At 45.9% G+C, this 65,309-nt stretch overlaps 1 protein-coding gene across 1 annotated transcript; it reads left to right on the top strand.

The window, feature by feature from the left end:
- Nucleotides 1-17,699: 17,699 nt before the first annotated feature.
- LOC117354700 (gastrula zinc finger protein XlCGF26.1-like) lies at nucleotides 17,700-43,426 on the top strand. Its single transcript, XM_033932578.1, has 3 exons — nucleotides 17,700-18,431; nucleotides 26,724-26,850; nucleotides 40,808-43,426. Exons 1-3 carry the CDS (start codon nucleotides 18,408-18,410, stop codon nucleotides 42,322-42,324), a joined length of 1,668 nt encoding a protein of 555 aa, XP_033788469.1. The 5' UTR covers nucleotides 17,700-18,407; the 3' UTR covers nucleotides 42,325-43,426.
- Nucleotides 43,427-65,309: the final 21,883 nt, after the last annotated feature.

Below are 65,309 nucleotides of genomic sequence, written 5' to 3'. Positions count from 1 at the left end.
GTATTCAGGAGTCCCAGTTGTAGAATATATGTTACAACCAGAAAGGTCCATTTGAGTTTTTCCTTTTTTTTACAATGTCTCATGTTTGTTTCATTGTGTCGGTCTCTGAGTGTTCATATTCATTTACATCTGCATCCTGCTCTTAATACTGGTTTATAGCCTTTCCTAGAGATAACTATTGCTCTAGTTGTCTAGTACAATCCCACTTTATTCCAGGACCAGTGGGTTATTTCTGTCTACCCGCCAGGGCTTTGTTGAAAGCCTCAAACTTCAGAGACTTAAACCCCTCCCCTTCTTAGCTCCTACAACTCGTGTTTTATTTCATGTAATTTCAGTCTTTGCGTTTGCAGTTTTCTCCCTCGTGCTGCAGAGGTTCCCTGCGGGGACAGCTCTGACTGTGGAAGATTGCTTCTGGGGGGGGTTCCCTGCTTGTCAGTAAACCCTCTGGAAAGCCTGCACATTAGATCAGGGCTCAGGGACCGTTCCTTTGGGAGCATGCTCACCCCAGGTTCATCTGCTAGTGAGTTGAGTGCAGGTTGCTTGGTTCCGTGGAGGCATGCCCGCAATTGGAGCCAGACTGAGTTCCTCCACCAGGTGTCTGCGCGGTGCCTGAGGTACCCAAATATTAAGGTCTGGCTGGTGGGACGACTAGTCAGAAGATTAAAAATCCAGCTTGGTGTTTCAGCTCTGTCTGCGCTGTTTTCCAGTCAGCACATATTTCTGTGAGTACAGGCTGACATCCTGAATCGTTGATTTTGGGGGATCTTCAAAAAGGCGTTTGGGGTGGTTTCCCTGCATGCCCTACCCCCACCCCTAAAATTGCCATTTTTGAGGGTTCTTTGTGGTTTTCCTGAGCTATTTTTAGTCAGAATCGACACCCATGCCACCTATCTTGGATTTTTCCTGATTTGATTTTAAAGTTATTTTTCATACTTGACTGATTACTTTTTGAAAAAAACCCACATAGATGACCTCTCCAGGGCATAATGTGATGGATTCATGCCTCATTTGCAGTGGATGGCTATCGGATGCACAGCTGTGTTCAATATGCTCTGCCGCCCACAAGGGGTGCGAGGCTTGCCTGCATTTGATGCCTTCGACCTCCAAAGAAGGTCTTCTAGTGTCTTCTCCCCCGATTCCCATGAAAATGGCTCTAGAACAAGCTCTATGGCCATGGTGTCCAGCAACATGCAGACAGTGGCCTCCACCTGGGTTGCCATATCTAGCCTCCCAGCGGGGGAATCCAGAAAACAATTCACCAGGGGCAATGAAACTCGAGCCTGTAGCCATCCTGAAGGTCCGAGTTGATGACTGCCTTTCCACCAGGAAGGCCGAGAGCTGCCCCCAAACCAGAGGGGCAGCCAGAAGCCTGGCTCCAGAATTGTTTCTTAGAGGGCGCTACCAGATAGCGCACCGGGAGTTACTGAACATCTGCTTGGCAGACTGGACAGAGTGTAGTCCAGAGGAGCCCCTCAAAGTACTGACAGGAATTTCTAGAGGATCGAAGCCCATTATCTGGCAAGAACTTGGGCCTGTGATCCTTCACACTAGCCATGAAGTCATCCAGACCTTTGCCAAACAGGTCAAAGGGTAACCTGCTTAAGGTCGCCTTTGAGGACAAATCACCAGATCACAGCCAGATCTAAAACATCCTGCGCACCAAAATGGAATAAGCTGACAGCTTGCTAAAGACTTTGAACATGCTGTACAGGGCATCCGCCCCGTTATCCCAGGACAAGCAGGCAGGTATTCTCACTAGTGGGTGATGTCATCCGACAGAGCCCCGATACGGACATCTTGCAAGCATGTCTTGCTTGAAGAAACTCAGAAGTTTCGAGATGCCCGCACCGCGCATGCGCCAGTGCCTTCCCGCCCGATGTACCGGGCATGTCTCCTCAGTTCTTTTCTTTCTGCGGAGCTGAGAAGTTTCACTTCATTCTGCGCTGACTGAATTTCAGTAAATTTGCCTTCTTTGTACCGCGTTTTTTGTTTCTTTGATTTATTTCAATTTTACTTTATATTTTCTTAAAAAAAAAAAAAAAAAAGGTTAAAATTATTTCTTCCGGCGGTTCGGCCGGGCCGGCCTCGTGGCTTAGGCCTAGCGCCTTCGACCTTGCGGCGACGATTTTCCGGCCTATGTCCCGGCCATTCACCGGTTTTAAAAAGTGCAGCAAGTGCCAGCGTGCGATTTCGTTGACGGACCCGCATCGACGCTGTCTTCAGTGTCTTGGTCCAGAACACGTTCCGAAATCGTGCCGGCCTTGTTCCACGCTCACTGCGCGCTCGTTCAAAGGGCGCTGCTTGCTCTGGGAGTCGATGTTTAAAATGGAGTCTGCCAAAGAGCCGTCTGCTTCAACTTCTGCTGATGTTTCGCCGGTCCGTTCGAAACCTGCATCGACAACTCCTGCATCTGGCATTGTGAAGCCGGCATCGTTCACTCCGACTTCTGCCTCAAGTTCGACATCGGTGCCTGTCCCCGTCTCCTCGGCTCAGGTACCGCCTTCCACTGTCCCTCCGGTGGTCATCAAAGTGCCTAAAGCTAGCAAGCAGAAGCACTTGGCCACAAAGGAGCGCGAAGACTGTGCTGGAGGACCCCCTTTCGGTGCGGATCCCTCCATATCGGCTTCGCTGCGATCCCTGCTGGAAGCTCAATTTGTCGAGCTTATGCAGTCTATGGGACCCCGGCTTATCGCCTCCATTCAGGGTGACCTCCTGGTCCCGGTCCCGGGGGGCGGACCGCCCCCTCCCCCTCCTCCTCGTCGTTCGATCTCTCTGCTCGACGAGGAGGATCGACGGAGGGCGGCGGGAGCCTCCAGGCGGGCTTCGTTTAGTGATATGCCGCCTTTGGAGCCCATCACGCCTCCTCGACATCAGAGTACTTTGTCAGCCCCTGATAAGCGGAGTCCTGGGCATACCGCATCGCAGGAAGAGTTCTTCCGCACTCCATACCAGACCTGGGTGGCACTGCGTGAGTCCGCATCCTTGCCATCTCTGCGATCCACTGCATCTAGTCCCATCCATTCCTTGGAGGCTTCGGGGGATCGTGCGATGCATAGAAGATCTCGTTCCCCATCCCGTCACCGGGAGGGGCATCGATGTCGACACTCATCTCGACACTCCTCACGTCATTCGGAGGTGTCCCCGCAAAAGAAGATCCAGCGTATGGGATACTCCTCGTCGGATTTATCCCCGCCTGAGGGACCGGAGTATGAGGAACCATCTACCTCCTATTCTCCTTGCCGCTCCCAGCTCTCTCTGGACCCGGAGGCTTCCACTGCTTCTAGTCCGTCTCGCCGGCTGGCGCTGGCGGACCAACTGTCCTTTTCCTCCTTCCTCCGACAAATGGCGGATGACTTGGATGTAACTTTGGACACTGGTTCTCGATATTCTAAGGAGTATCTGGACACCATGCATTTGCCTCACCCTCCGGCGGAGACGCTCCGGCTTCCTCTGCATAAACTGCTTGACCAGACTTTCATGCGTTGTTTTGAGACACCATATTCCATCCCTGCAGTTCCCAGTAAGTTGGATGCTCGATACCGCATCGTCCACCACAAAGGGTTTGAGGGGGCATAACTATCTCATCAGTCCCTTCTGGTAGAGTCCTCCCTCCAACGATCTCATCCCTCCCAGGTTTACGCCTCAGTACCACCGGGCCGTGAAGGGAGGACGATGGATAAATTTGGTAGACGTATCTACCAGAACTCGATGATGGCGACTCGAGTGCTCAATTACAATTTCTTCTTCTCTTCATATTTGGACTTCTTCTTGCCGGTGCTCCGCAAGTTCATCCCTTTTATCGATGCTCAGGCTCGATTCGAGTTTGAAGAGGTGGTGGCGACCCTTTCCCAGTTACGCCTGCAGCTGATGCAATCCTCCTACGATGCCTTCGAGCTCTCGGCACGTGCTGCGGCCTGTTCGGTAGCCATGCGTCGCCTGGCATGGCTTCGTACGATTGATATGGATCCGAATCTCCAAGACAGACTTGCAAATGTGCCTTGTGCGGGGGCGGATCTGTTCGATGAGTCTATCGAGACTGTTACTAAGAAGCTTTCGGATCATGAGAAGTCCTTCCAGTCTATCCTACGGCCTAAGCCCAAGCCTCAACAGTCTCGTCCCTCTAGGCCGCCTCTGATTTACCAGCGGCGTTATCAGCCGAGGCAGACTCCTCCTGCGAGGCAACCTGCGAAGAGACAGCCTCCCCAGAAGCCTCAGCAGAAGCCTCAGATGCCGGCTGCACCCAAGGCTACTCAGCCTTTTTGACTCTCTTCCAGGGAGCATAACCGACCTCGTTCTGTCTCCCCCCGTTTTTCCCATTTGGGGTCGTCTCCATCATTTTTGTCATCGATGGGAGACAATCACCACGGACCTTTGGGTCCTTACCATCGTAAGAGAGGGATACTCTCTTCATTTCCAACGGGTCCCCCCGGACCACCCGCCAAGAGAGTATCCTTCCAACTTGACGCAGACCGCTCTTCTCCTCCAGGAGGCTCAGGCTCTGCTTCGGCTTTCGGGCCATCGAGCCAGTCCCGTTAGATCAGCAAAACCGGGGGTTTTACTCCCGGTACTTCCTGGTCCCGAAGAAGACGGGCGATCTGCGTCCCATTTTGGACCTTCGAGTCCTCAACAAGTTTTTGGTCAAGGAGCGGTTCCGTATGCTGACCCTTGCTTCTCTCTATCCCCTCCTCGAGCAGAACGATTGGTTATGCTCTCTGGACCTCAAGGAGGCCTACACTCACATTCCTATTCATCCGGCCTCCCGCAAGTTCCTCAGATTTCGGGTGGGACATCTGCATCTGCAGTATCGAGTGCTTCCATTCGGCCTTTCCTCGTCTCCCAGAGTCTTCACGAAGTGTCTGGTGGTGGTGGCCGCTGCACTCCGGAATATGGGTCTCCAGGTGTTTCTATACCTCGACGACTGGCTCATCAAGGCACCGTCGGCTCCAGAGGTCATTTCGACGACCTTGACTACAATTTGTTTCCTGCAGAACTTGGGCTTCGAGATCAACTTTTCCAAGTCACATCTTCAGCCCACCCAGTCTCTCCCCTTTATTGGGGCTGTCCTGGATACCATCCAACTTCGAGCATTCCTTCCTCCTCAACGCATGGATGCTCTCCTTCTACTCTGCCAGTCGGTGTCTTCTCGCCAATCCATCTCAGCGAGACACATGATGGTCCTCTTGGGCCACATGGCATCTACAGTTCATGTGACGCCTTTTGCCAGACTACATCTCAGAATTCCTCAATGGACCCTGGCATCTCAGTGGACTCAGGTGTCCGACCCGTTGTCCCGTCACATTGTAGTCACTCCTGCTCTACGGCAGTCTCTTCTCTGGTGGATGACCTCTTCGAATCTATCCAGAGGTTTGCTGTTTCACTCTCCTCCCAACCAGAAAGTTCTCACGACCGATTCATCGAACTATGCATGGGGGGGCTCATCTGGATGGTCTTCGCACTCAGGGGTTCTGGACAAGTGCGGAACGACTCCATCAAATCAATCTTCTGGAGCTCAGAGCCATCTTCAATGCTCTACAAGCTTTTCAGCACCTGCTTCATGACATGGTGGTCCTTATTCGCACAGACAATCAGGTCGCCATGTATTATGTCAACAAACAAGGGGGCACGGGCTCGGCCCCTCTTTGCCAGAAAGCTCTTCGAGTCTGGGATTGGGCGGTTCGCCACAACACCTTCCTCAAAGCTGTCTACATTCAGGGGACAGACAACGTCTTGGCAGACAAATTGAGTCGTCTTCTTCAGCCTCACGAATGGACGCTCCACTCCGACCCCCTTCATCAGATCTTTGCTCAGTGGGGAATGCCTCAGATAGACCTCTTTGCAGCCCCTCACAACTTCAAACTGCCTCAGTTTTGCTCCAGGATCTACACTTCTTATCGCCTCGAGGCAGACGCCTTTCTACTGGATTGGGGGAATCGCTTCCTATATGCGTTTCCTCCATTTCCTCTCATTCAAAAGACTCTGGTCAAGTTGAGATCAGTCCATGCCACCATGATTCTGATTGCTCCTCGGTGGCCCAGACAACCTTGGTACTCCCTTCTACTTCAACTGAGCAGCAGAGAGCCAGTACTTCTTCCAGTGTTTCCTTCACTACTTACTCAACATCAAGGTTCACTACTTCATCCCAACCTGCAGTCCCTCCACCTGACAGCTTGGTTCCTTTCAACATAACTCCTCACCAGTTCTCTCAAGCAGTGAGGGAGGTCTTGGAGGCTTCCAGGAAGCCTGCTACTCGACAATGCTATTCCCAAAAATGGACTAGATTTTCTTCCTGGTGTCTTTCCAATGCCACGGAACCTCATCGAGCTTCCCTATCTTCTGTATTGGACTATCTTCTACACCTATCTCAGTCTGGTCTCAAGTCTACCTCTATACGAGTCCACCTGAGTGCTACTGCGGCTTTCCATCAGCCTCTACAGGGGAAACCTTTGTCTGCTCATCCTGTGGTTTCCAGATTTATGAAAGGTCTTTTTCATGTCAACCCTCCTATCAAACCTCCTCCTGTGGTTTGGGATCTCAATGTTGTCCTGTCTCATCTCATGAAGCCTCCGTTTGAACCTCTCAACAAGGCTCCACTTAAGTATCTCACCTGGAAGGTGGTTTTTCTGGTGGCCCTCACGTCTGCTCGCCGGGTCAGTGAGCTTCAGGCCCTAGTGGCGGATCCACCGTTCACTGTATTCCATCATGACAAGGTGGTTCTTCGTACTCATCCAAAATTCTTGCCTAAAGTGGTCTCTGAATTTCACATCAACCAATCCATCGTGCTTCCAGTGTTCTTTCCAAAGCCTCATTCTCACCCTGGAGAATCTGCTTTACACACTCTGGACTGTAAACGTGCTTTAGCTTTCTACTTGGATCGCACAAAGCCACACAGAACTGCTCCTCAACTTTTCGTCTCCTTTGATCCAAACAAGTTGGGACGACCTGTATCGAAGCGCACCATCTCCAACTGGATGGCGGCTTGTATCTCTTCCTGCTATGCCCAGGCTGGATTATCCCTTCCCTGTAAGGTCACAGCCCATAAGGTCAGAGCAATGGCAGCCTCTGTTGCCTTCCTCAGATCGACACCAATTGAGGAGATTTGTAAGGCTGCCACTTGGTCCTCGGTTCATACATTCACCTCTCATTATTGTCTGGATACTTTCTCCAGACGGGATGGACAGTTTGGCCAAACAGTGTTACAAAACTTGTTCTCTTAAGTTGCCAACTCTCCCACCATCCCATTGGGGTTAGCTTGGAGGTCACCCACTAGTGAGAATACCTGCCTGCTTGTCCTGGGATAAAGCAATGTTACTTACCGTAACAGTTGTTATCCAGGGACAGCAGGCAGCTATTCTCACGTCCCACCCACCTCCCCTAGGTTGGCTTCTCAGGCTAGCTACCTGAACTGAGGAGACACGCCCGGTACATCGGGCAGGAAGGCACTGGCGCATGCGCGGTGCAGGCATCTCGAAACTTCTGAGTTTCTTCAAGCAAGACATGCTTGCAAGATGTCCGTATCGGGGCTCTGTCGGATGACATCACCCACTAGTGAGAATAGCTGCCTGCTGTCCCTGGATAACAACTGTTACGGTAAGTAACATTGCTTTATCCACCCCCCCCCCTGAGGACAGGGAGGCAAGATCCCAGATCACAAAAGTGTCCGGATTATGGCATTTGGGGTGCTCTCTGCTGGCACAGCAGACTGCTGCAGACAACTAGGAGGCACTGCACGTCAGGCCCGGGACAGCGGTAGAAAGGGGAGAAAGCTTATCAACACTAGCAATCCCAACAACGCGGATTCCACTCGAAGAGGAGGTAGCGCGCAACTGTTGTCATCAGCGGCCGAGCTTAGTGGCCGCCAGCATGGAAGAGAGCAGGGGAGAGGCCAGGACTTCGTTGATGCTGAAGGGGGACTGATTGCAGATACAGCTGGAGTCGGCATCCCCCAGCAGGAAAACCGAAGCATTTTCAGCCTGGGTCACACCATGGAGAAATCCAATTTGGTTTGCAGTCAACAGCGTTTCCTTGACCTTGCACTGAGCAGATCTACCGGTAATTTCAAGCTGGACTTAAATGGGCCTTATTTGACTGTTAATTTTTATTTATTTTAGTTTCATTCCCATCCATTATGGTTTAATTTTGATCTAATGACATTTCTTAGAGTTTTTTTGTAAATCTTTATTTTGATCTTATTTTTTTCCCTTTTCACAACATACAACCGTTGGTTCTAACTGTCCACCACTGTGAACCGTTGGTTCTCCTGCACTAGACATTCTACTTATCTTTCTGCAGCAGGATTTATTGCTTTAATACTAGGGGGAGTGGGGGGACGGTTCTCATCTTCATTCTTTCCATTTTATTTATTTAGTTGTTTTATTGTTCTACTACTGTTATCGTATATATTTCCTATCACTGACCCCAACATAATCAGCGACCACCACAATTTAAAGGTACCGTTGGTGGGGAGGGGGGGGGGGCTGGGATGGAATTTAAAGGTACCAGGAGGGCTGGGATGGAATTTAAAAGTGCTGAGTATATGTTATTATACAATTTGGTTCAAAATGGTTTTTTTTCTTATTTGCTTCCTCTAAATCTAAGGTACGTCTTATGGTCAGGTAACAGGTGTTATCCAGGAACAGCAGGCAGCTATTCTCACAACCCACCCACCTCCCCTGGTTGGCTTCTCTGCTAGCTATCTGAACTGAGGAGACACGCCCTGTGCTGGGCGGGAAGGCACTTGCTCATGCGTGGTGCGGCAGACTTGAAACTTCTGAGTTTCTTCAAGCAAGTCTGCTGCGAGGCTGTCCGCACCCAGGCTCCGTGGATGACGTCACCCACATGTGAGAATAGGCTGCCTGTAAACTGCTTAATATATTTGTCTTAGCAGTATATCAAGTGTAATAATAAAAATCAGAACCCAAACCCATCAAATATGAAGTCCCTCAGGATGCCCTGCTGTCTCCACTCCTCTTCAACCTATACATCAGACCAATTATCGATATCGCCCAAAAATGTAACATCAAAATCCAGTTTCTCACGCTGTAGCAAAAAACATGCTCTTTCAAATAATATTTTTTGGGTTTTAATTTTTTTAAACCCAAAAAATCCCTACACATTAAAGATATTTGAATCTGAAAAAGTGAAAATTTGCATAAATGAATAAAGCCATATTTTTTGGATGGTCATATCTTCAGCTTCACTTGACTGTAAAAGCTCATATTGCAAATCTTGGAAGTACCTCATTGTACATGTCTGATGGTAAAGTTGTACCCTCAGCTGACTTACCAACCAGCAGCAGTATGGAGCCAAATTGTACCAAAAATTTTCATTCGTGAATTTTTTTTGCCTACTTTGCTGACCTGTAGAAATGGAAGCACATTTGCAAAAGATTTCAAACTTGGCAAAGAAACTTACCCCAAGATGTTGTACCAAACTGCAAAATTTCAGACCCCTAGGTAGTTTCCTTCTGCTGCAGTGCTTAAGCAAAGTTGGTGTTTTAGGTCACAGGAGGTATGGGAGTGGATTTATTTATTTATTTAGATTTTTATCCCGTCCTCCCAGTAGCTCAGAACGGTCTACAGATAAACATACACAATGGAGAGTAATTAGACAAATAAGATGTACAGTAGGTTAAATGTTTGGACATACAGGACTGTGCAGTAGTTAAATACAGGGAGTATACAGCAAATTAAGAGTAGAGTTTAAGTATAAGTCGTTTAGTTTAGTATGAGTAGTTTAGTTTAGTACAAGTTATTTGAGTTTAGATACAATTTATCCGAGTACAGATTAAGAGAGGACTATACTGAAATTTAGGGAGAAGTTAGACAGGGGAGGGAAAGCACAGTTACTTACCGTAACAGGTGTTATCCAGGGACAGCAGGCAGATATTCTTAAAGCATGGGTGACGTCACCGACGGAGCCCCGGTACGGACCTTTTTAACTAGAAAGTTCTAGTTGGCCGCACCGTGCATGCGCGAGTGCCTTTCCGCCCGACGGAGGAGAGCGTGGGCCCCAGTTAAGATAAGTCAGCTAAGAAGCCAACCCGGGGAGGAGGGTGGGACGTAAGAATATCTGCCTGCTGTCCCTGGATAACACCTGTTACGGTAAGTAACTGTGCTTTATCCCAGGACAAGCAGGCAGCATATTCTTAACGCATGGGTGACCTCCAAGCTAACAGAGAGGGAGGAGGGATGGTTGGCCATTAGGAAAATAAATTTTGTAACACAGATTGGCCGAAGTGTCCATCCCGTCTGGAGAAGGCATCCAGACAGTAGTGAGTAGTGAACGTGTGAACTGAGGACCAAGTGGCAGCCTTGCAGATTTCTTCGATGGGCGTGGAATGGAGGAAAGCCACAGAAGCAGCCATAGCTCTGACCCTGTGGGCCGTGACAGCACCTTCCAGTGAGAGACCGGCTCGAGCATAACAGAACGCAATACAGGCAGCAAGCCAGTTGGAAAGCGTCCGTTTAGAGACAGGACGACCTAGACGGTTAGGATCGAAGGTCAGAAAGAGCTGAGGGGACGAGCAGTGAGCCCTGGTACGGTCAAGGTAGTATGCAAGGGCACGCTTACAATCCAGTGTGTGCAACGCCTGTTCCCCAGGGTGAGAATGGGGTTTAGGGAAAAAGACAGGCAACACAATGGACTGGTTGAGGTGAAAAGCCGAGACCACCTTGGGAAGGAATTTAGGATGGGTACGCAGAACCACCTTGTCATGGTGAAAAACAGTGAACGGTGGATCAGCGACCAGTGCATGCATCTCACTAACCCTCCTGGCAGAGGTGATGGCAATGAGGAAAAGCACCTTCCATGTTAGAAGTTTGAGCGAAGTTGTGGCAAGAGGCTCAAAAGGGGGTTTCATGAGGGCTGATAAAACCACATTCAGGTCCCAGACGACAGGAGGAGGCTTCAGAGGCGGTTTGACATTGAAGAGGCCTCTCATGAACCAGGAAACCAGTGGATGAGCCGTGAGAGGTTTTCCGAGGATAGGCTCATGAAACGCAGTGATGGCACTGAGGTGGACTCTGATTGAGGTAGACTTGAGGCCAGCATCGGACAGAGAGAGCAAATAGTCCAGTACAGTTTCCACCGCTAATGAGGTGGGATCGTGATGATGCAGTAGACACCAAGAGGAGAACCTGGTCCACTTCTGATGGTAACATTGGAGGGTGGCCGGTTTCCTGGAGGCATCCAAAATGCGACGGACAGGCTGAGACAGATTCTCTGGAGAGGTCAGTCCGAGAGAAACCAAGCTGTCAGGTGGAGTGAAGACAGATTGGGATGCAGTAGAGACTGACGTTGCTGCGTAAGTAGAGTAGGAAACACAGGAAGAGGAATGGGCTCCCTGGAGCTGAGCTGAAGCAGGAGGGAGAACCAGTGTTGGCGAGGCCACCGAGGAGCGATGAGAATCATGGTGGCCCTGTCCCTGCGGAGTTTGGATAACGTCCGCAACATCAGAGGTAGTGGAGGAAAGGCATAGAGGAACCGATCCGTCCAGTCGAGCAGGAATGCATCTGGGGTCAGACGATGAGGAGAGAAGAGTCTGGAACAGAACTGGGGCAGCTGATGGTTGTGAGGTGCTGCAAAGAGGTCCACCTGCGGAGTGCCCCAGCGAGCAAAGATGGAGTGGAGTGTGGAAGGGTCCAGAGTCTACTCGTGAGGTTGAAGGATGCGGCTGAGATTGTCGGCCAGGGAGTTCTGTTCGCCCTGGATATAGACAGCCTTGAGGAAGAGATTGCGGGCCGTGGCCCAAGTCCAGATGCTGAGAGCCTCCTGACAAAGGAGGCGAGATCCGGTGCCGCCTTGCTTGTTTATGTAGTACATGGCGACTTGATTGTCTGTGCACAGGAGAAGAACCTGAGGGCAGAGAAGGTGCTGGAAGGCCTTGAGAGCATAGAACATGGCTCTGAGTTCCAGGAAATTGATGTGATGTTGACGCTCCTGCGGGGTCCAGAGTCCCTGGGTGCGTAGATCTCCCAGGTGAGCTCCCCACGCATAGGGGGAGGCATCCGTGGTTATGATCATGGAGTGAGGGGGTAGATGAAAGAGTAGACCCCTGGAAAGATTTGAGGAATTCAACCACCATTGAAGAGATTGCTGAAGATTTGATGTCACAGAGATGGGATGAGAAAGAAGATCCGTGGTCTGTGACCATTGGTTGGCAAGAGTCCATTGAGGTGTCCTGAGGTGGAGTCGCGCCAGAGGAAGCACATGGACCGTCGAGGCCATGTGGCCCAGGAGGACCATCATCTGTCGGGCAGGAATGGAGTGATGAAGGAGCACCTGACGACAGAGGTGGAGCAGGGTCCGTTGACGGTCGGAGGGGAGAAACGCCCTCATTAGTGTGGTGTCGAGAACTGCTCCAATGAACTGAAGTCGCTGTGTGGGAAGCAGATGCGACTTGGGGTAGTTGATCTCAAACCCCAGGAGATGGAGGAAAGAGATGGTGTGATGAGTGGCTTGTAGCACAAGTGGAGACGTAGGTGCTTTCACCAACCAATCGTCCAAGTAGGGGAACACCTGGAGGTTGTGAGACCTGAGGAAGGCCGCCACCACAATAAGGCACTTGGTGAACACCCTGGGCGATGAAGCGAGGCCAAAAGGTAGCACTTTGTACTGATAGTGACGGTGCTGTATCTGAAACCGTAGGTAGTGACGTGAAGTCGGACTGATTGGAATGTGAGTGTGGGCCTCTTTGAGGTCCAGGGAACATAGCCAGTCGTGTTGAGAGAGAAGAGGGTAAAGCGTGGCAAGGGAGAGCATTCTGAACTTCTCCTTGACCAGACACTTGTTGAGGTCCCTGAGATCGAGGATGGGACGAAGGTCTCCTGTCTTCTTGGGAACCAGGAAGTAGTGGGAGTAGAATCCCTGATCCCTTTGGTCCGGAGGCACCTCTTCGATGGCATTGAGAAGAAGGAGGGATTGGATCTCCCTCAGGAGGAGGGGGGTTTGGGAGGAGTGAGAAGCAGACTCTACGGGAGGATTGTCTGGTGGAAGAGTCTGGAAGTTGAGAGAGTAGCCGTGGCGAATGATGTTGAGGACCCATTGGTCTGATGTGATGACCTCCCAACGGCTGAGGAAGATTTGGAGGCGACCTCCGATAGGCTGAGGAAGAGGCAATGATGATGGGAGACTGGCTATGCCCTGGAGGAAAAAGTCAAAAGGGCTGAGATGGTTTTGACGGAGGGAGAGGCTTGGCAGGTTGGTGAGACTGTGAGCGAGCCTGAGATTGATGCTGTTGACGAGGTCGGCGAGGCTGCTGTTGAGGCGGGTTGAGAGGTCTGGCCGAGAACCTGCGCTGGTAGGAAGACTGCTGTCTGTAGGTGCGAGCAGGTGGAGTCTTCTTATTAGGTTTAATCAGAGTGTCCCACCTGGTCTCATGTGCTGAGAGTTTCTGGGTTGTTGAGTCCAGGGACTCTCCGAAGAGTTCATCACCCAGACAAGGTGCGTTAGCCAGGCGGTCCTGGTGGTTAATGTCCAGGTCAGAGACTCTCAGCCATGCCAAATGTCGCATGGCCACCGCCATGGCAGATGCGCGAGAGGTCAGCTCAAATGAGTCGTAGATGGAGCGAACCATGAATTTCCTGAGTTGGAGGAGGCTGGAAATATGTTGCTGGAAAAGAGGGACCTTACGTTCAGGAAGGTATTTCTGTAAGGAGGAGAGCTGTTGCACCAGATGCTTCATGTAGAAGAAGTGGAAGGTGTAGTTGTTGGCTCTATTGGCTAACATGGCATTTTGGAAAAGGCGCTTACCAAATTTATCCATGGTTTTTCCCTCTCTGCCAGGAGGGGTGGAGGCATATACACTGGAACCCTGAGATTTTTTCAAAGTAGATTCCACCAGGAGGGACTCGTGGGGCAATTGAGGCTTATCAAATCCTGGGATTGGAATAACCCGGTACAAGCTATCCAATTTACGAGGGGCTCCAGGAACCGTGAGGGGAGCTTCCCAGTTTTTATAGAAATTTTCCCGTAAGATGTCGTGGACGGGCAACTTCAGAAATTCTTTGGGAGGTTGCTCAAAGTCTAGGGCATCGAGGAAAGCCTGAGACTTTTTAGAGTCGGACTCTAAGGGAATGGAAAGAGCTGCTGACATCTCCCTAAGGAATTTGGAGAAAGAGGATTGCTCTGGTTTGGAGACGGTGTCGGTCATGGAGGGTTCTTCGTCAGTTGACGAAGCGTCCTCCTCGGTACCGTGAGGGGAGTCTTCCCACAAATCTGGGTCCCTAACGTCGGGGTGCGTACGTTTGGACATCGGTGTGGAGGGCTCGGCATGGCGGGTCTTTGAAAGAGATTTGCCTGAGCGCAGTGAGGCGGTACCAGGTGAGGAAGACCGATGTCGTTCCTGGGACCGGACAGGGTCGGCAGCATCACGGGTATGTACTGTAGGTGTTTCTGCCAAGAGCACCGGCATGGAAGTATTAATCGGTACCGAGGGGGTCGACACCGATGGGACAGTGTGAGGCTCGGACCGGTCCCGTACCGGAAGGTGCGGTGCCAGCAACAGTTGTTGGAGCTGTTGTTGCAGCTGCTCCTGTAACTGTGTTTGGAGTATGGCCGCGATGCGGTCGTCCAGGGGAGGCACCGGTACCGCTTTTTTCTTCTTCGGTACCATAGGTGCCGCTCTACGCTCCACGCTCCGGCGATGAAGTGGCCGATGAGGCACTCACTGAGATCGGAGCGGAGCGTTTGCGGGGCCGGTGCGGTGCCGGGAGGGCCGGTGTCGCAACCGTGGCAGGAGGGCGCTCAAGGGAAGTGGGAGGCTTCTTAGCCGGCTTACCTGGGCCCAACGACCCCGAGGAAGGGTCCGGTGGTGTTGATGTCGTCGGTGCCGACTTTTGTGGTGCCGTCGACGTCGCAGCCGGTTCCATGGCAGATCCGGTACCAAACCAAATATTTTGCTGGATCTGCCGATTTTTCAAAGTACGCTTTTTAAGCGTAGCACAGCGGGTGCAGGTGTCAGCCCGATGCTCTGGACCCAAGCACTGGAGGCACCAATTGTGTGGGTCGGTGAGGGAGATCGGGCGTGCACACCGCTGGCACTTCTTAAAACCCAGTTGAGAGGGCATGAATGGAAACACGGCCTCCGCAAAATCGAACCCGGAGGCCTGTACGGTAGCAACAGGCCCCGCCGGGGCTGGCCTGAAAAAATAAGGAAAACTCGACGAGTTTTTTTTTTTTTTTTTTTAAACAAAAATAAAGGGAATCCGATAAGAAAAAAGGAAAGAAAGTGAAAAAATACGCGAGCGGGAAGGCAAAAATTAGTTTTTCAACGGCCGTTGAAAACACATGCGTCTTCTTCGCTCTGCGGAAACGAAGAAACTGGGGACCACGCTCTCCTCCGTCGGGCGGGAAGGCACTCGCGCATGCGCGGTGCGGCCTAGAACTTTCTAGTTAAAAAGGTCCATACCGGGGCTCCGTCGGTGACGTCACCCATGCGTTAAGAATATGCTGCCTGCTTGTCCTGGGATAAGAGAGAGGTGGGGTTTAAGGGGGGTGTGGACTGAGGGTGACCTTTAGTTGAAGAGGGTCTTTACCATTTTATGGAATGTCAATAATGAGTTCTGTTGTCTGAGTTGAGGGGGGAGTTGGTTCCAGAGATGTGGAATGAAGTGGCTGTAGGATCGTTTGCGGGCAGTTTCTGAGAGGAGGGACCTTCCAGGGGGAATGCGTAGGCGTATTTCCGATTTTGAACGGAGGGTGCGAGTGGGGGTGTAGATGGGAAGCTTGGATTTTATGTAGGAGGGGGTGGTGGTGATTGCTTTTGTTCAACCACCCCTAGCTCCTGACCAAATTAAGATAGATCCCAAAAATTTTGCAGTTTCATTTGAGACCCCAGACAAAACCCCTGTAAAATTTGGTTGGATTTCAAGGGGGTTGAGTGTGGGCTCCTGGTCCACTTGACATGGAATGACTGATTTACCTAATTACTGTAGAGGAGCCTGCAGAGAGGATTGCCTGTACTAGCGATCCTTGCATGCTGCCATTGGCCTCCGGAGCTGTTTCCTCTGCCGCGATCCTGCCCTTGACATCAGGGGAGGGGTGGGACCGCAGCAGAGGGAACGACAGCTGTGGATGCCGATGGCAGCCAGCAAGGATTGCTAGCACCGTCAATCCTCTCTGCAGGCTGCTGCACTGCTCTAATTAAGTAAAAGTAAGACCGGGAGGCCAGGGGAAAACAGGTAGGCCTTTGAGGGAGGGGTTCTAAGCCTTTGGGGGGTGCAGGCTTTTGGGAGGGGACAGTCCTTCAAGGTGGGGGTGCAAGCCTTCATTGGGGGTCCTGGTGTAGGAGTACATGGAGGGAGGGAAGGGGGGGGTTCAAAAAGATGTGCATATGCTGGACTGGGGGAAAGAAATAATGGATCTAAAAACAGAGGAGAGGGAGAGAGATGGTGGACAATGGGATTTAGGGAGGGAAGGAACAGAAAGGGAGAGAAGTTGGACAAGGGATGGTGTGGAGGGGTAGGGGATCAGGGGAAGTGATCAGGCAGAGTACTGTACAGGGATTGGACGGATTCCTGAGGGATAAAGGGATCGTGGGATAGTGAGGGAGGAGCTGGGATGTAACACAAGTATAGAAAGCTAACCAGGTAATAAGTATAGAAACCCAACCAGGTCGTGCATGTGCAAGACCGGAGGGTTAGGACTTCGATGGGAAGATAGGACTTCAATGAGAAACCAAGGTGGCAAGGGAGCCCCTTCTGGTGATTCAGACAGGTCGTGACCTGTATGGGCCGCCGCGGGAGCGGACTGCCAGGCAGGATGGACCTATGGTCTGACCCGGCGGAGGCACTGCTTATGTTCTTATGGGATAGATACTGGATAGGAGGGTGTAGACCCTGGGGTGGTGGAGGAGGGAGAGATGGTGGATGAAAGGGTAGTTGAGAAAAGGAGAGATAGTGGATATGGGGATGGTGGGGTCCATCACTGCAGCTGCGGGGGGATGGAGATGAGAAAAAGAAAGTTGCCACACCTCCGGGAGAGGAAAGGGAAACAGAAGGGGATGGTTAGCATGGAGAAAGGAGACCCTGGCAAGCGAGTTATGAGATGACAACCAGAGTCTGGGATCAACATGATTTTCATTTTATTTTCTGTTTTGTGATTACAATATGTCAGATTTGAAATGTGTATCCTGCCAAAGCTGGTGTTAGACCGCGAACTAGGATCTAAGAGAGAGGAAAAGTCTTTTTTGCTTACACCATAGCGTCAGTGTGGGTAGGAGAGGGCAAAGGGGGTGAAGAGGGGGTAAACCCCAAAACACCCAATTGGGCAGGAAAATTGAATCGAATTTTTTTTCCTGAATCAGGTAGTTCTAGTGGGGAGGCATCAGCAGCTCCGAAATCCTGTTGCAGGCTGCAGAACTTGGAAAGTTCTGGTCTCTAGACCTGAAGAGCTGCTCATCAACTGGTGAGGCTTGAAGGGGGGGCCCAGCCCCCTCTCATGGTTTATGCCACTGATTGTGTTTAATACAACCTGAAGTACTGGCTGAGTTTGCTTTGGGGTTTCCAGGTCAGTTTTGGTAGCCATATTTCTCATTTGGGCTCCATTCCTCTGTATTTGGTTAAAGGGCTGACTGCGTGTTGGGTGTGAAGAAGTCCAGTATCCAAACCCCCCTCCCCCCATATTTCCTGTCAATAGAGGACACCTGGTCCCCGAGCTCGGCACCGTGTCTGGAGGACGTCGAGGCCGCGTCACGCGCATGCGCAGGACCAGTCGTGTGTTTTCCCGCCCGTTCCACGGTTTAGAAAAGTGCTCGTTTGGCAGCTGGAGTCGGTGGGACTTGAACTGTAAGCTCACGGTGGAGGGGCGGCGGCGGCTCTAACCATCTCTGCCCCGTCCTGGGCTCTTCTGGGAGGACTCGCGAGAGACTTTGGTCTCCCCTCAGGGAAGGGACAGCGGCGGTTTGGAGGTCGAGCGCGTGCAGCGGACCAACCAAAGCCTAGAGCTGCCCCTCGCGCGCGGAGGGAGGGGCAGGCGGGAGAACGGCCTTGAACGGGGCCCCGCCCCTTTCACGAGGCAAAGGGGATGCGCCATCGCTAGTCCCGCCCCTTTTGGGGTGGCTCCATCCGTAGGGCGTCTTTAAATTCATCCTCAAAAGGAGCTGAACGCCTCATTTCCCTCCCGCCAATCAGTGCTCCCCATTTTCTTACTCTTCACGCCCCAGAGACCGTTTTGAGCAATCAGCAGTAGTAGGGGGGGTCGAGCAGAGAGGAAAAGACCGGCTCAGCGTAGAGCTCCGCCCCCCCCCCCTTTGTGGTGTCATCCGTCCGTGACCAATAGGAGCAGCCTCTTTCCTATTGGCCTGCAGCTGCAATTGTCCCTCCTCTGGCATAACAAAAGACCAGGTCTCAGCCCAGACAGAGGAAGGGGCCTCATTTCTCACTCTGCAAACTGCAAAAGCAGAGAGGAAAATGCCTGCAGGAGCCTCTGCCCAGGTAGGAGATTATCCCTCAGCTTTCTGTTGTCTTGTTGCAAGCCCTGCTGTAGCCTTCTAATCTATGACACTGCAGAGTCAAGACCCCAGGCAGACCAGGGCCTAGGGAATGGGATCCTGGGGAGGGGGAGGAGAGAAATCACTGGGTTCTTTGTTCTAGGTTCTGTGTAATATTTGGTTTCCAGTTGCTATAGGTGTCTGTAAATTATATGCACATAGTTTAGGGGGTGAAGAGCTTATGTGCACGACGGAAGAGCGGGACTTGGGTGGGATTGTATGTGATGATCTTAAGGTGGCCAAACAGGTTGAAAAGGTGACGGCGAAAGCTAGAAGGATGCTAAGTTGCATAGGGAGAGGTATGGCCAGTAGGAAAAAGCAGGTAAGACTCTGGTGAGACCTCATTAAGAATATTGAGTACAATTCTGGAGGCCGCACCTTCAAAAAGATATAAAAAGGATGGAGTTGGTCCAGAGGAAGGCTACTAAAATGGTGCGTGGCCTTTGTGATAAGGCATATGGGAACAGAGTTAAAGATCTCATTCTGTATACTTTGGAGGAAAAGCGGGAGAGGGGAGATATGATAGAGACGTTTAAATACCAACGTAATGTAAATGCGCTTGAGTTGAGTCTCTTTCATTTGGAAGGAAGCTCTGGAATGAGAGGGCATAGGATGAAGTTAAGAGGCGATAGGCTCAGGAGTAATCAAAGGAAATATTTCTTTTACAGAAAGGGTGGTAGATGTGTGGAACAGTCTCCCGGAAGAGGTGGTGGAATAGGCACCTGGGATCTCTCAGACAGAGAAAGAAGTACACTTTCCCCCTCCATATTCGAAGTCTGTGGTTTCGGTTTTTCGCAGTTTTTCGATCGAAGGCCCCACTCCCAAATTTACATCACAGGAAATCGCTGTTCCTGGCGTTGCACAGAGAAAATCAATCCTCCAAGCTGCACTTTCTTCACTGGAACAGGTTAGGTTATTTGTGGTTTTGTGTCTTTTTTTTATTTTTTTTTTTAACAGAAAAACCGCAAATAACATATGAAAAGTTTAAGAACATAAGAACTGCCATCTACACATCAGACCTTCGGTTCATCAAGTCTGGCGATCCGCACATGCAGAGGCCCAGCCAGATGTACACCTGTCGTAATTTTAGTCACCCATATCCCTCTATGCCTCTCGTAATGGGATGTGCATCTAGTTTGCTTTTGAATCCTAGAACGGTGGATTGCGCAACAACCTCCTCTGGGAGAGCATTCCAGGCGTCCACCACCCGCTGCGCAAAGCAGAACTTCCTGATATCTCTCCTGGATTTGTCCCCCCTCAGCTTCAGTCCATGTCCTCTTGACCGTGTCACATTGGACATTGTAAATTTTTTTTTCCTGCTCTATTTTGTCAATTCCTTTCAGTATTTTGAACGTCTCGATCATATCCCCTCGCAGTCTCCTTTTCTCAAGGGAGAACAATCCCAGTCTCTTAAGTCGTTCCTCGTATTCCAAGTTCTCCATACCTTTTATTAGCTTCGTTGCTCGTCTCTGCACCCTCTCCAGCAGTTTTATATCCTTTAGGTTGGGAGACCAATGTTAGACACAGTATTTCAAGTATGGTCTGACCATTGCCCTATAAAGCGGCATTATAACTTTATCCGATCTACTCGTGATTCTTTCTTTCTCTATTTGCTGCTTTGCCATTCCCCTATCACCGCGAATGCGGAGGGGGAAGTGTAATGGTTACTGTGGATGGGCATTTTGGCCTTTATCTGTCATCATGTTTCTATGTTTTATCTATGTTACAAAAATCTGGCCCTTTACTCTGGGCGGTCTGAAATATAATCCTGTCAGAGAAAGGGGCCTAAAAGAATTTCTAACCCTACAAAACTGCAAAAGCAGAGAGGAAAATGCCTGCAGGAGCTTCTGCCCAGGTAGGAGATTCTCCCCAACTCCCTCTTGTCTTGTTGCAAGCACTGCTGCAGCCTTCTAACCCTGTATACTGCAGAGGCAGCGCCCAGAGCAGATTTGGGTCCCTCCTGAGGGGAAGGAGAGAAAAGATCAGAAGCCCCACAAAACACACCTATCAATTGTCTGCAAAATGTTTACATCTTGTGAACTGTTGAACGAAGCTGTCTTTGTCAAGTAACTTGTAACTGCCTAGTTAGGCGGAATAGAAATGTTACATCCAAAAAAATTAAATGAGCTCACTCAAAAGTGAAACAAATGATGATATTTGCTTATGATCATGAAGGCATCATCATCACAGACAAAGTCCCATGTGGAAGAAGTGTCACAGCAGTGTATTGTGATTTTTTGCAAAAAAACTGCGCAGAAAAATGCACAAAACCCAACCTCAGTTGCTCTTGGCTGGGCCACTCTTCACGACAGTGCTCACTCGTACATAGGAAATGTCATCATTGAAAAACTACACCAATACGGCTGGGAGGTGTTACCTCATGTTCCCTACATAGGTACTAATTACGTACTTAATACTTGAAAGGGTCCAGAGAAAAACGACTAAAATGGTTAAGGGGCTGAAGGAGTTGCTGTATGGTGAGAGATTAGAGAAAACTGGAAATGCTATTCTGGAGGCAGGCCGCCTCGGGACGGACTGCTGGGCACGATGGATCACTGGTCTGACCCAGCAGCAGCAATTGTTATGTTCTATTGCAGGGGTGTCCAATAGGTCGATTGCGATCAACCGGTAGTTCGCCAAGGCAAAGTGAGTCGATCGAGGAGCCCATCCCATGCTCCGTGATAAACTCACGTTGCCTTCACTATCTACCGGGCTGATCAGCCTTCCTCTCCCCGACGTCAATTCTGCCATCAGAGAGGAAGTTCCAGGCCAGCCATTCGCTGCCTGGCTGGTCTGGAACTTCATCTCCGACGGCAGAATTGACATCGGGGAGAGGAATGCTGGTCGGCCTGACACAGGGAAGCAGGGAGCTCTTGGGGCGGCGGTGGCTTTGGGGCCTGTTCTCCGATGGTGGTGGCGGCTTGGGGGAGGGCAGGGAGAAAGAAAGAAAGGGGGCATGAAGAGAGAAAAAAAGAGGGAGGCAGGGAGAAAGAAAGGGCAGAGAGAGAGGAAGAAAAAGTTGGGGGAAGGAATGAGGTCTGGAGGAGAGGAAGCATACAGGCTGAAAGAAGGGAAGAAAGATTGGATGCACAGTCAGAAGAAAGTGCAACCAGAGACTCATGAAATCACCAGACAACAAAGGTAAGAAAAATGATTTTATTTTCAATATAGTGATCAAAATGTCAGTTTTGAGAATTTTTATCTGCTATCTTTATTTTGCACTATGGCCCCCTTTTACTAAACCGCAATAGTGGTTTTTAGCGCAGGGAGCCTATGAGCGTTGAGAGCAGCGCGGGGCATTCAGCTCCCTGCGCTAAAAACTGCTATCGTGGTTTAGTATAAAGGGAGGGGGTATATTTGTCTATTTTTGTATGGTTGTTACTGAGGTGACAGTGCATAAAGTCATCTGCCTTGACCTCTTTGAAAAAAACCCGGAATATAAATGATAATTAACATTTTCTCTGTGTACAGTGTGCTTTGTGGTTGTTTTTTTTTTAATTTTATTGTTGGTAGATCATTTTGACTTGGTCATTTTAAAACTAGCTCACAAACCCAAAAAGTATGGGCACCCCTGGTCTATTGGATTGTCACACTTGTCATTTTTGTTGATTGGATGGTATACATACTGGCACTTTGAGTCATAATGAAGCATGGTGACTTCTCTATTTTCCCGGACTCTTAATACTAAGGTACTCTTAATACTAAGCCCCCTCCCTCTGAAGCTTGATTGTAGATTGTCAGCAGTTTCTACCTGTAGTTCATGTTGACCATGTCGTCCTGACCTGAAGTTATGTGGTTTCTCTGGTGACCCAAGCATTTCTTGGAAAGTCCCAGAATAGAATATCCATCACTTGTCACAGTCGGCAGATAATTGCCAGCTTCTAGGGCAAGGATGAAGTCCTTTCAAAACCATTTTATTTGTGCTGACAGGGAAAGATATATTTTGCACTGTTCATAGATCTTGTGTAAGTTTTAATTCAGCAGCACAATGTCATAAGAACATAAGAATTGCCACTGCTGGGTCGGACAAGTGGTCCAACGTGTCTCTCTTGAATGCCTCTCCTGAGGGTCTTCTCCCCTCATTCTATAACTGCATAAAGCACTACTACTATTATTTCTATAGTAGAAACATAGAAACATAGAAACATAGAAAGATGACGGCAGATAAGGGCCATAGCCCATCAAGTCTGCCCACACTATTTACCCACCCTCTTAAATCTACTGACCCCCTAAAGAATAATTGTAATTATACTGTCACTCTACTGACCCGCTCATTCAGTCCTAGTGACCCTATCCCTTGTAATTATACTGTCACTCTACTGACCCGCTCATTCAGTCCTAGTGACCCTATCCCTTGGCATGACCTCGTAGGGATCCCACATAGGTATCCCATTTGTTCTTGAAGTCTGAGATGCTGCGTGCCTCGACCACCTGCACTGGAAGCTCGTTCCAATGCTCAATCACTCTCTCCGTGAAGAAGTATTTCCTGGTGTCTCCACGAAACTTCCCTCCCCTGAGCTTGAGCGGATGTCCTCTTGTGGTCGAGGGTCCCCTGAGAAGAAAGATATCATCTTCCACCTCTACCCGTCCCGTGATGTACTTAAATGTCTCAATCATGTCTCCCCTCTCCCTACGCTCCTCGAGAGTGTAGAGCTGCAATTTGCTCAGTCTTTCTTCGTACGGGAGACCCTTTAGCCCCGAGACCATCCTGGTGGCCATCCGCTGAACCGATTCAACTCTGAGCACATCCTTACGGTAATGTGGCCTCCAGAATTGAACACAGTATTCCAGATGCGGTCTCACCATGGCTCTGTACAGTGGCATCATGACTTCAGGTTTCCTGTTGACGAAGCTTCTCTTGATACAGCCTATCATTTGCCGTGCTTTAGATGAAGCCTTCTCCACTTGAGTGGCTGCTTTCATGTCAGCACTGATGATTACTCCTAAGTCTCGTTCTGCCGTAGTCCTTGCTAAAGTTTCTCCATTCAGGGTGTAAGTTCTGCAAGGATTTCCATTTCCGAGATGCATGACCTTACATTTCTTGGCGTTGAAGCCCAGCTGCCAGATCAAGGACCAACTTTCTAAAGTACGCAGGTCTTGCTCCATAGCATCCTGAAGATTATAGCCGTTTACTACATTGCATAGTTTGGCGTCATCAGCGAATAAGGTTACCTTGCCTTGGAGCCCTTGAGTCAGATCCCTAATGAATATGTTGAAGAGGAGTGGGCCCAGGACCGAACCCTGTGGTACTCCGCTGGTCACCTCTGACATTTTAGAAAGGGTACCGTTGACCACCACCCTCTGAAGTCTGCCACTAAGCCAATCCTTAACCCATGCAGTTAGAGTCTGTCCTAATCCCATAGAATTCATCTTGTTCAGCAGCCTGCGGTGTGGGACGCTGTCAAACGCTTTGCTGAAGTCCAGGTACACGACGTCCAAGGACTCTCCCGAGTCTAGTCTTCTTGTTACCCAGTCAAAGAAGCTTATTAGATTGGACTGGCATGACCTACCCTTGGTGAATCCATGTTGGCTGGGATCCCGGAGATTTCCCTCGTTCAGGATCGTATCTAATTTATACTTAATTAGTGTTTCTATGAGTTTGCACACTATTGAGGTGAGGCTTACCGGTCTATAGTTCGCAGCCTCAGCCTTGCAACCCTTTTTATGTAGAGGAACGACATTGGCTGTTTTCCAGTCCAACGGAACTTTCCCCGTACTTAATGAGAGATTGAAGAGCACCGCCAACGGTTCTGCCAGGACATCTCTCAATTCTCTGAGCACTCTTGGGTGTAAATTGTCCGGTCCCATGGCCTTGTTTACCTTTAGCCTTGCCAGTTCGTTGTAGACGTCCCCAGGAGTGAACTCAACGTTCTGAAACGGGTCATCTACGTCTTGTATTATCATCAACTGTGGTCCGTGTCCCGGTGCTTCGCAGGTGAAGACTGAGCAGAAATATTCATTTAGTAGTTCTGCTTTTTCTGAATCCGCCACCGCGTAGTTTCCGTCCGGTTGTCTAAGGCGTACTATACCGTCTGTGTTCCTTTTCCTATCGCTGATATACCTAAAGAAGGCTTTGTCCTCTTTTTTAATGTTTTTTGCCAGAGTTTCCTCCACTCGACGTTTGGCCTCCCTAACTGCTGTTTTGACCGCTGCCGATCTGGTTTTATATTCTACTTTAGTTTCTCTTCTCTGGGTGCGTTTGTAGGAAAGAAATGCTTTTTTCTTCTCCTTAATGAGGAGTGAGATCTCTTCAGTGAACCATTGGGGTTTGTTGTTTCTTTGCCGTTTATCTTCTGATTTTATGTAGCGATTAGTTGCTTCGTGTATGGATGATTTCAGGTACGACCACATAGTTTCCACATTGCCGGTCTCTTCTTGGTCCTGTAGCGTCTGATGAACATGATCTCCCATACGTGCGAAGTCGGCGCCCCGAAAGTTGAGCACCTTTGTTTTTGTGATTGATTTAGGGGATCCTTTCCCAATGTTGAACCATACCATGTTATGGTCGCTGGAGGCTAGCGTATCTCCCACCGAGACCTCTGAGATGCTTTCCCCGTTTGTGAGCACCAGGTCCAGGATCGTCTGGGCCCTAGTGGGCTCCGTTACCATCTGTCTGAGATGTACTCCTTTTATGGAGTTCAGAAGCCTCCTGCTGCTGCTGGTTGCTGCTGATAATGTGTTCCAGTCTGCGTCAGGCATATTGAAGTCCCCTAGCAGCACAGTGTCACCCCGTAGAGTTATATTCTCTATGTCTTCAATTAATTCTGCGTCCATGTTTTCCGGTTGTCTTGGAGGTCTGTATACCACACCAAGATACAGGCATTTTTTACTACCTCGTGCCAGGTTAACCCAGAGGGACTCCCCGGTATACTTAACATCAGTGATCCTGGTAGTTTTGATGTCTTCCTTAATGTATAGTGCTACCCCTCCACCTAACCTGCCCTCTCTGTCCTGACGAAGTAGATTGTACCCCGGTATAGCCATATCCCACCCATGTGCGTCAGTGAACCAAGTCTCGGATATTGCCACCACGTCCAGGTTGGCATCCCTTATTTCAGTTTCTAGTTCTAGAATTTTATTGCCTAAACTGTGTGCATTAACATACATGGCCCTCCACACTTTGTGTTTGCTGAGTCCCTGTAAGGCTATTCCTGACCGAGTCTGTGTGGCTCCAAGAGAACTGTTTGCATATTGGGTCCTTACCTCGGAATCTGAGTGTTGACTCGTCCCATCAGGATAGTTCCTTTCCACCCCAGTATATGAGTAGGTCCCCTCCCCCAACTTACCTAGTTTAAAGCCCTGCGAAGTAGGCGGGCTAGTCGGTGTCCGAAGACGTTCTTACCTCTGCTGGTTAAATGGAGTCCGTCTGGTCCCTGTAGTCCTTGCAGCGCCTCTCTATGATCCAGGAATCCGAAGTTCATATCTCGACACCATCCTCGTAGCCATTCGTTCGTTCTCAGGATGCATTCATCTCTGGCTCTTCCCTTGCCTCTAACTGGTAGGATTGATGAGAAGACTACCAGACGCATCCAGCGCAGTACGTTAAACACACAAGAGAGTCCCATACTCAAAAGAGCTTGCAATGTAATTATGAAAGACACACTGGACAAAAATGCAGAATCAATCTATGCTGCTCATGTAGGAAAATACAAAGGGAGAAGCAATAGAAAGGGTAGAGGCTACAGAAGGAATGACAAACAGATTACAAAATGGTAGGGTTAAGACTTAAACCACAGTTTCGAAAAAGTGGGCCTTCAGCCTGAACTTCAATACCACCAGAGACGGAGCAAGGCACACCGAGTCGGGCAGGTTGTTCAAGGCATACTGAGCAACAAGGCAGAAGGAGCGGAGTCAGGAGTTGGCCGTAGAGGAGACTTAACCCAATGAAAAGAGTTCTCAGGGTGGAGAATAGGGAAAGATAAGAGAGGGAAAATATTGAGGTGCTGCCGAGTGAATACACTTGTGAGTCAATAGAGACATTTGAACTGTATAAACGAGGGGACAAGGAGCCAAAGAAGAGACTTGAGAAGGGGGGTAACATGAGCATAACGACCTTTAGTGGAATCCGAAGCGTGCATCAGCTAAAATCCCCATTCCCCGAGAGTGTTTCATGATTACAGTATAAACCCTCAGGGGACGGGAAAGTACTTAGACTGTACCTGAGCTATTATTGAAAAAAGCATCAACAAAATCCAAAAATCCCCCGTCCCTGAGTGTTTCTTATTTTGTGTTTCAGATGCAGGTGACGTTTGAGGACGTTGCTGTCTCTTTCTCCGAGGAGGAATGGGCGTATTTAGATGAAGAGCAGAAAAAACTTTACAGGGAGGTGATGGAGGAGAATTATCACACCCTGATCTCTCTAGGTAAGAATTGTATAAGGTAAAGGTTGGGTTGTTTGGGGGGGGGGGGTTGGGGGGAGGAGTTAGCAGATAGAGGAGTATTTTCGATTATGATGTTTAAATCTAAGTTTAGACGTTTTGCAGATCATGCACAAAAATCTAATAGAGAACGTGACCATTTTCAAAACAACATCCATCTTTTTGTTTTGAAAATGGCCATTTGTCAGATGTTTGTTTTCAGTTTGTCTATTTTTGTAACCTTTTTTTTTTTTTTTAAAAACCCCGCATCCTAAAGAAAATCGTGCAAAACATGACATTGGGATGTAGGAGGAGAGCATTTATAGTACACTGGCCAACACAGGCAGAGCAGTGGAACACCCTACGGGGGCACATAGAAGACTCAGGTACATGAGAAGGTGTGGCTGACTGGTAGAGCTGCTGCTTCTGCACCCAGAGGTTGTGAGGTCAAATCCCGGTGCGGCTCCTTGTGACCCGGGGCAAGTCACTTAATCCTCCAGTGCCAACCGCTTTGAATGCCCGCTCTGAAATGCCAAAGCCACAAAAAAGCAGTATATAAGTCCTCATTCCCCCCCCCAAAAAAAAAAAAAAAAACAAACCAACCCAAAATTATTTCTCACCATAATCCCTTCGTATGGCGAGCCCTCCAAAATGCACTGAACCCAACTGTACACCAACCAATAGCCGTTCTGCCTTCGGGTGTCACCTATATGTAGGCTTCCATATTCCACCATAAGTGAAGAAGTTAGAGTGGGGTATGGGCCCGAGTCCCTCTCTGTGGTTGACTCTACCGCCCGCTAGGCTTCTCCAGGAACCTACCTGCCTGTAACATCTGAATCTGTCATACAGGCAGGTATGTACGGTTTCATTCACATCTTTTAGGGGATGGGATGGGGTCAGTGACCACTGAGGGAGTATTGGGAGGGGGGTCATGCTTAACAGCTGGTCATTTTGGGCATCTTTTTGGCACTTATTTGTTGTTCAAACAGGTCTAGCCTCGAACATCCACATTGTTCGATTATTGCAGAACAATGTCCAAATCGTAAGACCACCCTAAATCTACCCAGACCATGTCTCTAATGTGCCCCCTTGAGATAAGGGTCAAACCTGAAGTAGTTACCGACAAGTTTTGTGGCATGAGGTTGTCACCCATGTAAGAAAAATAGATATAAAAGAATACAGATCGCTGGAGGAGCCTCGACCCAGAGGAAGTACAATTGAAACGTGATTGCGTCAGGACGGGCGCTCCTTGCAATAGCCCAGAACAGATAAGTGGCTCTGAAAAAATATTAAGATGTAAAAAAAAAATTAAAACATAAAGTGAAATAAATAAATAAGAATAATGAGTTTCAGCGTCAGTGCGCCATTTTTAAGTGCTCCATTCAAAGCTTGAAGGAGAGAAGCCCTACGCAAAGACACCTGACCAAAAGACCCTGATGAAGCTGCTGCATGCAGTGAAACGGGACCCGTCAATATTACAAGCGTTAGCCAGCGTTTGGAGAGAATGCAGTTTAAGCAAATGGCGCAAGAGTAAAGACAAACGGCAAAGATAAGTTACATGGCTCTGTGTGCGTGCTGAGAATAATCGGTAATGTTGATTTCAGCCTTGTATATGAAGCAGTAAAACAGCTGATTCTCGATATGATATAAGAGGTGGACAAAAAGAAGACCAGAATTTCTGAAGATTGAAAACTTTATAAAAAGAGTACAAAAAAAGATTTAAATAACAACAAAAAAAGTTAAAAGTTTTATAAAATGAAATTAATTTATTAGTCTGAAAAGTTTGATAATAATAAGATGTATTAAGAGTTTTATATAAAACTAGTGTTTAAGCCCGTTACATTAACGGGTGCTAGAATATATGGCTGGCTGTCTTTCTTTCTTTATGTATCTCTCCCTGCTCCTGTTTCTTTCTTCCTTTCTTTCTGTCTTTCTCCCTCCTGCAATTTTTTTCTCTCTCTCCCTGGCACCCTTTGCCTGTCTGTCTTTATTTCTGTGTCTCTCTGGTCCCCTGTCTGTCTTTATTTCTGTCTGTCTCTCTCCCTAGCCTCCTTTGTCTGTCTGTCTATTTCTTTCTGTGTCTCCCCCCCCCCCACTTTCCTTTGCAGAAGTAGCAGTGCTATTTCCCTTCCCCTCCAGATCCCTGTGAAGTAGTAGCAGCATTTCCCCCCACCCACACCCCATTCCCTTCTCTCCCCCCCCCCACTTTCCTTTGCAGAAGCAGCAGCGGTATTTCTCTTTCCCTCCAGGTCCTTGCTGAAGCAGTAGCAGCATTTTCCCCCACCCCCCATTCCCTTCTCTCCCCCCCCACTTTATTTTGCAGAAGCAGCTGTGATATTTCCCTTCCCCTCCAGATCTCTGAGAAGTAGTAGCAGCATTTCCCCCCACCCACCCCCCATTCCCTTCTCTCCCCCCCCACTTTCCTTTGCAGAAGCAGCAGTGCTATTTCCCTTCCCCTCCAGATCCCTGTGAAGTAGTAGCAGCATTTCCCCCCACCCACCCCCCCATTCCCTTCTCTCCCCCCCCCACTTTCCTTTGCAGAAGCAGCAGCGGTATTTCTCTTTCCCTCCAGGTCCTTGCTGAAGCAGTAGCAGCATTTTCCCCCACCCCCCATTCCCTTCTCTCCCCCCCCACTTTATTTTGCAGAAGCAGCTGTGATATTTCCCTTCCCCTCCAGATCCCTGTGAAGTAGTAGCAGCATTTTCCCCCACCCACCCCCCATTCCCTTCTCTCCCCTACCACCACTTTCCTTTGCAGAAGCAGCAGCGGTTTTCCCTTCCCCTCCAGGTCCCTGCTGAGTAGTAGAAACATTTTCCCCCACCCCCCATTCCCTTCTTACCTTGAGCTGCCCTGCTCCGTTCAGCCCCTCCCCCTTCCCTTCCCATGTGCTGGCCTGCTGCGGCTGAAGGTTTTTTTCGGCGACTCCTCCTGTTAAAACTCCCCCCCCTCCCACAACCGCTCCTGTTCAAAGCGGCCTGCTGAGGTTCGCGGCCGCTGTAACGAACCTCGCAGGCCGCTCTCCAACTCGGTAGCATGTTCCCTCTGACGCGATTGCGTCAGAGGGAACGTGCTACCATGTGGAGAGCGGCCTGCGAGGTTCGTTACAGCGGCCGCGAACCTCAGCAGGCCGCTTTGAACAGGAGCGGTAGCGGCTGTTGCAGGAGGATTGGGGGGGGGAATTCGTGAGCGGCGGCAGGACCATGAGGCGGGATTGAGTTTTTCGGCTTCCCCTATCTGGGGAAACCGCCGTGCCGAACTGAGCTGCGCGTGGGGCCGTAGTAAGCGCGGGGCATGCTGCAGTCTTGGCGGCCACGGACATACGGATCATGGAAGTACGCTGATAAGACTGCGCATGCGCCGCCTACGGTTTTATTATATAGATTAGCTACAATAGAGTAGTAAAGTGTGTGTGGTGGGGTGTCGATGAAAGAGAGCCATTACCACATAAATCAAGGGTGAAAGCCATCCTGATCCCTTTAGTGGTATTCTGAGACGCTATCCCCCACATTTAAAATTAACCTTCATTAATTTGCTTTTCTGTGGACCTTATTCAATTGGCAGATTGATTTTTCACTTTATATATTGATTGTTGAACAAATGAACAAGCCTTGAAGAGCCAGCTGAGGTAATAGATTGCTTGGGGGAAATGTTATATATGCCCCTTGAGATAAGAATAGCCTTACTGGGTCAGACCAATGGTCCATCAAGCCTAGTAGCCCATTCTCATGGTGGCCAATCCAGGTCACTAGAACCTGGCCAAAACCCAAAGAGTAGCAACAATCCATGCTACCGATTCAGATCAAGCAGCGGCTTCCCCCATGTCTGTCTCAATCACAGACTAGATGATCTGCAAAGAATGACATGGGGTCGGGCACCCGCTGTTATCTGTGGGACAGGGACAAACTTTGTCATATTGTGGATTTAGATCTGGTTAAAAAATATTTTGAATACAAAATTCCTTGTAAAATTAAGAGCATAAGAATTGTCGCTGCTGGGTCAGACTAGTAGTCCATCATGCCCAGCAGTCCACTCATGTGGTGGCCCCTAGGTCAAAGACCAGAGCCCTAACTGAGTCTAGCCTTACTTGTGTTAGTTCCGGTTCAGCAGGAACTTGTCTAACTTTGTCTTGAATCCCTGAAGGGTGTTTTCCCCTATGACAGACTCCGGAAGAGCGTTCTAGTTTTCTACCACTCTCTGGGTGAAGAAGAACTTCCTTACGTTTGTACGGAATCGATCCCCTTTTAACTTTAGAGAGTGCCCTCTTGTTCTCCCTACCTTGGAGAGGATGAACAGTCTATCTTTATCTACTAAGCCTATTCCCTTCAGTATCAGACGGAATTTTTCCTGGATTTATTTAGGTCGATTTAACTGAGACTAGCCCTACCTGCGTATGTTCTGGTTCAGCAGGAACTTGTCTAACTTTGTCTTGAATCCCTGGAGGGTGTTTTCCCCTATGACAGATTCTGGAAGAGCGTTCCAGTGTTCCACCACTCTCTGGGTGAAGAAGAACTTCCTTGCGTTTGTACGGAATTGATCCCCTATTAACTTTTTAAAAATGTATGGCATTTGGTCACTCTCACAACTTTATGACAACGGTTCCTTGATTCCATTCCAGATTATTTGCGATAGGTATAACCTGGACCCTGAGCAGGAATCGGTTTGGTCCTTGTTAACTCAATCTGTAGACATTTTTTCCAACTTGTCAAGTGTGGGTGCAGATGCCTCAAAATATCCACATATTACTTCCATTTGTACTGCTCTTTTACATTCTCAAAAAATCAGCGTCTTTAATATATAAAATCCTTCAGACTAATAAAACCCAGTCTGAAGTGAGTTGTAAGTGGAATGCGTAATTGGATTTACAGCTGTTCCCTTCAGAATGGGAAACCTTCTGGTCTAAATCAATTCGTCCCACTCTGTCTGCATCTTTACTGCAATCTTCTTACTTAATTTTACATAACGCCTATTGGACTCCTGCAAAGCTAGCTAAACTTCCACATGCAACCACTGATGTTTGCTGGTCATGCAATACCTCTGTAGGCACCTTGTCACATACAATATTTCACTCTGAGAATTTGTTACAATATTGGTCTCAGGTATGGAGTACTATTTCAGATGTATTCTCTATATCTGTTTCTCTGTTATATGACATTATTATACTGCGATCATCCAATCCTAAAGTTGATTATTTCCGCTAATACCAGATTATTTGATTTTATGATAGCTCTAGCCTTACACACTATTGGTCTTCATTGGAAAAATAATCTATATGTATCATATCATGAATGGTGGAATACTTTATCTAATCTAAGGCTTGGCTTTATATACCGAGACATCTGTTCAAGAAAGCTCGACTCGGTTTACAATAATTAACTTAACAAATAAACCATAAAGAATAAGACTAAGTTTTGGAAGATTAATTTTCAGTGTTTAGCAAATAAAATAGTTTTTAAAGATTTACGAAAATGTTGGAGTGAACTGAAATTCCTTAAAGGGAGTGGAAGATCATTCCAAAGTTGAGAGAGCTTAAAAATCAGATTGAGCAAAAATCTTGACTCCTTTTATCCCTTTCTTGGAAGGAAGAGATAATTTAAATTGTTGATTACCTCTTGCAAAGGAAAATCTGTAAACGTTCCAAGACAAGATAAATTTAAAAGCCAACTCAAGAGCTTTCTTTTTAAAGACGCTTTCAATATTTAATTGAAATGCCAATTGCTCTTTATAGTTGTTGTCCATTTTGTTCAACTGTGTATAATACTCCCAATAAACTATTTTGTTTTCCCTTTCCCTTTGTATATTACCCTTAAATGTTCTTCCTTTCCTATCATAAAATGTATTTCATTCCCTTCTATCCTAGTGTTTCCTGTTGTAATTTGTCTATTTTTAAAAGATTTTATATTTTTTATATATCTTTGTTTTTGTTTACCTTATATTTATATTTTATGTACATCGCTTAGTAACTATGATAGGCGATTAATCAAATAACGAATAAACTTGAAACTTGAAACAAAGGGGGAAAGGGAAGGAGCGTGTTGGGACACGGGAGGTGCACGAATTTGGGACAAAAGCTGAAAGGTGGGGAGGGCACAAACTTGGGACACATAAGGAAGGGAAGGAGCATGAACATGGGACACAGAAGGGAGGGAGGAAGGGGCACTAACTTGGGACATAGGGAGGGAATGGAAAGGGAAAATGTTCGGCATGAGAGTGTGAGTGAGAGAGAAAAAGATGGTGCACATGGGGAAAGGAAGAAAGAGGACAATTGGGCATAGAGAGAGAGGAGTGAAGTAGAGATGTATGGAGAAATGTTGGATATGGTGGTGGAAAGGGAACAGAGGGACAGATTGAAGGGGATGCAAGGGGGAGGAATGTTGGATATGGTGGTGGAGGGAGAGATGTGGCATGGTGCTGGAGAGGGGTGATAGAAGCAGAAATGGGCATGAGGCTGGTGGGCAATGGTGAAAAATACTGCACCTGATCCAGGGGATGAGAGAGGGAGAAATGTTGGATGTGGCAGTAGAGGGGGTGGGAGAGCTATACCTGGATCTCTCAAGACAGATGGTCAGTGAGAGAGAGAAGGATATATTTTGCCAATAGGGGTGGAAGAGAGAGGAAGAAAAGTTGGACTTAGGGAGGAGCAGAGAGAGATGTTGGTTGGGGTAGGGAATGAGGTCCGGAGGATAAGAAGCATGCAGGAGGCAGAAAGAAAGAAATATTGGATGCACAGTCAGAAGGAAGTGCAACCAGAGACTCATGAAATCACCAGACAACAAAGGTAGGAAAAATGATTTTATTTTCAATTTAGTGATCAAAATGTCTCAAGTTTGAGAATTTATATCTGCTGTCTATATTTTGCTCTATATTTGTCTATTTGTCTATAGTTGTTACTGAGGTGACATTGCATATTTTAAAGTCACCTGCCTTGACCTCTTTGAAAAATAACAAACGAATACAGTGTTCTCCCCAGGGCTTTTTAGCCGGGCGGTCCGCCCAGCTAATTTAGATGACCGCCCAGCTGTCATCTAATCCTGCTTCTGCCGCCGCTCAACATAAAAAAAATTCCCCCCCAAAAAAAACCATCTCTCACCAGCTTGGAGATGCGAACTCATGCTTTGGGGCTCTAAGGTGTGCGTGCCGGCTTCCCTTCTCTTCCCTCCGAAACCGGAAGTTACGTCCGGGGGGGAGGGGGGAGAAGAGAAGGGAAGCCGGCACATACACCTTAGAGCTCCGAAGCATGAGTTCGCTACGGGCTAAGGCAGGAGACAGGCAGGAGACTGGTTAACGACGGATGGAAGCTTACAACTTGCTTCGGGCCTTTCTCGCTGCCGGGTCCTGCCTACTTTCTGTTTCCGCGAAGGCAGGACCCGGCAACGAGGAAGGCCCGAAGCAAGTTGTAAGCTTCCCTCCGTCGCTGACCTATGTGTAATGACGCAAAAAAAAGTCACGGCGCAAGGGAGGCCTCTCCTTCTCTCGCTCGGAAACTTCACTGCAGCCAGGATGCCTATGGTACAGGACAGGACACTGAACAAATCGGACCTCGCAGTCTCTACCACGCTGTCCTTGCAACCTTGCTGCTTAAAACGTGGTCACCACCTGTTTCATCGCCGATTCCCCCTCTCCCGTTCTCCGAATCATCATCATGCACAGGTTATCGCAGGATATACAATGGCTACCCAATGCAGGTCTTCTACCGTAACGGGGACCCTTTCTTCGTTGGCAGGAAATTGGTGATCAATGGCAAGCATGTGCCCACTTTTGACGCCTTCCTGTCAGAGTTGACTAGGCACATGCCCGTGCCGCAGGGGTCGGTGCTGCGCGAGGGCCACCCTGTGAGCACCATGGACGACATCCTGCCAGGCCACACCTATATCGTAGTGAACATGGAATCTCCGGGAGCTCGAGTACGTGACGTCATTGTGCGAGGGGGGTTGCCCGTAGTAAAAGTCAGGTGGACTGGTCTGGCCTTGTACGTTATAGGGGTGTGAGTGACATATAACTCCATGATTGATATGACTGAATACTAGTTGACAAAGGGCCAAAATTCATTTGTGGATATGTTTTGATATTATTTTATATTTAGCAATTTGTCACTGGAAAAAATGTGTAGGTACAGTAGTACTGTGGTATTTTTCCCCCCCCAGGATTTGAAGTTACTGTAAAGTTATTTAAAGTTTGTTTAGCTCTTGTTAGGATAGTAATTGTGAATCATTTCTAACCAAAATTTGTATGTCTACTCAGTAAACAGGGATGTTCAAGATGCTGAGTGCACAAAAAAAAAAAAAAAGAGAGAGAGAAAACTTAAAAAATGGTGAACTAGTGCCATATGAATATAAAGGAGTGAAAAAGCTAATATAAGGGGCCTGTATGTAAAAACTTAAATAGCTATTTGTAGAAAATAGCTCGGTTTGCATCTTGGAGATAAGGATTTTTTAAATTGAAAATGCAAAATTATGCCAAAATTTCTAGGATGTGGTCATTCGTCCTCCTTCCTCCCAGCAGGTCTACCATCTCTCCTCCCACACTAGGTCCAACATCCATAGTCAGTGGAATGCTTTTTTGTTTGGGGGGCCCAAAAGCACTGCCCAGGCTCCACTCCAGACCTAGCCACCATACTAATATTAGTACTAATTGTAAATGCCATTTCTTCCATTCATTTTTCACATACACACAATATAATCTTATTAATAATACATAATGGTAACCACAAAATTAAACTACACAAAGCACACTCTTTTACCCCTCCCCACCTTGCACAGCATTTCTTCCTCTCTCCTCCACCCCCATATGCTATGTCCACCATCTCTCTCTCATTCCTTCCCTTGCTGTAAAGGGAGTGAGGAAAGAAAGATAGAGGAATCCAGGGTATATTGCTCCAACTCCTTCTACTGCCACATCCAACATTTCTCCCTCTCTCATCCCCCCTGGACTGTGTGCAGCATCTTTTACCCCTGCCCAACATTTCTCCTTCTATTACCCCTCTCCAGAACCATGCAACATCTCTTCCTCCATTCCCTCCACCACCAGGTCCAACTTTCTTCCCTCTTGCATCTGGCCCACTGTTCCCTCTCCAACACCACATCCAATATTTCTCCCTCTCATCTCTCTCTACCTTACTCCTCTCTCACCAAAATGTCCAACAATTTTCTTCCTATGCCCAACATTCTCCTCTTTCTTCCTTTCCCCATGTACACCATCTTTTTCCCTCACACCCATGCTCAACAATTTTCCCCTTCTATTCCCTCCTCCACCTCAGCATCTCTTTCCTTCTATCCTTCCATCCTATGTCCCAAGTTCATGCCCCTTCCCTCCCTTCCTTCTGTATCCCTTCCTTCCTTCTGTATCCCAAGTTTGTTCCCCCTCCCTCCTTCCTTACAGACTTTGGTCTTAAGTTTGTGTCCCCTCTCTTCCTTCTGTGTCCCAATATGTCCCTCTCTCCATTCTGTGTCCCAAGTTCATGCTCCAACCCTCCTTCCTTTCTTTGTCCCAAGTTCATGCCCCTTCCTTCTGTATCCCGAGTTTGTGCCCCCTCCCTCCTTCCTTACTGACATTTTCTCTGCGTACAGTGTGCTTTGTGTTTTTTAAAATTTAATTGTTGGTAGATCATTTTGATTTGGTCATTTTAAAAGTAGCTCGCAAGCCAAAAAAGCGTTGGCACCCCTGCTGTAGAGCCATTTCTTGTATGACTGGATGAGCTATATTTTTCTTTTTTTTTTTTTTTTAGTTGTTTAAATTCATCTAATATAATAAAATGGTAGGACGCGCATGCGCACTAAAAAAAACGTGTTCCCTGATCCGTCGCGTTTTTTTTTAGTGCGCATGTGCGGGTTTACGTCACCAAACTCGGCAACTTGGACAACAATTGCGCTTATGCTCAAGCCGCCACCACGAATCCTCTCTCGAACCGCACCAGGATCGAGAGAGGAGCTGCGGCGGGGGCTTGAGCATAAGCGCCATTGTTGTCCCCCTACCTAGCTGCGAGGCTGCGGCGGCCTTCCTCACTGTTTCACAGTGTTTGGTCCGCCAAACAATTCCTGCCGTTGACCAAATTTGCCCCACCGTTCCTTCCCTTCCTCCATCAGGTACAATTCAGCTCCGCCTATGTTAAAAGCAGCTGCTTTGAAATTGGAGCCCTGCCGCCACCGTAACACGTTCCCTCTGCCGCGGTCCCATATGTCAGAGAAGGGGCGGGACCAAGGCAGAGGGGAAAGTGCTACGGCAGTGGCAGGGCTCCGATTTCGACGCGGCTGCTTTTAACATTGGTGGAGCTGCACTGCACCTGATGGAGGGAGGGAAGGAAAGGTGGTTGTGCGCTGTTGAGCCCCTCTGCACGGGCCCAAAGCAAAAAAGGAGCCAGGACTCTTCCCAACCCGGCGCCGCCAGACCCGACAAAACGGCCCTACACTCACAGACCCGCGAGCAGGGTTGCCATGGAAACCTAACCGGAATTACATGCAGTCGCGCAAGGGTCAGTGAGAGGGGATCAGGAGCTAAAGAGAGATTGAAAAAAACAAACAAACAGTGCACAAGTAGAGAGAGACACACAGACAGTCACAGAAGGACAGGGGGCTAAAGAGACAGATTGAAAAAAATAACAAAACACAGAGGACAAGGAGAGAGAGTGACACAGACACTCACAGAAGGACAGGGGGCTAAAGACACAGATTGAAAAAATAACAAAACACAGAGGACAAGTAGAGAGAGACACACAGACAGTCACAGAAGGACAGGGGGCTAAAGACACAGATTGAAAAAATAACAAAACACAGAGGACAAGGAGAGAGAGTGACACAGACACTCACAGAAGGACAGGGGGCTAAAGAGACAGATTGAAAAAAATAACAAAACACAGAGGACAAGGAGAGAGAGTGACACAGACACTCACAGAAGGACAGGGGGCTAAAGACACAGATTGAAAAAAATAACAAAACACAGAGGACAAGGAGAGAGAGTGACACAGACACTCACAGAAGGACAGGGGGCTAAAGACACAGATTGAAAAAAATAACAAAACACAGAGGACAAGGAGAGAGAGTGACACAGACACTCACAGAAGGACAGGGGGCTAAAGACACAGATTGAAAAAATAACAAAACACAGAGGACAAGTAGAGAGAGACACACAGACAGTCACAGAAGGACAGGGGGCTAAAGACACAGATTGAAAAAATAACAAAACACAGAGGACAAGGAGAGAGAGTGACACAGACACTCACAGAAGGACAGGGGGCTAAAGAGACAGATTGAAAAAAATAACAAAACACAGAGGACAAGGAGAGAGAGTGACACAGACACTCACAGAAGGACAGGGGGCTAAAGACACAGATTGAAAAAAATAACAAAACACAGAGGACAAGGAGAGAGAGTGACACAGACACTCACAGAAGGACAGGGGGCTAAAGAGACAGATTGAAAAAAATAACAAAACACAGAGGACAAGGAGAGAGAGTGACACAGACACTCACAGAAGGACAGGGGGCTAAAGACACAGATTGAAAAAAATAACAAAACACAGAGGACAAGGAGAGAGAGTGACACAGACACTCACAGAAGGACAGGGGGCTAAAGAGACAGATTGAAAAAAATAACAAAACACAGAGGACAAGGAGAGAGAGACACAGGAAAAAAAATGACAAACAGACATACAGCAGCCAAGGAGACAGACATACTTACATACAGCGTCCAAGTAGACAGACAGAGAGACAGCAAAAAAATACAAACAGCCAAGGAGATAAACAGAAAAAAATAAAAATTACAATGCCCAAGGATAAATTCAGGAAAAAAATCTTCCAGATATACAGTGGCCAAGGAGTTAGACTGAAAAAAAGGCATACAGACATACAGCAGCCAATGAGACAGACAGACTGACAGCGACCAAGTAGACAATCAGCAAAAAAACACAAACAAACACACAAAGCAAAAAATTAGAAACATACAGCGGCCAAGGAGACAGGCATGCAACAAATAGGAAAAATAAAAAAACTTTTAATAAATCAACCATACATGAAGAAGGAATAAAAAAAAAAAAAAGGGAAAAGACACCTACAGGGAAACACAGGATCAAGAGCATACAGAGAAAACAGAAGTTTGCAGGAATCTGGAACATATAGAGAAAGGAGAGCAGAGACCCCTGCAAGAAGAGAAAAATAGCAAAGAGACTGGGGATGAGAAAGAGAGCAGAGATGCTTGCAGGGAGAAAAAGCTAAGCAGTAATGTTACAACTTGAGAGTGCAGACTGAGGAAGAAAGCAGAGACAGCGCTACACAGGGAAATGGAGGGAGGAAAGAGACAGAAAGAAAAATACAGACAGACATAAATTCTAGCACCCGTTAATGTAACGGGCTTAACGACTAGTGCAGAAATAAATGGCTAGATTGAACCTAATGACTTCATTAACGTCTTTCCCTTTTTTAAACCTCTATACCATTTGAAAGAGGGCAAATATCTAATTATTCCATTCTAGAATTGGATACTTCTTAAATTTAGTAAAAATATTCTGGCACAAGTGTCAAACCTTAAAAAAAGAAGTCATTGAGCATTAGAAAATAATAATAAACTAACTAATAAAAAATAGTACACATTTAGGGCTCCTTTTACTAAGTTGCGATAGTGGTTTTAGCGTGCGCTTAGCGCTCGCAAAATTACCATATGCACTAGACGCTAATGGCCTCATTGAGCTGGCTTTAGTTTTCCCGCTTAGCGCAGGGGTTTGCGTGCACTAAAAATACTAGCGCACCTTAGTAAAAGAGGGGGTTAATTTTCCCCATCCCACCCCACCCGGCTACTTTTTCATGCCACCCGGCTGGAAAAAATTTCTGGGGAGAACACTGGAATATAAATGATAATTAACATTTTCTTTGCGCACAGTGTACTTTGTGGTTTTTTTTTTTATTTTTTGGTTACCATAATGTATTAAGATTATATTGTGAATATTTGAAAAATGGATGGAAGAAATTACCTTACAATTAGTACTATTATAATGGGTGTGGGGTCAGGGCAGAACCTAGGCGGGGGTACTCTGTTGATATTTGTTAGACTAGGGGGTACTTGGCTTGAAGAAGTTGAGAAACACTGCTGTACATCCAATATACAACGCTGGATAATAAGACTTATATTTCCAGAATGGGATTGGGGTTGTTGGTGGTTTTTTTTTTTTTACAGATATTTGGGTGCTGATCACAATAATATCAACATTTTTCTATAAAAAAATATTTTTTAGAAATTCACCTGAATATAGTGATCACATGTGTACATCAACATGATATCATCAATAAATTAATGCTGTTCAATTTAAATGTATTATGACATCATTTAGCCCTTTTTTAAAATGTTTTTCTTATAAAAGTACTAGTCAATACATGACCCGATGATTGATCTGAAATTGTCCCAGGATTGTATTAATCCTATTGACACTTTTTCTACATTTCTGTTGAGTTCTTTCTGAAGGAGCAAAGACGAACCATGCAATAACCAGCCATTCATCAATTTCTCCAAGAAGAAAGAAATAAACATAGGGATAAATGACGTCATATTGTTCTAGAAGAATCTTGATGTCATTTCTGGGAATGGGAGTTTTTAATGACTATTTTGATAAAACAAAAATACCGATTGTAATCCACTGTTTTGGAAGGTTCTGCTGGGACCTTGATCCAATTTTATTTATTCAATTTTCTATACCATTCTCTCAGAAGAGCTCAGAACGGTTTACATGGGTTTATTCAGGTTCTCGAGCATTTTTTTGATTTACATTGTATAATTATGTATAGTGATAATACTGTTTGTAACCTGCCTTGAACTCTGCTTTGTAAGGATTTGGTGGTATGTAAGATCATATAACATAACATGTTTGCATGCCAATCTCATAATGGAAACAAAAATTCTGTTGGCTAGTGTTGTACACAGGTAATATCTTAGAAACCTTGCTGCCTTCTAACACATCATTAATACCTTCTGTTTCTAACTATCAGAGCAGGAACTCAAACAAGAAAGGGAGAACGAAAAGAATCAAGGAGAAGATGGTCTAGAAATGGGACAGATCCAAAGACAATCGGGAAATGACTGTGCTAATACTTCCCAGAGAGCTAAAAGGGACACAAGGAATTGTCGGCAGCATTCAGAAGAGCAGACGGACTCTGCAGAAGACTCACTGGAAGGAGTCCCTAACTCTGAGAGAAATGACAGGGATCTCTCTAAACTCCCTGAGCACCAGAGACACCTAACAAATCATAGTGATCAAATAACTTCTGAAATATACCAGAAAGAATTTGCAGGTACTATATTTAATAGGGGCTTCAGATTTCGTTGTAATAAGTGTGATAAGAGCTTCCCCTTGTTTTCAGAGCTTGAAATACACAAACAAAGTCACACTGAAGAGGCTCAAGCTATGTATACTGAGTGTAATATAAGCTTCTATAGGCTTCCCTTTCTAATACATCATCAAATGACCCACACCGGAGACAAACCATTTACCTGTATTGAGTGTAATAAAAGCTTCACTCAGCTTTCAAGTCTAAAGAGCCACCAAATGATCCACTCAGGGTACAAACCATTTGCATGTATTGAGTGTAATAAAAATTTCACTCAGCTTTCAAGTCTTAAAAGTCACCAGAGGACTCATACAGGGTACAAACCATTTATCTGTGCTGAGTGTAATAAAAGCTTCACTCATAGTTCAGGTTTAAAAAGTCACCAGAGGATGCACACGGGAGACAAACCATTTACATGTACTGCGTGTAATAAAAGCTTCACTCAGCTTTCAGGTCTTAAAAGACATCAGATGATCCACACAGGGTACAAACCATTTATATGTACTGAGTGTAATAAAGGCTTTATTACCCTTTCGGAGCTAAAAATTCACCAGAGGATCCACACAGGAGATAAACCATTTACATGTACTGATTGTAGTAAAAGCTTCACTCATCTTTCAAGTTTAAAATGTCACCAAAAGATTCACACAGGAGACAAATCATTTGCATGTACTGTATGTAATAAAAGCTTTATTTCCCTTTCAGAGCTAAAAATTCACCAGAGGATTCACACAGGATACAAGCCATATACATGTAATGAGTGTAATAAAAGCTTCACTCAGCTTTCAGATCTAAAAATTCACCAGAGAATCCACACAGGAGACAAACCATATACATGTACTGTATGTAATAAAAGCTTCACTCAGCATTCAGCTCTTAAAAGACACCAAATGGTCCACACAGGGTACAAACCATTTACATGTACTCAGTGTAATAAAAATTTCACTCAGCTTTCAAGTCTAAAAAGTCACCAAATGGTCCACACCGGGTACAAACCATATACATGTACTGAGTGTAATAAAAGCTTTATCTATCATTCAAGTCTAAAAAGTCACCAAAAGAATCACACAGGGTACAAACCATTTACATGTACCGAGTGTAATAAAAGCTTCTCTAAGTTTTCAACTCTAAAAACTCACCAGAGGATCCACAAGAGAGAAGTCGTTTACATGTACTGAGTGTTAATAAAAGCATTATTTCCCTTTCAGACATAAAAATTCACCAGAGGATCCACACAGGAGCCAAACCATTTACATTTTCTCGGTGTAAAACGATTCGCTCATATTTCAAGTTTAAAATTTCACCAAGAGATTCATACAGGAGACAAAGCATTTGCATGTACTGAGTGTAATAAAAGTGATCAGATAACTTCTAAACTCCACTAGGAAGAATGGAAAGGAAAAAGAGAACAGAAAGATAATTCCATGTACCCGATTACTGTTTATTGCATTGTACAGCGCTTTGGGTGAATCTCTTCATAAAAAAGGCAGTTATTAAATCCAGATAATTTATTCAATAGGGATATATCGGTTTTAGTTGTAATAAATGTGATAAGTTTTCCCTTGTTTTCAGAGCTCAAAATACAGAAAAGAAATCATGCTAAAAAGGCTTGAGTTATGTACTGAGTGTAATCAAAGCTTCTTTTGTCTTTCATGTTTAAAACGTCACCAAAAGATCCACAGAGGAGACAAACCATTTACATATCCTGAGTGTATTAAAAGCTTCAGTCTGCAATCGAGTCTAAAAACTTACCAAAGGATGACAGACGAGCCATTTACGTGCAACACATGTAATAAAAGCTTCACTCGGCTTGCAGATCAAAAATTTCAGCTAATGATCCACATGGGAGATAAACTATTTTCAGCGTAATAAAAGCTTCACTCAGTGTACAGATCTAAAAATGTCACCAAACGATTCACACAAGACAAACCCTTTACAAGTTCTGAATGTAATAAAGGTTTAACTCGGTTTTCACATCTCAAAAGCCGCCAAATGATCCACATGAGAGACAAACCCTTTTACGTGTACTGAGTGTAATAAAAGCTTCATTCAGCATTAACACTAGAATGCTCAGAAGCTTTACCTCTTTAAGGAGTAATTTACTATTTTGAGTGGAACTTTAAAATATCACTGAAAGACCCATATGGATGACAACCCATTTACATATACACTTCTCCCTCCATATTTGCGAATTCCATGTCTATGGATTCACTTATTCGCTGTTTTAAATTTAAAAATTTATTTTCTTTTTTTCAGGCTATTTTAAGCTCCCCCTTAAGCCTTACCTAGTGGTCTAGTGGGTTTTCAGGCAGAAGCAATCTTCCCACGCTCCTGCCCCGTGCAGATCGCTCACAGGAAATGGCTCGAGAGACTACGGGAGCGCAAAGCAGCCATTTCCTGTGAGCAATCTGCACGGGACAGGAACTTGGGAAGATTGCTCCTGCCTGAAAACCCGCTAGACCACCAGGTAAGGCTTAAGGGGGGGCTTACAGGGCTAAAAATAACCAGGGGATAAGGGCAGAACCGGCCCGAATATTATTCGCAGATTTTCCATATTCGCAGACTGGTTCTACCCCTAACCCCCGCAAATACGGAGGGGGAAGTGTAAGAGTGTAATAAAATCTTCACTTGTCTTTTAAATCTAGAAATTCACCAAATAATCCACATGGGAGATAAACCATTTTCAGCGTAATAAAAGCTTCGTTCAGCTGTCAAATCTAAAAATGTCACCAAACGATTCTCACAAGACAAACCCTTTACAAGTTCTGAATGTAATAAAGGTTTAACTCGGTTTTCACATCTCAAAATCCGCCAAATGATTCACCTTTTACATGCACTGAGTAATAAAAGCTTCACTTGGCCTTCAACTTTAAAAACTTGTCAAAAGACTCAACACAGGAGACAAAACCCTTTACATGTAGTAAGTGTGATAAAAGCGTCACTCAGCCTTAATGCTAGTATGATCTGAGGCTTTAATTTCTTTATCTGGTTTTATATCCCGTTGCCTCAGGAGAGCTCAGAACAGGTTACAAGTTTACGTACATAACAAAGCATGATAAAACATAGCATGACAAGCATTGTATGACAAAACAGGATGGCAAACAGTATTATATATATATATATATAAGAATTGCATAGCATGACAAACCTAGTATTGTATATACAAGCATAGCATGGCAAACGAAGCGTGGCAGACAGTGTTATATGTGATAAACATAGTATATATATATACAAACATAGCATGATTAACACGGTGTACAAGCGTGGCCAATCTAGTATGATACTGTATGGCACTTAACATGGTAGAACCTAGCGCGGTGGACATAAAATGAGAATTTGTAGCATGGTCGACATAGTGTAGTGTGGCAAATATACAATGTATAGTATAGTAGAGTGAGCGAGAAAAGGTGTCGGAATGACAAAATGTGGTGTGGTCAGACATAGTATATAGTAGATAATCCAGTGGGATCTTGCACAGTGGAGGCCATATATTAGGTGACTTGGTACGGTAGAGCATTATATGATGGGCATTATAAAGTGCAACAGTTCATGGGCGAAGCATGTCGGTCTTTGAGATTTGCAACAGCAGAGGGCTGGTGCTCTTTGTAAGGTTTGGGGAATTTGGGTCGGTGCACTCTCCATAGAGGGTCAAAGGAAGTGGTGGGTTTTTTTATTGCCTTCCTGAAATTCAGTAGACCTTTTAACGATCTTGTGTGGGTAGGTAGTTTGTTCCAGAGCCGCGGTAAATAGTGCAAGTAAGATTTTTTTGGGGGGGTGGTCTCAAGGCGAATGGCACATCCTGAGGGCATGTGTAGGGTTTTTAATGCTTTCCTGAAGTTCAGTAGACCTAACGATCTTGTGTGAGTAGGTAGTTTGTTCCCGAGGTGCGGTAGATAGTCCAAGATTTTTTTGAGGGTGGTCTCAAGGCGGAGGGCACATCCTGAGGGCATGTGTAGGGTTTTTATTGCTTTCCTGAAGTTCAGTAGACCTTCTAACGAACTTGTATGAGTAGGTAGTTTGTTCCAGAGGTACGGTAGGAAGTGCAAGATTTTTTTGAGGGTGGTCTCAAGGCGGAGGGCACATCTTGAGGGCATTTGTTGCAGTTGGTTGGGGGCATAGGGTAGTAGTTTGTTGGCCATATAAGCTGGTACAATGTAATGGAAGAGTTTGTAGGCTGTTGATAAGCCTTTGAATAGACATCATTTGTCGATCAGCACCGGGGTGATCGGGTCTCGTATGTGAAGGTTCTTCGGGAGTCAGATGACTGCATTTTGTATTCGTTTTAATCAATGGGTGTTTTTGTAGTAAGCCTATTTAGAAGCATGTTGCAATAGTCCATACAGGAGAGGACAAAATTTTACGTAATGCTTTCTTCAGGGCGGCTCTGGGTCCGTGGTTGGAGTCTCCCAAAGGCAATCTCCATCGGGCCCACACTCAGTTGGCGCTCAGTGCCTTCACCTGGGGAAAAGACGTGTTAGCGGATGGGTTCACCCTCTTCTTCCCCCCTCCACCCCACACACACCCGTCAGGAATATCCTCCGTAAGGAATAATTTGATATTTTGGGCAGAACTTTAAAAATTCACTAAAAAAGACCCACATGAATGATAAACCATACATATGAGTTTGAATTTTACATCTACAAATTCACCAAAGGACCCATATGAGAGGCATTAACTTCATTTAAGTGGATCCCTGCAGGTAAAGAAGATGTGGCAGAAAAGTACAGTTGCTTTTCCCATTATATTGTAGGCCCATCTCCCGCTCACCCCTTTTTGTGTGCATATACGACCAAAACCAAACGTTCTGCAAAGCTCTATGGTCTTCTCACTGTAGCCAGAATATGGGGGTCTTTTCTCTATGTACATGCTGCAAATTTGGTACCAGTGGCTTCCCCCCACCAAAAAAAAAAAATCTGTAGCTATGAAAACCTTGAAGATGACATACGAGGTCTTGCCACCATGCGCTTACGTTGGCAGCACTGTAGAAACAATTCAATAAGGTTTTGGTTTCTTGTACAAACCCACTTTATTCCAGGACCAGTAGGTTGTTTACCTCCTCCCACCAGGGATCTGTAGGAAGCCTCAAACATGTGAAGTTTTTACCCCCCCCTCCCTCTCACCCCTTACCACTGAGCATGCTCCTCTGGACTCCAGTCTTAATTCCTATCTTTTCTGCTCATGTTTCATTTCGTGGTTTTAAGTATTTTTCGTTGCTTGTCAGATGAGACGTATTAATGATTGGTTTAGAGGAACATCTGATTTTTCTGCTACACCAATGGAGTTATCTTTGCTGGCTCCGTTCCATGTGAGCTATTTTCTACATGTGGCGGATCCGAGGATGCGTCCTTTGGTGTCTCACTACCCCATTTTTACACCGGCCAGAAGGACATGGAGATGGGTCTGTAAAACAGCCAAATTGTCTTCTAGGGTGTCTTTATATTTGCCTATACAGGGCAATTGAGCTTTCCAGCCGGGCATGCAAAATGCCACCTTTCTTAGGTGGCAAGCACAAGGTCTACAATATCTTTTTCACCTGTTTTCGGAGGAGGGGAGCCTGGCCACATTTGCCGAGCTGCAACGAACTTTTGACCTACAGGCTAATGATCTCTTCGCCTATTACCAGATCCGTCACTATGTTCAGTCCCTCCCAGTGGCTGCCCTTACTGAAGTCTGCAGGGAGGCGCTTTCGGAACTCTTCAGCCTTTCAGCCCAACAGAGAATTCCTCTACGATTTCATATTGTGGGGATCTGGGATTGCCAACCAAGTACGAATCTGGATATATTAGCGACAGTGTGGGCTGAGGACTTGCATTGCCAATTGACTGCTCAACAGTTACAACGGGTCTTGAAGAACATTCAGAAGGTGTCACCCAATATTACTCACTGGGAAATGCAATTGAAAATTGTTCTTAGACTTTACATTCCACCGGAACGTGCAGCCCGGATGGGGATTACTGCGTCGCATTCTTGCCTGAAATGCAATCAGGCTCACGCATCTTTGAGTCACATATTTTGGGCCTGCCCCGCAATCCAACAGTTTTGGAGACATCTTGGCCTATATACCACATCGCTTTGGGGAAGGCGATGGCTTCCGCAACCAAGGGCGTTATTTGGATTTTATAATATAGCCTCACCCAAACCCAGGGGAATGTCAGCATTTATCTCCAGAGCCCTTTTGATGGGAAAAAAAGCCATCCTCACCAACTGGCTCTCCTGTGATCCCCCGTCATATGCACAATGGAGATCCCTAATGATAGTGCACGCAACACTGGAGAGACGCATGGTGGGAGACTTGACTCTTGGCCCGGGTCGCAAATTTTGTCAGGTGTGGGAGCACTTCTGGCAGGACCTCACACCGCGTGCTCGCAGTAGACTTTTGAATCTTTAAGATTTGATTCCCACTCTCAGCTGTTGGACTGGCCATGGATTCTTGGGGAGGGGATGGGGGGATGGGAGGGGAACTGATTATATTGTTGAAAATGTTATTTCCTGAATGGTACTACTGTTTGTATTTGCTTCTTACTGCTGGAATAATAAAAATCATTTAAACATAAGTATTTTTCGTTTGCGGTTTTCACCCTCGTGCCATGGAGGTTCCCTTGACTGCAGGAGATCGCAGACCGTTCTGGGGGGTTCCCTGCTAAGCAGTAAGCCTCCTGCACATCAGATCAGAGCTCAAGGAGCATTCCCTTGGGAGCTTGCTCACCCCAGGTTCGTTCGCTAGTGGGTAGAGTGCAGGCTGAGCGGTTCCGTGGAGGCACAACTGGGATCAGAGCCAGACTGTGTTCCTCCGCCAGGCGTCTTGAGTGGCAGAGGTCTTTGGCTGTGGTGGTCAGGCCAAGGGGACAGAAGAGTTAGAATCCAGGTTTCCAGTTTTCTGAGGCAACTGGAGTTAATTTTGTGACTTAAAATCCTTAGCAGTCCTTGCCAAACGTCAGGGAAAAGGCAGTAATTGATTACTGTGTGTGCAGGATTGTTTTTAATTCTAATGAGGAACCCCAGGATGAAGGAAGAAAAGCAAAACCCGCACCTGACTTTTAGACTCAAGGATTTACACCAACTGAAACCTGGTGTAAATGGCCGTCACGAAATGAAGCACAGATCAGATGCATTCTGTAACAGTACGTGCAAAGTTTTGGAAAACCCGTGACTTACCTTTGCCCCTCCCAAAGTCACACCCACTTTTCAGATCCATGCACTAGTCTGACATGGGGACAAATTTGTCCCCATTCCTGCGGGATCCCCGTCCCGTCCCCACAAGTTCTTTCCCTGTAAGCTCTGCCTTAACCGCACAAGCCTCGTGCAGATGTACACAAATTTGTCCGTGTCATTATCACCTAGCATAAATGCGCATAAATTCTAATTGTTTGCAATTGGCATTGATAATTATTAGCGCCCAATTACTGGCACTAATTGGCTAGGTGTTCAGTTAAATTGCACATAGAAATTGGAATCATGTAATTTTGAACACTACATAGAATCTTGAGAAAAGGTCTTAACAGTGGCGTACCTAAGGGGATGGCATTCGGTGGCATCAGTGCCCCCCCACCTCCGTGAAGGCACTCAGCCGCTGAGTGCCATAGCCGTTGCAGCCCAGGAATTTTCCGGACCTGGCCGGCTGTGCACCCCCCTAAGGCTGCACCTGGGGCGGACCGCACCCTCTCCCCCGCATCCCCCCCTTGGTATGCCACTGGGTCTTAACACCCTTACGTCCACTCCTGATCACATAGTGCAATGATATTTTTTTTTTTTTAACTATCATTTCAACATTTCTCTGCTATTCTTAATCTACGAGTCTTTTTAGTAATGTAAGTTAAAGCTAATTCAAGTGTTAGTATTCTCCGTCACAGAAATCCAATTTTAGCATTGGATTCACGAAAGCATTTAACTCCTACTCACTTGTAAAGTACCCATATCCGTTTGTCTGTTTTAATTAGATTGTAAGTTCTAGTGAGCAGGGATTGTCTCTTACATGTTTAATGTACGGCGCTGCCTATATTTATCTTGCAATGCCATAGAAATAAGTAATAAGTGCTTACTGTTACACAAGCTGTTCATGTTTAGCTTAGATAAGAAGACATCCGTGATTGGTAAGTTTAGGAAAATATTCTGTATTCGATATGTTTTGTAATCAAAGTCCTCTTTGCTATATTTTTGCTGACCTAATAGACCTAATTGTTAGTTATCCCCACTGATGGAAGCTCTTTTTGCCTATAGAATTCTGTACGCTGTCTTTGTCATGAGGAGAGAGCTGATATTTGGCTGCCAGTGATCAGTCTCATGAGCCTCCTTCGGTGACCACTTTGTCGAGAAGTAATAATTTGCAGCCTGAATCCACAATTTTGGTGATTTGGCTGCCAAGCTCCTCACTAGCTGACTCCAAAAACCACGCAGACGTGCAGTGTATTACCAATATCAGACAATATTTTATTTCAGCAAATATAAAAATAATAACAGCAAAAGCGTGTTAACAAAATATAGTGTCTCGATGGCAATACATTGGAGAGATTTACAGGTAGATAGATGCCTAGGCAAAACTATGTAGCTGTAAAGTATAATCTCTGGCTTCATGAAGGCATGCATTAATTTTTATAACCTTTGTTCATGGTTACACCTTCCACTCTTGTGCCAATCAAGGCTCATCTTGTCATATTGCAAATTTGCTACTATCTGCCCTGTCCTATCATATCCTGGTTACCATAGCTGCTTTTAGCCATAAATGGCCAATCCTTACATAATTCCAGGTTTTTTTCTGTACTGCTGTCTTTCCTTATTTGGCAAGTTGTTTTTCTGTGTCAGGCCTGTCCTAGGTAGAAAGTTCAGTGCATTCCTAAGACCTGACATGGGTAGACTGTATGCTAGGTTGTTTTTCTGCACGTGTTTGTACCAAGCACCGCACCTGCAACTTTCACATACTCCAAGTTCAAATACAGGCAAGGCCAGGCCTGTACCTTTTCCCAGCAAAGCCTTGGTGTCCAGCAGAGCCTCAGCCTGTTTCTTTGATAAATGAAACTTAAGCAGGTTGAAAATTCAAATTGAAATACAGGTCAGGCCTGTATGTATATAAAGTCTTGACATCAGTAGTAAATAAGAGGTCCATTTCATGGGGGACAGAGGGCCCTTCCTCAACGATCATTACCTTCTCTCTTCTGAAGCCTTGCATTAAGATCAGCATAAGGAAAACCGCTTTACAGGGTCAGAGGTTTTCTACTTTGTTTCCTTTCTTAAATAAATAGTATTCAGGAATCCTCTCAATGTAATTGCTGGATCCCAGTTGCAAAATATCTGAGTAAAACAAACAATAGTTACAGGCAGGAAGGTCCTGTTTGTTTTATTATGTCGGTCTCTGTGTGTTCGTATTCATTTACATCGGCATCCTGCTCTTAATAATTGTTTGTAGCCTTTCCTAGAGATAACTGTTAAGGAATGAAATAAACTAATAGCTTAAAGCTGTGAATTAAGTACTTCTCTTATTAATAATGCCATTTTGTAGGTGAAATGAATATTGAATGAGCAGAATATAAGTCATTTTGTGAGATTAATTGCCTTATTTTGTTTTTTTTTAAAAACCCTGTATTTTTCAATTATTTCAAAATGTTTTAGATTTGGGGAAAAATATGACCACACTTCCCCCTCCGTATTTGCGAATTCCATATCTATGGATTCGCTTATTTGCGGTTTTAAATGGGAAAAAAAAATCACTTTCATTTTTCGGGCTATTTTAAGCCCTGTAAGCCCCCCCCCCCCCTTAAGCCTTACCTGGTAGTCTAGCAGGTTTTTGGGGCAGGAGCAATCTTCCCACTCTCCTGCCCCGTGCAGATTGCTCACAGGAAATGGCTCGAGACACTACAGAAGCTCAAAGCAGCCATTTCCTGTGAGCGATCTGCACGGGGCAGGAGAGTGGGAAGATCGCTCCTGCCTGAAAACTTGCTAGACCACCAGGTAAGACTTAATGTGGGGCTTTCAGATCTTAAAATAGCCAGGGGAAGCAGGGGTTAGGGGCAGAACCGGCCCAAATATTCACAGTTTTTTCATAGTCGCAGGCCGGCTCTGCCCCGAAACCCCGCGAATACAGAGGGGGAAGTGTAAATCGGATATTTGTAGAGAAACACAAGTCACACAGAAGTATTTTTTTTAACCTAAATTTGTATCTCGTCAGCAGCATGTAGCAGAACATTGAATATTTGACGATCGTTAAATTATCGTTTTCCTCATGATGAATAATCCTTTGGACAGGGGTTGGGGAGGTGGTTTTCTTTTTGGAGGGGATAAATAGATACTATTTGATGACCTCTCACTCTTATGACATATCTTGAAAACATGAAAATTGAGCACTGTCTAGAAATTGATGGCAAATAAAGGCCGTATGGACTATTCGGTCTGCCCATCCATCTCACCTGCTATCTCTTCTTTCCCCTAATAATATAAGTATTCTGTTCTTATGTGGCACCTTGTATTAATCTGTAGTTGCTCAATAAAAATTGCTTAAACATAAAATACATTTGTAAATTATTTGATTGGAAATACTCGTGTACAGTGGAACCTTGGTTTACGAGCATAATTCATTCCAGAATCTGAGAATCTCAGAGAGAGCGAGACCAGAAGGCTTTGAGCATGCGCAAATGCTCAAAGCCCAGTCCAGCCCAGCATAGGCAAGAGGGAGGATCTCCGACGCCCAGCCCAGAAGAGGGAGGATCTTTGGGCACCGGCATGTCCTGTGCGTTGGTGCTGGTGCCCAATCGGGGTAAGGTATGTCGTTTCGGTGCTCGGGGGGGGGAAGATGCGAGCGGGGGGTATGCCGGATCGCGGGGGGTGGCGCTCGTAAATCGAGTCAAACTCGGTTTCCGAGGTACTGATTTTGCAAATGTTTTGCTCGTCTTGCAACACACTCGCAAACCGGTGCATTCGTAAACCGAGGTTTGACTGTATATGTAGAATGGATACTCAAGATTGCTTAGGGCAGTGTGTCGCAGACTTTCAGGCCGGGGGCACACTATATTCAGTGCCCCAGCCAGAAGTGCGTGGACATCAATGCGATAATGTCACGCACAGGCCCATCTGACTGCGACCCGCTTCAGTGGAGGGATCCCGGGAGGTGTGGGGAGAGGAAGACAGAAGCCAGCCAGGAGGAGAGTCATCTGCACCAGCTGTCTTTCTACAGGACGTGCCTCTCGCCGTGAGAGGCACATCCTGTGGGCAGTCAACCAGCGTGGATGACTCTCCTCGTCAGTGTGTCACAGCACACATGAAACTCAGGAGGCATGCACAGTTTGCGATACACTGGCTTAGGGCAGGAGCAGGCCGAGAGTGTGATTCTCAGGAACGCTTGGTGGGTCCAGGCAGGTCTGGGACAGGACTTGAACTGAGCAAAGGAGACTTGGTCTGGCAGATAAGGAGAAGCTGACTGAACTCCAAGCTGTGGAGTCAGGAAAGTTTTCCTGAGAGAGAAATTAATGCACACAACTCGGCAGATTAAGGGCCCTTTTACAAGGCCGCGATAGCGATTCCCGCCCAACAAATGTGATGCAGCCCATTTAATTCCTATGGGTTGCATCGCATTGGCCGCGCCGGGACTCGCTACTGTAGCTCTGTAAAAGAGTCCTTAATTATGATCAATTATGTAAATATTTGGTTAAGTGGAACTGTTTGATTAGAAATAATCCCATTTGTGCTTCTTAAAAAGGAGGAACCTTTTAGGCTTGAAATACTTGTGCATTTAGGACACGTTTTTGATCAATGGAAATTATGCCTTTGAATATTTGTCATTGTGGTATTTCTTGACTAAATGTTTACCCGACAAATCACCCAAAATTTGATTTAAAAATACATTGAACTGAAGGGACAAATTTATGTTTAAATATTTTTATTAAAGTTTTCAAGAAAAAGGTGCAAGTAAAAAGTCATAGCACTGTAATCCAGAAACTCTCACATGTGCACAACACAAACCCCCCCCCCCCCCCTCACACAACAACAATAGTGTCAACATCCAACATTCGGACAAGGGGCGTGTGGCCCCTTTACAAGTTCAGTAATCTTCCACGTGCTCGGGGTGTAAGGTCCATCCAAAAATGTTCCCAAATCTGACAGAAGCGGTGACCTGGGCCTAGGTCAAGGTCACCAGCCTGTCTCCACTCCAAAGAAGCACGATCATCAAAGATCTCCATTGACTGTAAGTCGGCAGATCCTGTGATATCCAGTTTGGCAAGATGGCTTTCTTTCCCAAAAGCACAGACCATGCTACAAAAGCTGTCATCCCTTTCAATTTTGGTGTAGCAATGGTATAATAACCAACGTCTGCCCCAGAGGAATGTGATATAGTTGCCCAGATCACGCCAGAAATGGAGAATCAAAGGACAAGGCCAGAGCACGTGTCCCAAGGAAGCATGAGGAAGGGACAAATTTATATCAGTGGCTAAATGCAGAAGGTTTTTACTGTTTACATTGAGTTTTTAGAAAACTAAGGTATGTTGTAGGAGATTTTAAATTAAGAAAAAGAACCAGATTTACTGCCAATGTGGATAATTTTCTTTTTATGTACTAAAAGTTATCTTTGAAGCTGAAACTTACATAGGAAGAATAATAATTAGGTTCACTGGAGAAAAATAACCTTTTTTTTGGAGGGGGGGAAATATTTTTGTTTGATTTTCTTCAGTTTGGTAATGAGCTCAATTAATCGGCAGCTTCACTAAATTCTATAGCAAGGAACAGGCTAATGAAAAAAAAAAATTTAAAATAACACAAAATTTTGTTAGATTCCACTAGCAACGATCAGCGCCCAAAGAACTCGAGCAAAAAAATTGGTTACAGCAGCTTTCTAAGCACCACAGAGAAAAAACATCCCATTCTTTGCAACCCTTGTCACAGGATGCATTTAGGACGAATGAATGAGTTTGCAGGTGGCCTGTAAGTTAAAAACTGAGGGTTCTTTTTACTAAAGTGCGCTAGCGTTTTTAGCACACGCAGATTAGCGTTATTGTAGCGAGCGCTATTCCGTGCGTTAATGCCCTAACGCAGCTTAGTAAATGGAGCCCTGAATGTACACTTTCCTACTTGCTTTTCCATGCAAGTGTTTAGTGAAATGTTTAGGTGTTAAATATGGGTTTTTTTCATCCAAGATCAGCTAAGGTCTTTGCTAGACATGAAGACCCTAGTACGGGGGAAAGATCAGCGGTGAACAGTTGTGTTAACATTATACTTATAGACCGCGTTACCAAAAAGTTCTATGCAGTTTACAAAAGATTATAAACATTGCACATAATCGTCTATTTGAATGAGTCAGGTATTTGGAGAAAAGATAGGGTTTTAGCGGTTTTCTAAAATGTCTGTAGGAAACAGCTGTGAGCAACAATGATGTAGGAATGCTACAAAGTAAACACACACACTCAGTCTTAGAGTCGAGAGGAGGCTCTCCAAATTAATGGTCTCCCCATCTTTTTATTGAGAATCATATCTCCATTAATTACTTAGTTAATGCTCTACAAGGTTATAATTTCATAATGCATTTACAGTGAGGATTAAACCATTGTTTATCTATATCATGTGTGTCTCAAAGCTACTATCTCACGTGACATATGAATACATAATAACAGTTATAATAAAGTGATTCCCAATGTGTACCTTTCTGATATGTCTCAAATCTTACTATGGCTTGTGACAGTCCAAAGGTTATAATGCCTGCTCCTTAAGCTCTCTTGATTAGCCTTGCTCAGGCAAAGTCTGATTGTTGCCCATATAAGAGATGCTTAAACAAGATAAGAAAAAAAGGGTAAATGTATGTCAGGTTAATATGTTGCAAGGGAGGGGGGAATGCCTCAGCCTTCTGCTCAAGGTGCAACCCTTGTCCTTGCTTAGAATGTATACATGGCAGGAGGGAGAGGAAATGAGAAACAGGACCTCAGAACCAAACCCAGGCCTGGATCCATACATAGGCCTGGATCTGCACACAGGGCCTAGGTCAGTGTGCCGACCCGGCCTGCGTTCAGAACCGCCTGTGTGCTCACTCTGCCTGTGTTCTGATGCCCTGGATCAGAACTTATCAGATCTCCATCCCTACACAATGATCAAAATTCTTTTTCATGAGAAGCTGCCTGAGATGCTACAGAGTGACTTAGGAATTTCTTGCTTTTACTACCTTTTACAGAAGGGAAATTGAACAGAGCATGAGTTTTTCTATTGCATTTGTGCGTAGCTATGGAAAAGCTATTAGCCAGATAAGTAGGGGCTGCACCATATAAAACAGAGATCTCAAAGTCCCTCCTTGAGGGCTGCAATCCAGTCAGGTTTTCAGGATTTCCCCAATGAATATGCATTGAAAGCAGTGCATCCACATAGATCTCATGCATATTCATTGGGGAAATCCTGAAAACCTGACTGGATTCGGCCCTCAAGGAGAGACTTTGGGGACCCCTGATATATAGGTTACGTCTCTTACATGTTCTATATCAGGGATCTCAAAGTCCCTTCTTGAGGATCGCAATCCAGTCGAGTTTTCAGGATTTCCCCAATGAATATGCATTGAAAGCAGTGCATGCACATAGATCTCTTGCATATTCATAGGGGAAATCCTGAAAACCTGACTGGATTCGGCCCTCAAGGAGGGACTTTGAGACCCCTAATATAAAACCTTGTAACAAAAACAGCCCAACTTGAACAATACCCGAGCTTCCACAGGCAACCAATGCAATTTGCAATAAACGAACGTAACATGATCGTATTTCTTCAATCCATAAATTAATCTAACTGCTGTGTTCTGTATCAATGATAATCTCAATAATTCCTTCTTAGTAATTATTTAGTTAATTAGAGAATTAATTGCCTTGGCTATTTCCTTCACGTTATTTCTTTAATTTGAGTCTTCTTTCACTCTTTGGTATCTCCCTCACAAATTTTGTGGTCTGAGGAAGATGTTTTATTTTTCTTAAATATTTGATGTTCTGTTAAAGGGCTAAATGTATGAGTTATTTATTTGCATTCTGCTTTTCTTGAACAAGAGGATTCTTGTGAAATATTGGAAATTAATAAAAGGATAATAAATAAAAACTGAATGTACAATTGAGATAATGATAATTATCCCAAGACAATCAGTCAGCACTTCTTAGCTCCGCGGAAACTAAGAAACTGAGGGACTGTGTGCCTACGTCAGGCAGGAAGGCACTCACCAATCAGTGAGAATATCTGCCTGCTGTCCCTGGATAACACCTGTTACGGTAAGTAACTGTGCTTTCAGTTACATCTACTCTGGATTCCCTACATGTGGTGATTTAGCCCTTCCCACAAACTGACTTGGAGAGAGGAAATACAGCTTTGAGCACCTCCCCTATAGAGGCGGAGCCCAGTCCACAGCTGTTTTCTTTCTCTGCAAAGTGAACTGCTTAGTTTTTATTGCTTTCTTGTGCTTGAAATTCATTTTTGAGACTTCAGTACCCTGAGACACTATTCTTGTGTTTTCTCTGCCTGGGAAAGGATGCCGACCTGGTGTGCCAGTCTACAGGGCAAGCCTTCAGATGGACCTGGAGAACCACCCTGTTGTGTTGTCTTCTGGGCTCATGGTCCAATCCCCGGGGAGTCAGCTTGCCTCCTGAGTGTCTCAGTGGCTTGAGCCCGGGCTTTGGGCGCCCTGGGTAAGAACCCTCAGGCTATCACGGCACCAGCTACATGTTTCCCAGCCCCATCACACTCTGAGGTCCCTGGGAGAGTGAAGATCGGTCTGTCCAGCTTGTAGCCTGAATATTCTATGGTTTGGAAGAGTTGCAGGAAATATTTAAGGCAGAAAAGTCCTTTCCTCCATTCAGCTGCATAGAGAAAGCTGCAGGCAGGCACCATCTGAAAACTGAGAGTAAAACCCCTTTAATTCCTATGGGAGAATTGGGATGGGTTCAAAAAAATCCCTATTTTGAGGGTTTCTGGTGTTAGGGTTCAGGTCCCCCACCTCCCAAACCCATTTGTAGTGCAATTTTCCTGGCAGTGGCCATCTTGAATTTCAAACAACCTTTTTTTTTTTTAAGTCTGTACCTGTCTAACCCCCCCTCACGATTTTGCTCCCAGTCAACTGAGATGCACTCCTCAGGGGATGAGGGCACAAATTCTTGACAAATATGTAACAATTTACTGGCAGAAGAGCATCCTTTACCGCATGCCGTAATGCACACCCTCCAGGTTGGTGAATCATTATGGGTCTTAGAGATAGGTAAAAATATTGTCCGGGACCTCTTTCACATTGATGTGAAGTGGCGGCACATGGCATCTGGAGACTCTGCAATTGCCCAGATGAAGGACTTGCAGGCTTCATTTATTTTCACTGCACCAGGCTTTTCACCAGAATTTGTAAATCCTCAGGGTTCGATGCTGGGGGGCCGATCCTGTTCAATATGTTTGTGAGTGACATTGCAAACCCAGCTTGCACACAAAAAGAGGGAGAAAAAGCCTCAGACTAATATAACAGTATAGAACCAAAAAGTGCAAATCAAAACTGCTTTTGATACTTTCACAGGCAAATAAAACTCCCTCACAGAATAGCTCAGGTTTAGAAAAGGGCAAAGTCACCCGGAGGCACATTCAAGCACTTAGCTGACAAAAGACGACTTGAGCTCCAACGCTGTCACGTCTTCTCCAATCTTCCCAACAAGCAACCTTGTTTCACCAATGTTTGGCTCAGTAGGCGAACAAACAATACAGCCACGCTGAGACCAGCCCCCCTCCCCCCCGAGATGTTTTGTGAGGAAGTTTTTTTGCCAGTGAAAGAATCAAAAGCAGTTTTGATTTGTACCTTTTGGTTCTATACTGCTACATTAGTCTTTTGCTCCCTCTTTTTGGGCACATGTTGGGTTTGAAGAGGGGGGGTACCTCGGTGCCACGATCACACATTTTGAATCATTCTATGAATATATATGTTTTGTGTCCTTGTATAATTTGTTAACTAAAATTCAATGCAAAGTAATGCATTTGGGGATTAGTAATTGGAAGGAGCTGTATGTGCTGGGAGGATAGAGGCTGATATGCATGGATGGGGAGAGGGACCTTGGGGTGATAGTGTCTGAAGATCTAAAGGCAAAGAAACAGTGTAACAAGGCAGAAAGATGCTGGGCTGTATAAAGAGAGGCGTGACCAGAAGAAAGAAGGTGTTGATGCCCCTTGTACAGGTCATTGGTGAGGCCCCACTTGGAATATTGTGTTCAGTTTTGGAGACCATATCTGGCAAAGGACATAAGAAGACTTGAAGCAGTCTAGAGGAGGGCAATGAAAATGATAGGAGGTTTGTGCCAAAAGATGTATGAGGAGAGGCTGGAAGCCCTGAATATGTACACCTTGGAGGAAAGGAGGGACAGGGGAGCTATGATTCAGACGTTCAAATACATAGCTTTTGTCAACCAGAAAGAACTCTCCGTAACCAGCCCCATGAGCTCCAGATATGCTGGAAAAGGTCAGAGTATTAGAGCGACTCATGACTGAACACTGCGATGTAGAGTTGAGATTCCAATCTGAGCTCTTTCATGGCATCTGTGATGAAATGGTAGACAGATAGACTTGAAGAGCCTGTGGATAGAAGGGTCCTCACCCAGATCCAGACTTGATACCAGATACCTTCTGTGGGTCATTTCAGAAGGATATCAGCATCATCCAGGATGGAGCCAGTGTCAGGAGTCAGGATAGGCAAAGTATCTTGTGCAATCTAAGACAATCCAGATCCATAGTAGCCAGCATAGAGGAGCCCTGCAGAGGGACATCTGGTAATTAAGAGACCTGTTTTGAAGAAGGAGACGTGCTCACTTGCCACATTAAATGAGCTGGGTCCGTGGATATGCTCTCCACAAGAGCTGAACAACATCCGGAGGAAACGCACACCCCGGGTCAGCAGCTGGGACTTGCCATGTCAGCATTGCTTGGAAGGAGTCCTCTGAATTGGTGCATAGGCGCTTGGCACAACCATCAAAAATGGACATCAGGCAGGGCTTTCTGCCCTAAGCCCAGACCCATGCCGGCTCCCCAGCCCTCAAGGATCTGGAGTTGAAGCTGATGCTCCTAGCCCATCCCCCAGTGCACTGCGGCATGAAGTACATGGACGCTTCTATGATGGCAATCCAGCACAATCCAAACATGTGTTTGACAGATTAGGGACTGAGGAGTCCATCCCTACCAATTTTAAGCAAAATTGAGGGGGTTTGCGGCAGAATTAAGCTTAGAAAAAAAGATTGATAAAAATCCAAGATGGCCACCACCAGCGAATTTGTGCCAAAAATAGCAAAAACAGACAATTTTAAAATATAACAAAATAGTGGTTTGGGGGGGTGGGAGACCTGAATCCTACCCTCAGAAACCCTTAAAAACATGGTTTTCCAAATTACCCCCGATGCTCCCATATGAAATAATGGAGGTGTACTCGTTCACTGAAGTGCCTTTCCTGTCAATGACCTGGATTGGTCACCGTGAGAACGGGCTATTGGGCTTGATGGACCATTGGTCTGACCCAGTAAGGTATCTTATATTCTTATGTTTTTACTGCAGCTGAATGGAGGAAAAGGATTTTCTGCCTCAGAAATGCTCCAAAAGGATCCAACTTCAAGATTTTGTAACTACCAGTCAGGTGAACCCCCCCCCCCCCCCCGACCGTACCCTCTGCCCCCTTGGAACCTCTCCACGCAACCAGGGGTGGGAAAATGCAGCCTGCGTCCTGAAATCCCGAGGGGCTATTATTCAGGATGTACCCAGCCTTCGCTTAAACCTCTGATAAGGTCAAAAGGCAAGCTAGCTCCCAGGACAACGGACCCCGAGCCCAAAAAAGGTGGTACATAGCAGGCTGGCTCCACAAATCCACTAAAGTTTCTCTGTGAAGCTACAGTCTGGCTCCATGGCAACTGCTTCCTTTCCTCCGGCAGAAGACCACCGCATGGGGTTTCATGGCAGCCATGTCACCGAAAATGAACTTTAATCAAGAAAAAAATATGAAAAAGATGCAGAGCAGGTCAGAAAGACTTCTGCACAGATTGCTTGCAAAAATTGAAATTGCAGGAGGCTCTCTCTCTCTCAGTAGAAGGAGCACATGGTGAGAAAAAATGTGTGGGTTTCTGCAGGTCCCAGATCGTGGGAATGGATTGGATACCTTGCATATAGAATCTGGAAGGGACATACCAGAAAAGTGATATGATACAGACATTTAAATATTTGAAAGGTATTAATATAGGACCAAATCTTTTCCAGAAAAGGGAAATTGTTAAAACTAGAGGACATAAATTGAGGTTGAGGGATGGTAGACTTAAGAGCAGTGTTACAAAATTATTTTTCATGGAGAGGATGGTGGATGCCTGGAATGCCCTCCCAAGGGAGGTGGTGGAGAGGAAAACGGTGACAGAATTAAAAAAAGTGTGGAATGAACACAGAGGATCTCTAATTAGAATATGAATGAGCAAACTTTCACAGTCTGAATGCCACAAAGGAGATGGTTTGAAGACTGGAGATTTGAGAGCATCTAGAATATGTACTAAAGATCCAAACTGGGATTTACTTTGTAGAAACTTAGAAACATGACGGCAGATAAAGGCCAAATGGCCCATCTAGTCTGCCCATCCATAATAACCATTATCACTTTCTCTCTCCGATAAATCCCACGTGCCTATCCCAGGCCCTCTTGAATTCAGACACAGTCTCTGTTTCCACCACCTCTTCCGGGAGACAGTTCCACTCATCTGCCATCCTTTCGATAAAAAAATATTTCCTCAGATTACTCCGGAGTCTATCACCTCTTAATTTCATCCTATTCCCTCTCATTGCAGAGCTTTCTTTCAAATGAAAGAGACTCGACTCATGCACATTTATATTATGTAGGTATTTAAACATCTCTATTATATCTCCCCTCTCCCGCCTTTCCTCCAAAATATACCGATTGAGGTCTTTAAGTCTGTCCCCATACGCCTTATCACGAAGACCACACACCATTTTAGTAGCCTTCCTCTGGACTGACTCCATCCTTTTTATATCTTTCTGCTGGTCTAAATCAGAGTACATTCAAGAGCATTGACTGGTTTCAGTTTTAAAAAGCTTTATGAAAAGTACTCTCGGTCCTGCCATAAGAACATAAGAACATAAGCAGTGCCTCTACTGGGTCAGACCCGAGGTCCATCGTGCCCAGCAGTCCACTCACGCGGCGGCCGAACAGGTCCAGGACCTGTGCAGTAGCCCTCTATCTATACCCCTCTATCCCTTTTTCCAGCAGAAAATTGTCCAATCCTTTCTTGAACTCCAGTACCGTACTCTGTCCTATTACGTCTTCTGGAAGCGCATTCCAGGTGTCCACCACACGCTGGGTAAAGAAAAACTTCCTGGCATTCGTTCTGAATCTGTCTCCTTCCAACTTTTCCGAATGCCCTCTTGTTCTTTTATGTTTTGAAAGTTTGAAGAATCTGTCCCTCTCTACTCTCTCTATGCCCTTCATGATGTTGTAGGTCTCTATCATGTCTCCTCTGAGTCTCTGCTTTTCCAGGGAGAAGAGCCCCAGTCTCTCCAATCTTTCAGTGTATGAAAGGTTTTCCATGCCCTTAATCATTTGTGTCGCTCTCCTCTGGACCCTCTCAAGTATTGCCATATCCTTCTTAAGGTACGGTGACCAATACTGAACACAGTACTCCAGATGCGGGCGCACCATTGCCCGATACAACGGCAGGATGACTTCTCTCGTTCTGGTCGTGATACCCTTCTTAATAATACCCAACATTCTGTTTGCCTTCTTCACGGCTGCTGCGCATTGTGCTGTTGACTTCGTTGTTGTGTCCACCAGTATACCAAATCTCTTTCAAGGCTACTTCTCTCTAACACTAATCCCATTTGGTAGCTGAACATCGGGTTTTTTCTCCCTAAATGCATGACCTTGCATTTCCCCACATTGAAGTCCATCTGCCATTTATTCGCCCACTCCTCCAGTTTGCTTAGGTCCCTTTCTAGGTCCTCACACTCTTCCGCATTTCTAACCCTTCTACAGAGTTTAGTGTCATCCGCAAATTTGATAACTTCACACTCCGTCCCCGTTTCCAGGTCATTGATAAATACATTGAACACTGCCAGAATAGTCATCCAGTGGTTTTTAGGGCAGGATCAGCCAAATTGAAAAGGTAAACTGTTCATTTGGTTGCAAGCTATGTTATTATCTGGAAAATTCCTATCCGATAAGGGGCATATTATTATTACACCTATTAAGAAAGACCAAAAGGGTTCTACAGACCACTAGCCTCCATTGCTTAGATTACAACTGATGGATTATCTTGATCATTGTAACCTTTTGCACGCTTCACAGTCTGGATTCAGATCCCTTTATAGTACTGAAACAGTGAATCATGTATACTGTATAAGCTTTTTAGTAGGGGTAAAAGTGCATTGATTTTACAATTTGATTTAAGTTGCACCTTTGACTCGGTTGATCATAAACATTTGCTAAATTATTTAGAAGCTTTTGGGATAGCTGCTCATGTATTGCAATGGTTTTCTGATTTTCTATCCTAGTCTAGATCATATCAAGTATTGTTTCAATCTGATTTTTCTTATACCTGGAGGAATCCTTGTGGTCTTCTACAAGGCTCGCCTTTGTCTCAGTCATTATTTAACATCTATATGTCATCTTTGGGTTACAGATTAATGAATTTAGGGGTGCATTTGTATATATATGCTAATGACATTACAATTCTAGTACCTATTGACAAAGAACCATCTGATCAAGTCACATTAATTACCCAGGTTATTTCTAGAGTTGAAAACTGGACAACGGAATTTAAATTGGCTCTTAATCCTAAGAAACCAAATTTTTTTTATGCCATCCCTACTAAGCAAATAATAGAGAGTTTATTAACGATTAGTGAATTGTATCAGGTACTTCCTACCATTAGAATTCTTGGAGTGCTTTTAGACAGAAATTTAACTATGAGAGATTAGGGAGAAACAGTGGTTCGAAACAGCTTTTTTGTTTTTTGGAAGTCATGATCTATTAGATCGTATTTTGAAGAGTCGGCTTTTCAAATTCTGGTTCAGTCTTTGATTCTCTCATTGTTAGATTATTGTAATATTGTATATCTAAATGGCCAGTGTAACAAGATTAAGACCGATTCAAAATATGGCTGACTGATTTTTAATTTATGAAAATTTGATTTTATAACATCTTATTATGTTGCTTGAGTACCTGAATAAATTAATGTAAACCGTTCTGAGCTCCCATGGGAGAACAGTATAGAAAACTGAATAAATAAAAAATAAACTTCATTGGTTACTCATAAAGGCTAGGATTATTTTTAAACTAAGATGTTTTTCTTAGAAATTTCTTAATGGTTTTTTGCCTAGTTATTTGGCAGAAACCACAAACAGCGGCAAAAAAAGGTCTGATGGACCTTCAAAGTAACTAACTTCTGTCTCAAGTAGAGGTCTGCACGGGAATGGGGATTGCGGGAATCCCCCCTAACCCACGGGACTCCCACGGGGACCCTCCTCTGGCCCATGGGACTCTCACGGGGACCCCCCTCTGGCCCACGGGACTCCCACAGGGACCCCCCTCTGGCCCACGGGACTCCCACGGGGACCCCCCTCTAGCCAATGGGACTCCCACGGGGATCCCCCTGTGGCCAATGGGACTCCCACGGGGATGGAAGGCTTTGGACGCAGGGTTCGTCCATATAATATAATGGACACGTCAGCCTTAGTAAAAGAGGGGGTTTATTAGTTAATTACCTGAACAGAAAACAAAAAAAAAGGTTCCGCCAAAGAGATTCCACAAGGAAAACAACAGCGCAAACACAAAAGAAACTGTGGAATTGATGATCCTGCTGCTTTTTATGGGGACGGGCGGGGATGGAGGTAATTCCTTGCGGTGATGGGTGGGGACAGAGAGGATCCTGGCGGGGTCGGGCGGGGATGGGTGGGATTTCTGTCCCCGTGCAACTCTCTACTCATTACGTCTTAAGTGAACATGTTGTTACCCCCTCTTTTGTTGACAGGGGTGAACCAATAGCAAGAATAGCTAGGGAAAATTACTAATGAAATATGATTAACAAGAAACCATGTGACTTGAAACTAGCCAATAGAACATTGCTGGAGTATGCAGTATATCACTGGATCTTAATTGAGTAATTGGAAGATGCACCAACTATGTATGTTTAATAATGAATTAACTTATCATATATAATAAAATGGTAAGCGCGCATGCGCACTCTAAAGTCGTGTTCCCTGATCCGTCGCGATGACAAGAGTGCGCATGCGCGCTTAACATGCATCGGGCTTACCATCGCCCCAGCCAGCCTCCTCGAGTGAAGTGAGGAGCCGTCCAGGGCGGCACAAGGTCCATGCACGAACCCGGCAATGTCTTCTGCCGTTGCTGCTCCGCGCAACCCCAGCTTCCCCACCATCCCGTGAGCACCGGCCTCGGCACTGAGTGCACATGCGCACTAAGGCAAAGGCGGTGCGGAGCGGCGGCTGCCGGGAGGAAGCCGCGGCGGCCTTTCCTGGTCAAGGCATAATCTATAAATAGATTTAAAGGTATTTACTTTTACGTGTCTATGGTTTGCTTGGTGGGAATTGGTAATCAAGGTATTACATAATGAATCACATTGCTCAACCGAGTGATGGTAAGACATGGATGATATTTCTAGCTACTTTCATTCTCACATTACATCAAATGGTGCACAACTGCAGACTCAGTATGGGATGAGCTTGGGAGGCAGAATTCGTAGCACAGCCAATGTAGTGTGGTACTGAGCCACTCACCTACCTATGAAGAAACAGTTTTCACGGGTGGCTTTGGTATTTTGGCTCATAGACCTTCTGATATTTTGATTTCCACCACCAGGCAAGGCAATAGAATGTGTGTGTGCTGCTGGATAAGGGGAGCAGAGAAGGGGTGGTGGAGGAAGGGAGGGAGAATGGACAGGGGGGAGCAGGCAAGGGGTGGTGGTGGACAGCCAAGGAAAAAAGAGACAAAAATAAAGAAAGACAGAAATACAGAAAGCGGCTGAGAGAGAGAGAGAGAAAAAAAATAAAGACAGACACACACACATATATTCTAGCACCCATTAATGTAACGGGCTATAAGACTAGTTTTATATATTCAGTTTTATTGCTTGTCCTCCCCAGGAGCCCAGAACGGGTTACAATGATACGTATACAGTAGTTCTCAGGATTGATAACATATATAAGAACA

This window comes from Geotrypetes seraphini, chromosome 2 (genome assembly GCF_902459505.1).
Source record: "Geotrypetes seraphini chromosome 2, aGeoSer1.1, whole genome shotgun sequence".
NCBI classification, from domain to species: Eukaryota; Metazoa; Chordata; class Amphibia; order Gymnophiona; family Dermophiidae; genus Geotrypetes; species Geotrypetes seraphini.
This window is presented reverse-complemented; position numbering and strand designations above follow the sequence as displayed.

What these genes read in the sequence shown, in the direction of transcription:
- LOC117354700 (XM_033932578.1), top strand. Translation starts at nt 18,408, where the DNA reads ATGCCTGCAGGAGCCTCTGCCCAG. An exon ending in CTGCAGGAGCCTCTGCCCAG is followed by an intron (nt 18,432 to 26,723) that starts GTAGGAGATTAT and finishes TTTGTGTTTCAG; the next exon opens with ATGCAGGTGACGTTTGAGGA. An exon ending in TCACACCCTGATCTCTCTAG is followed by an intron (nt 26,851 to 40,807) that starts GTAAGAATTGTA and finishes TCTAACTATCAG; the next exon opens with AGCAGGAACTCAAACAAGAA.